Source organism: Engystomops pustulosus, chromosome 5 (assembly GCF_040894005.1).
Source record: "Engystomops pustulosus chromosome 5, aEngPut4.maternal, whole genome shotgun sequence".
NCBI classification, from domain to species: Eukaryota; Metazoa; Chordata; class Amphibia; order Anura; family Leptodactylidae; genus Engystomops; species Engystomops pustulosus.
In genome coordinates, this window is record NC_092415.1 from 104139905 (window position 1) to 104211993 (window position 72089).

Consider the following 72089-nt stretch of genomic DNA (forward strand, 5'->3'; position numbering starts at 1 on the left):
GCCATTGCCCTCTCTGCCTCTGACTTGATTTAGTCTTCTCACTCAAAGTAAAAAAAAAAACAAAAAAATTGAATTCACTCATTTTCTGATATAAAAATAAAAAAATAAAAATGTTAGGCATCCTTTCCCATAGGTCCTGATTAGAGATGAGCGAGCACTAAAATGCTCGGGTACTCGTTATTCGAGACGAACTTTTCCCGATGCTCGAGTGCTCGTCTGGAATAACGAGCCCCATTGAAGTCAATGGGAGACTCGAGCATTTTTCAAGGGGACCAAGGCTCTGCACAGGGAAGCTTGGCCAAACACCTGGGAACCTCAGAATGGAAACACCACGGAAATGGACAGGAAACAGCAGGGGCAGCATGCATGGATGCCTCTGAGGCTGCTTAATCGCACCATTATGCCAAAATTATGGGCAACAGCATCGCCATGACAGAGTGACCGAATGAAGCTAGATAGCATCTAAAACATGCAATAATTGACCCTGACACTATAGGGGACGGCATGCAGAGGCAGCGGCAGCAGTGGCAGGCTAGAGAGTCTCATGGCGACATACCCTAAATGGACTCAGGTTTTACCAAAGGAGGTGAAATGATTTCCTATGTGAACAAAAGGTTGACGGTATATTTAGTCGATAACACAGCATGGTGGCGACATAGTGACCAAGTTCCATAACGTATCTGGTGAAACACCCGAAAAATGAGCCTGACACAGCTCTTTTGATAAGGGGACGACATGTGGAGGCAGCCATGGAGACGACTTCCATGATTAAGAGCGACAGTATGGGGCATTCATATTGCGCTGCTATGATTGCAACTTCAGGTCTCCAGCATGGCGGCAACAGATGGGCCGAGTTCCACTATGTATCTGGTGAAACACCTGAAAATTCTGCCTGACACAGCTCGTTTGATAAGGGGATGATGTGCTGCATATCCTCTCGTGCTCCAGCGTCTGGGGTATAGAGACTTGAAATGAGACATTGGTGGACGCTGTGGAGGATCGTGGAGGCAAAATGGACAGGAAACAGCAGGGGATGGATGCCTCTGAGGCTGCCTAATCTTGGAATGGAGCTGGCGGTCCACTGCCAGGCGAGCTTTCGCCTGTCCAAGCCCCTGTCTCTCGGCTCCTCCCCACCCAAAATGGGCCTGGGGGCCAGAAGCGTTTACTTTGAAAAAATTATAATTTTCAAAGCAGGCCGGGTCGTTTGAATATTTCACCTAGGAATAATGGAATAGCATAGTGGTTCTATTTTTAATTGTTTTTACGGAAATGGTTCCATGATTAAGAGCGACAGTATGATTGCAACTTCAGGTCTCCAGCATGGCGGCGACAGATGGGCCGAGTTCCACTACGTATCTGGTGAAACACCTGAAAATTGTGCCTGACACAGCTTGTTTGATAAGGGGACGATGTATGGAGGCAGTGAACTAGTAGTAGATTAAAGGTGCTGCAGTTAAAACTATGTTAGTTGGATCTTGAGATGGAGCTGGCGCTCCGCTGCCAGGCGAGCTTTCGCCAATCCAAGCCCCTGTCTCTAGGCTACTCCCCAAACAGCACTTCTAAGAACCTTTTGTATAAGATCAAGTGTAGTAGCGTTCTTATAAGTTTAGGATATGGCGGGTGAGGGGAATGTAAACAGATGCGCAAGAAGCGCTGAAATAATATTGGTAAATGATAAAAGTTTGCCAGTATATTTTGTGGATTACACAGCAGGGTGGCAACAAAGTTAACAAGTTTGATGTGGAAGCCATGAAAACAACCCAAAATTCTGCCCGACACAGCTCGTTTGATAAGGGGACGATGTATGGAGGCAGTGAACTAGTAGTAGATTAAAGGTGCTGCAGTTAAAACTATGTTAGTTGGATCTTGAGATGGAGCTGGCGCTCAGCTGCCAGGCGAGCTTTCGCCAATCCAAGCCCCTGTCTCTAGGCTACTCCCCAAACAGCACTTCTAAGAACCTTTTGTATAAGATCAAGTGCAGTAGCGTTCTTATAAGTTTGGGATATGGCGGGTGAGGGGAATGTAAACAGATGCGCAAGAAGCGCTGAAATAATATCGGTAAATAATAAAAGTTTGCCAGTATATTTTGTGGATTACACAGCAGGGTGGCGACAAAGTTAACAAGTTTGATGTGGAATCCATGAAAACAACCCAAAATTCTGCCTGACACAGTTCGTTTGATAAGGAGACAATGTATGGAGGCAGCTATATGGACGACTTTTGGAGGCAGCTATGGCGATGACGTGTGGAGGTAGCAATGGAGACAACGTGTGGAGCCAGCTAAAAAGACGACATGTGGAGGCTGCTATGGAGACAATTTAATTTGGATAGTGCCTGTATGTGGCAGTCCAAAAAAGTTTTCAAACCAGAGGAGCAGGTAGGTGGCCCTCCAGAATAGATTGAGTGCCTGTATGTGGCACTCCCAAAAATTGCTTAAAACAGAGGACCGGGTAGGTGGCCCTCCAGAAAAATTAAATACATAGAGTACTATAGCTAGAGCCAGTTGGCCCTGGCAAAAAATAGCCAGTTTCCTATGCTTTAGTGTACAAAGAGGAGGAGAAGGAGGACAATGAGGAGGAGGAGTGCATACATTATTCAGGTTGAGCTTCTTTCACCTGGTGGAGAATGAAAATCCGGAGAAATCCAGGCTTTATTCATCTTGATAAGCGTCAGCCTGTCAGCGCTGTCAGTCGACAGGCATGTACGCTTATCGGTGATGATGCCACCAGCGGCACTGAAAACCCGCTCGGACAACACGCTAGCGGCAGGGCAGGCAAGAACCTCCAAGGCGTACAGCGCCAGTTCGTGCCACATGTCCAGCTTTGAAACCCAGTAGTTGTATGGAGCTGTGTGATCATTTAGGACGATGGTATGGTCAGCTACGTACTCCCTCACCATCTTTCTGTAAAGATCAGCCCTACTCTGCCGAGACTGGGGACAGGTGACAGTGTCTTGCTGGGGTGACATAAAACTGGCAAAGGCCTTGTCCAGTGCTGGACAAGCTGCCTGCTCGCCTACTCTCCCTCGCTACTTGTCCCGCAGAAGTACGCCCTCTGCCGCTAGCGCTGTCAGAAGGGAAATACTGTTTCAGCTTGTTTTGGGCATCCTTGCTCTCCCCAGCTATACATCCTCCACACGGTAACATCAATTACTTTTCTGTTTATATCTATACATCATGTTGGGCACCCCTGTGATTATATATTGCTGTTAGGGTACTACCATATTACTTTGTGTTCTGACTGGTGGCTCTATGCTTCATAATTTTTCCGTGTGTTTATGGATATGCAGTTATTTTGACATCTTTGTTTGTGCATTACACATCATATATTTGAATGCTGGGGGGTCTATGTGTCATTCTACCCTCTTTTATAGGGTTTTTAATTGTTTTTAGGAGTCACGCTTTTCTTAAATAAAATTTGTCATTTTTTCACCCATTTACATCTGCCTTTCCTTCTTTTGTGTCTATATACATATTTCAGATGTGGGTTTACTTTTATAGTCATTTTTCATTACCCCAACCCAATTAATTTAGTACTGTTTCAGCTTGTGCACCAGGGCCTGGTGGTATTCATGCATTCTCACACTCCTTTCCTCTCCAGGGATGAGAGTGGAAAGATTTTGCTTGTACCGTGGGTCCAGGAGAGTGAATACCCAGTAATCGGTGCTGGAATAAATTCTTTGAACGCGAGGGTCACGGGATAGGCAGCCTAGCATGAAATCTGCCATATGCGCCAGAGTCCCAACGCGCAAGAATTCACTCCCCTCACTGGCCTGACTGCCCATTTCCTCCTCCTCCAACTCCTCCAACTCCTCTTCTTCTTCCCATACACGCTGAACAGTGAAGGACTGAACAATGGTCCCCTCTTCTGTCTCGCCAACATTCTCCTCCTCTTCCTCCTCATCCTCCTCCACCTCCTCCGATATGCGCTGAGAAACAGACCTAAGGGTGCTTTGGCTATCAACAAGGGAATCTTCTTCCCCCGTCTCTTGTGACGAGCGCAAAGCTTCCGACTTCATGCTGACCAGAGAGTTTTTCAACAGGCCAAGCAGCGGGATGGTGAGGCTGATGATGGCGGCATCGCCACTGACCATCTGTGTTGACTCCTCAAAGTTACTCAGCACCTGACAGATATCAGACATCCACGTCCACTCCTCATTGTAGACTTGAGGAAGCTGACTGACCTGACTACCAGTTCTGGTGGAAGTTGACATCTGGCAGTCTACAATCGCTCTGCGCTGCTGGTAAACTCTGGATAACATGGTTAATGTTGAATTCCACCTCGTGGGCACGTCACACAACAGTCGGTGAGCGGGCAGTTGGAGGCGGCGCTGCGCTGCCCTGAGAGTGGCAGCATCTGTGCTGGACTTCCTGAAATGTGCACAGATGCGGCGCACCTTCGTGAGCAAATCAGACAGATTGGGGTATGTCTTGAGGAAACGCCGAACTATGAGATTTAACACATGGGCCAGGCATGGCACATGTGTCAGTCTGTCGAGTTGCAGAGCCGCCACCAGGTTACAGCCGTTGTCACACACAACCATGCCTGGCTTCAGGTTCAGCGGTGCCAGCCACAGATCAGTCTGCGCCGTGATGCCCTGTAAAAGCTCTTGGGCGGTGTGCCTTTTATCGCCTAGGCTCAGCAGTTTGAGCACCGCCTGCTGTCGCTTAGCGATGGCACTGCTGCTGTGCCTAGAGCTACCGACTGATGGCGCCATGCCCACGGATGGTAATTCGGAGGAGGAGGAGGTGGAGGAGGGGTGGGAGGAGGAGGAGGCATAGTAGGCCTTTGAGACCTGGACCGAGGTAGGCCCCGCAATCCTCGGCGTCGGCAGTATATGAGCAGCCCCAGGGTCAGACTCGGTCCCAGCCTCCACCAAGTTAACCCAATGTGCCGTCAGCGATATATAGTGGCCCTGCCCGGCAGCACTCGTCCACGTGTCCGTGGTCAGGTGGACCTTGTCAGAAACGGCGTTGGTCAGGGCACGGATGATGTTCTCTGACACGTGCTTGTTCAGGGCTGGGACGGCACATCGGGAAAAGTAGTGGCGGCTGGGGACCGAATACCGAGGGGCGGCCGCCGCCATGAGGTTTCGAAAGGCCTCGGTCTCTACCAGCCTATAGGTCAGCATCCCCATTCTAAGCAACTTGGAGATGTGGACGTTGAGGGTTTGGGCGTGTGGGTGGGTTGCGTTATACTTCCTTTTGCGCTCCAGCGTCTGGGGTATGGAGAGCTGAACGCTGGTGGATGCTGTGGAGGATCGTGGAGGCGAAGATGGGGTTTTCGCACGGGAGGTGTTTGGACCGTGGTCCTGGGCAGGGGGCTGACTAGCAGATGACACAGGGGAAGGAGCAGTGGTGTGCCCGGCCGGAGGTGAACGGGCTTGGTGCCATTGAGTGGGGTGTTTAGCATTCATATGCCTGCGCATACTGGTGGTAGTTAAGCTAGTAGTGGTGGAACCCCTGCTGATCCTGGTTTGGCAAAGGTTGCACACCACAGTCCGTCGGTCATCCGGTGTTTCTTTAAAGAACCTCCAGACTTCTGAAAATCTAGCCCTCGCCACGGGAGCTTGACAACGGGCAACATTTGGCGTTGATGCACCAGCTCTGGCCCTGCCTCTCCGTCTGGCCCCACCACTGCCTCTTCCAACCTGTTCTGCTATAGGACTCGCCTCCGTCTCAGAAGCACTGTGTTCACCCGGCCTATCAACCCAGCTTGGGTCTGTCACCTCATCATCCTCCGATCCCTCAGTCTGCTCCCCCCTCGGACTTCCTGCCCTGACAACAACTTCACCACTGTCTGACAACCGTGTCTCCTCATCGTCCGACACCTCTTTACACACTTCTTCCACTACGTCAATAATGTCATCATCACCCACAGACTGCGACTGGTGGAAAACCTGGGCATCGGAAAATTGCTCAGCAGCAACCGGACAAGTGGTTTGTGACTGTGGGAAGGGTCCAGAAAACAGTTCCTCAGAGTATGCCGGTTCAAATGCCAAATTTTGCTGGGAAGGGGCAGACTGGGGGGAAGGAGGCTGAGGTGGAGGAGCTGGAGGAGTGCTGATTTCGGTGACATGGGTGGACTGCGTGGAAGACTGACTGGTGGACAAATGGCTAGAAGCATTGTCCGCAATCCACGACATCACCTCTTCGCACTGTTCTGGCCTCAACAGTGCTCTACCACGAGTCCCAGTAACTTGAGACATGATGAACCTAGGGAGTGTAGCTCTGCGGCGTTCCCCTGCTCCCTCATCAGCAGGTGGTGTCTCACCCCGCCCAGGACCACGGCCTCTGACCCCTGCAGTAGTTGGACGCCCACGTCCACGCCCTCGTCCTCTACCCCTAGCCCTCGGGTTAAACATTTTCCAAATTAAAGTGTAAACTTTTAATTTTTTTTTTTTTTTTGTGTTTATTTTTTTTTATTTATTTATTTTTTTAACAAAACGATGGTATCCTATTGCTATGGTTAGTTTCTAACCTACACTGACAGCACACAACTGGATTTTGTGCTGTGCCTGATGACTTTGAGCTATAAAATGAAATAAAGGTAAAAAAAAAATAAATCAGCAGACTCTGCCTAATTCTACTCAAACCCCTAATAAATTGTCCCACTTCGGTGTTTGAGGTGGATATGCGTGTCACTAAGAGCTAAACACAACGGTCGCAGGTCTCCCAGCAAATTCCTCACAATATGGTACTAGCTGCACTACTAATGCCAGCAAGCCCAGCCACAAGCAAACAAAAAAAAGGAAAATATAACGCTATTGTAGGCCTAAGTAAGCCGTTGGGGTTCTCCTATGGCTATTTTGTAGCCTACAATGAAAGCACACTGCTTTGCAAGATGAGTTTGAGCTATAAAATGAAATAAAGGTAAAAAAAAAATAAATCAGCAGACTCTGCCTAATTCTAATCAAACCCCTAATAAATTGTCCCACTTCGGTGTTTGAGGTGGATATGCGTGTCACTAAGAGCTAAACACAACGGTAGCAAGTCCCCCTGCAAATTCCTCACAATATGGTACTAGCTGCACTACTAATGCCAGCAAGCCCAGCCACAAGCAAACAAAAAAAAGGAAAATATGACGCTATTGTAGGCCTAAGTAAACCGTTGGGGTTCTCCTATGGCTATTTTGTAGCCTACACTGAAAGCACACTGCTTTGCAAGATGAGTTTGAGCTATAAAATGAAATAAAGGTAAAAAAAATAAATAAATCAGCAGACTGCCTAATTCTAATCAAACCCCTAATAAATTGTCCCACTTTGGTGTTTGAGGTGGATATGTGTGTCACTAAGAGCTAAACACAACGGTAGCAAGTCCCCCTGCAAATTCCTCACAATATGGTAGTAGCTGCACTACTAGTGCCAGCAAGCCCAGCCACAAGCAAATAAAAAAAAAATGTATAACGTTGTTGTAGCCCTAAGAAGGGCTGTTGGGTTCTTGTAGGATCACTCCTGCCTAACACTATTCTAATAGAACACCCTAACGCTTTCCCTGACCAGCAGCAGCTCTCTCCCTAGCGGCATCCAGACACAGAATCATCCGAGCAGCGCGGGCAGGGGCTAGTCTATTCCAGGGTCACCTGATCTGGCCAGCCAACCACTGCTATCGACGTGTAAGGGTATCACGTCATGCTGGGTGGAGTGCAGAGTCTCCTGGCTTGTGATTGGCTCTGTTTCTGGACGCCAAAAAGCAAAACGGTGGGAGATGCCATTTTCTCGAGCGGGTGAAGTATTCGTCCGAGCAACGAGCAGTTTCGAGTACGCTAATGCTCGAACGAGCATCAAGCTCGGTCGAGTATGTTCATCTCTAGTCCTGATCTATCAAAATAGAATCTCATAAGGGAAAATAGCGGGCAAATGTCTAGAAGCCCCACTTTTTTCCATTTTGTAACACATAAAATTTTTTATAAAAAGTGACCAAAAAGTCGTACAGTCCCCAAAATAGTATCAATGAAAAAGTCATCATGTCCCACAAACAAAAACAACACCTTACACAGGTCTATACAATGAAGTATGAAAAAGCTATTGGTGTCAGAATAGGGCAAAATCAAGAATTAAGACGTACAAAAAGTTTTAATTTTAAAACTGTGTCTGCATGCGCAGAACTCCGGCTTCTCGGACAAGGGTGCGCAGCTACGAGTGGTACATTATGTTACGCTTTAAGTCTGGTGCCTGGGGAAGCAGAAAGGCCTGTTCAGAAGGTCCACCTGGGACCGCCAAAGAATGACAATTTTTAGATGGAGACTTACAGCTGAATAGATTCTAAAATTCTCTGATAAGCCCCCCTGCTTGTGATGACACCAGGAGGCCTGGCATAGGATAATTGCCTTTTATCACTAGGAGGTGTAAACAAACCTTGTATCCCTCAGAATCTTTCTTGGCTGATATCTTGCCTGTGGGCATCCTATAAACTTGGTTTTAATTCCAGCTTTTCCTCATTAAGTCCTAGACACATACACACTATTCATGATTTTAGTGGTAATAGTTTAGTAATTAGGTAATTGCTTTCTGTTGTAGTGAAGCCACCTTAGCAGTTGACATAGAAACCGCAGAAAACTATCTGTAACTATTAGGGACATTGGTGAAGCTGAAATATGGATTCAAGCTTTCCATTGATCTATAATTAAAGATGGGGATTTATACCTGTGACCCTTAGGCCCCTTCCACACTTGCGTTGCAGATCACATCAGAGTTTGATCAGGGTGCGATCAGGGTTTGGTCAGTGAAAAACGCACATTTTGCATCAGAGTGCAATCAGTTTTCAGTCAGTGTCTCAGTTTTTCACACGCGTTTTCAATGCAATTTTAATGCAATTTCAATGCGTTTTTGAACTCAGGACTGACCTCTATCTTTTCTATGGCAATTGATACGTGAAAAACACATTGCACTTGCATTGCACTTGCAAGTGTCTCAGAGTGCAATGCGTTTTTGATGCATCTCCATAGACCTGTATGGTGCGTTTTTCACGCGGGTGACTTGCAAAAGCAGAGCATGTCGAGATTTAAACGCGCCTTAAAAAAAATGCGCATGTGTGAAAAAATCAAGTCTGAACAGACCCATTGATTACAATGGGTCAGAGTGCAATGCAAGTTCTGCGCGTCAAAAGCATGCGCAGAAAACACGCGTGAAAAACGCAAGTGTGAAAGTGGCCTTAGTGAGTAGGCCATAACCTATTGTTGAACTGGGGAAAGGATGTAGAGTTAGGCCCCTTTCACACTTGCGTTTTCACTCCTCTCCCTACTCCATTAATTTTATGAGGGGGTCTGGGGGAGCACTGCTGGTTTGTTGATTGTCCTGGCCTACATCACACCTTCCCCTTTGAGATATTGGCATGGGATTATTGATTCATTCATCAATGTCCCACGCCATTCTCTATTATTTAGTCCTGGCGTGTCAAGCCATCGGGATTGCAATGACTGCTCCCTTTCTTGTGCTGCATTTTGAATTCATATTGCTGTAGTTACATACTCCACCTCAGCAATTTCCCAATATCACCTGCAACCCGGTGTAACCAGCAAAGTGGATTGTGATGAGTCTGCGCCCATACAGGTAAGGGTGTAGCGATTTTTAGTGCCCATACAATAGCCAAACACTCCACTGTGGCATAGGCCAACTTTCTTGGTAGCAGCTTTCTGATCAGATAAATTATGGGATGTTACTCCCCTTTGAAGTTCACCTGGCTGAGCACTGCACCTATGCCATACATGCTGGCATCTGCCTGTACCACAAAGTGATGGGTAAAGTGAGGGCTTTGCAAGACTGGGGAGCTTTCCAGGGCCTTTTTCTATGCAGTAACAGCTTGTGTACATTCTGGAGTTTAATTGACTATTTGGGGCAGTTTCTTTTTTGTGAGGTCTGTTTGGGGGTTCACAAGGGTTCTATAGTTAGGAATAAACTTCATATAGTATCCTGCTGTGCCTAAAAAAGACATCACCTGCTTTTCGGTAGTGTGGCAGGTGATAATGTCGTCCACCTTCCCGGGTTCGGGTTTCAGTGTTATGCTCCACCCACCAAGTGTCCGAGGTACTGTACCTCTTTCATTGTTTTTGGCACTTCCCAGGCTTGATTGTCAGACTGTCAGTTTGTATTCGCTGGGAACCTGTGACAGGTGGGTCAGGTGATCTTTCCAGATCTGACTGAACACATGAATGTCATGCAGGTAAGCTATTGCACACCCTTCAAACTCCTCAAGATGCTGATTAACCAAGCGCTGGAAAGTGGCAGGTGCCTTTTTCATACCAAAGGGCATCACTACATATTTGTAAAGTCCGAATAGAAAAATAAAGGCGGACTTCTCCTGAGCCTCTTTGGCTCACCCTACTTATGTACATAATCATGATGTATTTGTTCTTCTTCTAGGGCAGTGCAGACTGGCAGGGCAGATGTATCCCACTCAACATGTGCCTCGATCATGTTTATATGAAACACATTGGGGCAGATTTATTAAGTGTCTAAAAGTCAGAATATTTCTAGTTGCGCATGGCAACCAATCACAGCTCAGCTTTCATTTTACCAGTGCTCATGAATATTTTGAAGGGAAGCTGTGATTGGTTGCCATGGGCAACTAGAAATATTCTGGCTTTCAGACACTTGATAAATCTGCCCCATTGTTTCTTGCAGACATGATCAATGGTGCACATGATAGTCCACATCTCTGAGGCACCAAACTGGATGTGGCTCTTCCCATGGCATCTGGTGTTTGTTTTGGGGCATAGGGACTAAAATCCACACTTTTTGACCAACTTCATAAACTCTTTTCTAGCGCTTCAATCACACCATCTTTTTTGATTGGCCTGAACTATGGGTTTGTATCCGGTCTCTGAATCAGAGAACATAGTCCACGGTTGAGACCTCAGGTGTACACAATTCTCCCTTCCGGGATTCGGGATGTGGGTTAAAGGGGCTCATAAAGAGGCACTTCATTAAATTTGACATAACTGATCGATTAGTATATCCTACCCTCAAGAATATCGCTAATAGGGCATTGGCAACTTTATCCACTCGGATGGAGAACAGCTTCTGGGTTTCTGGTAGCCTAATATACTACCATAAGGATGGTAAAGGAATCAGGGGAGTCTTGGAAACATGTACATTGGTCTTTTGTTTTGCATATATCTAAGTGACCGCCAGGGGTATCTCATGGGCTATATGTGATAACTGTTCCCTGAACGTGCGAGGCAAGACCAGCTGCCTTCTGGTTGAGTACCAACCTTTCTGGTTGAGTACCTGTGGGAATTGTCTGCAGCTACTGATCCCAGGTTTCTTTCCCTGTCAAACACTTCTGTAGTTTTATCAGCCATCTCTCTAAGCTGCTGTAAAGTCACATCTTTCTGCAGTGCGGTCTTGAAATTTGTCCAACCTATGTCAGACTTAGATGAGAGCATGACTGCATGTGTGACTTCTGATATACACTGGGCAAAATTTGGACATTAATAAAACTAAAAAATCTTTATCTATATTGCACCATCATATTCTTGCAGGATGGAGTGGTACATCACTGATATTCTTGGACCTCCTCAGGCTTCTTGTTTCCAAAGTTGAAAAAACTTCATCTCCGTATCTTCCCCTCCTCCACAAGGATGCTGGAAACAAAGAACTTTTTTCAGAAATATATATTCCAGTCACCCAAACTGAAAACATGAAGTATAAAATATAAAATACGCACTGATATATTGAGGGTGGTTGCAGAATAAGAGTTCCATATCTTTTGTCCTACCTCCAAGAAAACAGAAAATTATAATTTGAAAGTTTCTATTATTTTCTCCCTTTAATTGTATGCTATATAATATGTCATTTTATGTTGTGTCCCTTTGTAAGCCCTTTTGTAGGCATTCAACCTTTTTGCACAATAACCTTTACTTTAATGTTTGCCTCTGTATGCTCTACAAATCCATAGCCTTGTTAAATAAGGTCAGCTCTGTGACTGCCAGAGAGCTGATAGGGCATGTCTAGTGGCTTACCTGTGTTACCTCTAGAGAAGAAAACAAGAACAACGGGAGGGCGGCGCCTCGTGTGAAACCGTCACAATAGCGGTGTAAGGAGTAGGCAAAAATGCTCACCTGCTTACCACTTGGTGTTATGCAGTGTATGATCCAAGAGATGTGATCCTTAAGGTCCAACACGTTCCTGCAGCTCCACAGATTCCCTGGTAACTGGTACCATCGGCTGATGGACCAGTGGTAGGAATGTACAGAAAGTGGAAAAAACGGGGCTGAAATGTTGGGCGCTGGACGGCCTAAGTTGGTGGGGTGTCTACACCAGCAGATGGATTTGACTGATTCGGCCCACACCAAAAAATGTTAGGCAGTGGACTTTTTAATGGATGAATTAAAATTACAAGTAGACATACAAATAAAATGGATTAAAAATAGTACTCATAAAAGGTACCTATCCACATAGCAGTGAATCAATAATTAGATATAATATTAGTCCAAAAAAGTGACGCGTTTCGGGACAATGATCCCTTCTTCTGACTGGAAATGGACATATGGTGCTGATCCCAAATAGATACATATATATAGCACAAAACCTCATTTGTTAGACAGGGGAGTGGTGAACAGAGACCCAATAGGATTGGGGGAAAGTAAATTGGTAGCAGTACAGCATATGTAGAATAGAAGATTGGTACTTACATAAACAGAGTGCACGGCTGTGTGTCTGTGCACGCCGGCGGCTGCGCAGTAGGGGGAGCTCGTCGCGCGCGCCCGAAGTGAATTGACGTGTGTATGGATGCGGGTGCGCGTGCGCACAACCGCGCGAACGGAGCAGGAGCGGAGTGCGCATGCGGGAATGATTAAGGCATCGGACTGTGAGGGTGCGATGTCTTATGTTCGCCTAGAGGGATGGTGGTGGGAAATGAATGTGGTGGGTGCATGGAGCAACCACTAATTGATGAATGTGAATGGGATAACTGTAGATTATACAAATACATATTGAAATTGATGAATGTACATATTGATAAATGAATACATGAATGAATAAACATATCAATATATATAAAAATAAATAATAAATAAATATAAATATATATATATATATATATATATACACAATATAAAGGGTATAAATATACATATAAATATAAATATGGATACAAGTATCCATGTACATGCAAATGCAAAAGGACATAAATAGATACATAGATGCGATAATATTATTGCATCATGGAAGATCCATGTGAAAAACATGTAGATGAATAAATATAGAATAATACATAATGATGCACATTTAATTAAAAATGTAGAATAGATAAATAATAAATATGTAAAATAGGGATAAAGATTAATTTATAAATATTAATAAATAAATATTTCATTGATAATAGATGATAAATAGTAATAACAATAAATGGATAAAAAAGATGGAATGTAAATATAATTAGGATCTGGAATGAATGTAAAATGGAGTGAGTAAAATGAATATAAAAGGAATATAAAAGTGGATCTAATAGATGGATCTAGAGAATGGATGGGTATCTAAAAGACACTTTCAAGACTCTCATTTAGACCTGCAGGCATTAAGGTCTGCAATTTGAAGATCCAGTACATTTCCAGATTTTTAAAACGTTGGGGGAGGTTAGGACCAATCTGTTCTATTGGTGTCACCTTGAAATCTTTATAGTTTTTATTGTGGTGTATGGCTGCGTGTCTGGAGACACTATGTAGACAGAAACCATTAGTGATATTGGATCTGTGTTTATTCAGTCTTTCTCTTAGCGGTTGTATGGTTCGTCCTAAATATTGTAACTTACATGTGCATTCTATCATGTAGATGACATAGTTGGTACCACAATTGAGAAAACTTTTTATGTCAAAGGTTTCTCCAGTAGTGTTTGACTGGAAGTTGGTCTTCCTATGTGATATGGTTTTGCAGCACTTGCATAAACTCCGATTGCACCTAAAACTCCCAATGGTTCTGGGAAAGAAGGAAAGTTTGTTTGTGATCTGGGTCCGGAGTCGACTGGGGGCCACTATGCTCTTCAGCGTGCGTGATCTCCTAAATGTTACTTGGGGTGGCGGGGGATGATATTCTTGAGATATGGATCATGGTGTAAGAGATCCCAGTGTTTTTTGAAGATCTTTTTAATAGCCGCACCATCGTTGGAATAAGTGGTGATAAAATTGATCTCATGCTCATTAATGGTGTTGGGATGATTGGATGGTACCAGACAGTCTTGTTGTGTGAGGGACCCTACCCTGTCAGATGCTGATGCTATGAGCTGTGGGGGGTACCCTTTAGCTTTAAAACGTTCCGCCACAATATTGCTTTGTGTATTGTAGTCCTCTGTCTTGGTACAGTTTCGGCGTATCCTTTTGAATTGGCCATATGGAATATTAGTCTTCCATTTCTTGAAATGGCTACTGGAAAAATCTAGGTAGCTGTTACTGTCTACAGCTTTAAAATGTGTTTTCGTGTAGATACTTCCTTTTTCGTGGCAGACTACAATATCTAAAAATTCTGCTTCATTGGAGACAATATTGTGAGTGAAACTGAGGCACCAATCATTTTTGTTGATGTCTTTGATGAATTTTTCAGCATCCTCTCTGTTACCCTTCCAAATGATGAATAAGTCATCTATATAGCGTTTGTAGAGCACACAATGCTTGAAGAGCGCATGTGTGTAGATGTTCAACTCCTCAAAATGTCCCACAAATAAATTGGCATAGCTGGGAGCAAATTTACTACCCATGGCCGTGCCCCTTAGCTGCAGGTAGATGTTATCCAAAAAGGAGAAAAAATTGTGCTCGAGGATGAAGGCAATGGCTCTGGTAATGAAGTTACACTGGGTCTCAGGCATGTCATGGTCATTATTCAAAAAATGAGAAATGGCGCGGATTCCCTGGTCATGTGGGATATTCGTGTATAAGGACGCTATGTCCATTGTAATGAAGAGATAATTTTCCTCCCAGGGGAATGTTAGGACTTGTTTTATGAGGTCAGAGGTGTCCAGTGTAAAGGACTCTAGTTTGCATACATATGGCTGAAGGAAAATATCTACATAGTGGGACAAGTTCGTGGTGAGGGATTCAATCCCAGATATTATGGGGCGTCCGGGTGGATTTCTTATGTCTTTATGGATTTAAAATTAAACCCAACATCACCAGTGTAACAGGTACCAGACCTAAGACTGCCCCCCACAAGTCACAAACCAATACCCCATCCATCAATAATCCATTCCCATTTCATCTGGATTTACAAAAACCAAGCTTACCTTCTGGAAAATTTAGCAATGATGACACTTCATCCGTAGATCTTAACTTAACTATTCTGACCACACACCACAACAGCCCTACAGAACCCAATTCCCCTGATGATAACCAACAATTCTTTACTCCAATTTTAAACCCCCACCGTACCACCATCTCCACAGACATTGTACACACTATAGAAGCCCCCTCGTCCAATGAATCGATTTCTTTTTTAGGGCTTCCTCAGGAGGTGAGGAACACCCCGGTGTTCCAATACACTATCGATCCCCGCATCAAAGAAACGGTCTACAAAGCCCCCCCACTAGGCCTAAAAAGAAAAAATCCAGAAAAAGAGGAGCCAGAGGAGGAAAACATAGAACAGGACACCTTCACCTGCGGAGAAGACTCCCTATCAGAAACACTGAAATACAAAAGACAGAAATAGGCCCTCCCACCTCACCCACCCCAACAACTAATACTTCGGATACCGAATTACCAAATGCTTCACTAAACACAGTGAGAATTTTCAATCTTTCTTCCTACATTCTGAAGGAGCAGGAGCCTAAGATACTGGAAAAAGGCCTGTCTTTCTGCCCAGCCTCTTCCTCCAATGATTTCGAGCTCTTTGTCGATTTAAATAAATTTATCAGAAAACTCACCTTAAAAAGACATTTTAATATACAGAAAGAGTCGGGCAATACCACTAATTCCTCCATCCCTGACAATACCACTAATCCGTCATCTTTTATACATACTGATCTTAAACCTAAGTCTATATTTTACCCTACCCATCACAAGGGTAACTATGTGGAAACTTTTTACTCCTTAGTCTCCTCAGATCTTCAAAAATTACATACAAAACCTAAGGACAAACAGAAATTCAAACATAACATCACTCATGCAGAGAATAAAGCATTAACTCAGTTGGCTCAGAACACTGACATTACGATTAAGGCGGCGGACAAGGGAGGTGGCATTGTCATTTTGGACAGAATTAATTACATTAAAGAGGCCCACAGACTCCTCTCTGACACCACATTTTACAAAAAATTAGATAATAACCCCACCCTTTCCTTCAAGAAGACTATGTATGAATTTCTAGACGAAGGGTTTAAACTAGGGATTCTGAATAAGAAAGAACTAAGTTATCTGAAAATAGAAGAACCGGCCTTAGCTTCCTTCTACTATTTACCTAAAATCCATAAAGACATAAGAAATCCACCCGGACGCCCCATAATATCTGGGATTGAATCCCTCACCACGAACTTGTCCCACTATGTAGATATTTTCCTTCAGCCATATGTATGCAAACTAGAGTCCTTTACACTGGACACCTCTGACCTCCTAAAACAAGTCCTAACATTCCCCTGGGAGGAAAATTATCTCTTCATTACAATGGACATAGCGTCCTTATACACGAATATCCCACATGACCAGGGAATCCGCGCCATTTCTCATTTTTTGAATAATGACCATGACATGCCTGAGACCCAGTGTAACTTCATTACCAGAGCCATTGCCTTCATCCTCGAGCACAATTTTTTCTCCTTTTTGGATAACATCTACCTGCAGCTAAGGGGCACGGCCATGGGTAGTAAATTTGCTCCCAGCTATGCCAATTTATTTGTGGGACATTTTGAGGAGTTGAACATCTACACACATGCGCTCTTCAAGCATTGTGTGCTCTACAAACGCTATATAGATGACATATTCATCATTTGGAAGGGTAACAGAGAGGATGCTGAAAAATTCATCAAAGACATCAACAAAAATGATTGGTGCCTCAGTTTCACTCACAATATTGTCTCCAATGAAGCAGAATTTTTAGATATTGTAGTCTGCCACGAAAAAGGAAGTATCTACACGAAAACACATTTTAAAGCTGTAGACAGTAACAGCTACCTAGATTTTTCCAGTAGCCATTTTAAGAAATGGAAGACTAATATTCCATATGGCCAATTCAAAAGGATACGCCGAAACTGTACCAAGACAGAGGACTACAATACGCAAAGCAATATTGTGGCGGAACGTTTTAAAGCTAAAGGGTACCCCCCACAGCTCATAGCATCAGCATCTGACAGGGTAGGGTCCCTCACACAACAAGACTGTCTGGTACCATCCAATCATCCCAACACCATTAATGAGCATGAGATCAATTTTATCACCACTTATTCCAACGATGGTGCGGCTATTAAAAAGATCTTCAAAAAACACTGGGATCTCTTACACCATGATCCATATCTCAAGAATATCATCCCCCGCCACCCCAAGTAACATTTAGGAGATCATGCACGCTGAAGAGCATAGTGGCCCCCAGTCGACTCCGGACCCAGATCACAAACAAACTTTCCTTCTTTCCCAGAACCATTGGGAGTTTTAGGTGCAATCGGAGTTTATGCAAGTGCTGCAAAACCATATCACATAGGAAGACCAACTTCCAGTCAAACACTACTGGAGAAACCTTTGACATAAAAAGTTTTCTCAATTGTGGTACCAACTATGTCATCTACATGATAGAATGCACATGTAAGTTACAATATGTAGGACGAACCATACAACCGCTAAGAGAAAGACTGAATAAACACAGATCCAATATCACTAATGGTTTCTGTCTACATAGTGTCTCCAGACACGCAGCCATACACCACAATAAAAACTATAAAGATTTCAAGGTGACACCAATAGAACAGATTGGTCCTAACCTCCCCCAACGTTTTAACAAACTTAAAAATCGGGAAATGTACTGGATCTTCAAATTGCAGACCTTAATGCCTGCAGGTCTAAATGAGAGTCTTGAAAGTGTCTTTTAGATACCCATCCATTCTCTAGATCCATCTATTAGATCCACTTTTATATTCCTTTTATATTCATTTTACTCACTCCATTTTACATTCATTCCAGATCCTAATTATATTTACATTCCATCTTTTTTATCCATTTATTGTTATTACTATTTATCATCTATTATCAATTAAATATTTATTTATTAATATTTATAAATTAATCTTTATCCCTATTTTACATATTTATTATTTATCTATTCTACATTTTTAATTAAATGTGCATCATTATGTATTATTCTATATTTATTCATCTACATGTTTTTCACATGGATCTTCCATGATGCAATATTACCATCGCATCTATGTATCTATTTATGTCCTTTTGCATTTGCATGTACATGGATACTTGTATCCATATTTATATTTATATGTATATTTATATCCTTTATATTGTGTATATATATATATTTATATTTATATTTATTTATTATTTATTTTATATATATTGATATGTTTATTCATTCATGTATTCATTTATCAATATGTACATTCATCAATTTCAATATGTATTTGTATAATCTACAGTTATCCCATTCACATTCATCAATTAGTGGTTGCTCCATGCACCCACCACATTCATTTCCCACCACCATCCCTCTAGGCTAACATAAGACATCGCACCCTCACAGTCCGATGCCTTAATCATTCCCGCATGCGCACTCCGCTCCTGCTCCGTTCGCGCGGTTGTGCGCACGCGCACCCGCATCCATACACACGTCAATTCACTTCGGGCGCGCGCGACGAGCTCCCCCTACTGCGCAGCCGCCAGCGTGCACAGACACACAGCCGTGCACTCTGTTTATGTAAGTACCAATCTTCTATTCTACATATGCTGTACTGCTACCAATTTACTTTCCCCCAATCCTATTGGGTCTCTGTTCACCACTCCCCTGTCTAACAAATGAGGTTTTGTGCTATATATATGTATCTATTTGGGATCAGCACCATATGTCCATTTCCAGTCAGAAGAAGGGATCATTGTCCCGAAACGCGTCACTTTTTTGGACTAATATTATATCTAATTATTGATTCACTGCTATGTGGATAGGTACCTTTTATGAGTACTATTTTTAATCCATTTTATTTGTATGTCTACTTGTAATTTTAATTCATCCATTAAAAAGTCCACTGCCTAACATTTTTTGGTGTGGGCCGAATCAGTCAAATCCATCTGCTGGTGTAGACACCCCACCAACTTAGGCCGTCCAGCGCCCAACATTTCAGCCCCGTTTTTTCCACTTTCTGTACTTACCTCTAGAGAAGCAGGACAGATGTAAAGTGGGGTACCTATTGTCTGGGTATGACTTAGGCTTAATTAGTTAGTTGAGCAAAAAGTGACAGGACACTGTGCACATGACAATCCCTTATATTTGGATAGGTTATATTAGGACAGGTTAAGAAACAAAAAAAGGAAAATCAAACCCTTTCTAGAGAACACATTTATATAAAATTAACAAATAAAATAGTAGTACAATTTACCCCAAAGATAAGAAACAAAAATGTATTTTATTACTTTATTCTGAAATTATTTTCAACCTGTATATGCAATTTTTTAAAAAGTGCAACTGTAAAGTAAAAAGTGTTTGCTAAACTCTGTACTAAGCAAAAATATCCAATTCTCTAATTTACTCCAATTACATATCTGCAGGTGTTTAGCTGCTAGCATAGGGTTTACCTTGCCCCAAGGGTAATCTCCATTTGCCATGCTTACTGGTAACAAACGTATAGATCAGCTAGAGATGACAGGAGGCTTGTTAAGAAGGGCTGTAGGACCTTTAGTGATGTCACAGGTATGTGACTCATCACATGCTTCAGATCCGCCAATTACAATCATGCTGTCCTGTTTTGGCTTCAGTACCCTGAGCCGATGTCGCAACCTGGCAGTTCCCACCAATATCATGAATATCTGAATATGATTTAATAAGAAAAAATATTAAATATACCAAGATAGGAAGAAGCCAGAAGCATGATGCAGGTTGCATTGGAATTGTTGTCAAAATCTTTCTCCAGCTGTGCTAAAAAAATTTTGTCAGTACATTCACAGTTACGCTGTAAATATGAAGTCATGACATTACTATGAATAACAAAGAGTTAACATATTGATTACGAGCGTGACAAATGAGTGTTTACATCTGTATTTTGTAAGCATGTTTTCTACTACATAGAGCATGACACATTATTAACCCCTAGGCGCACCAGGACGTTATAGTACGTCCCCGGGGCTAGATGCTTAGCGCACGGGGACGTTCTATAACGTCCTGCTTCTGGCACCGGCTCACGAACGGAGCCGGTACCAGAAGCAGCGGCTGTCAGCTGTCTAGTACAGCTGACAGCCTGCGCTAACACCCGCGATCGGAGCCGGCTCCGATCGCGGGTGTTAACCCCTTACACGCCGCGGTCAAACATGACCGCGGCGTGTAAGGGTGTTAGCGCTGTGGATCGGATCCCCCGTGCCGCTTACCGGGGGATCCGATCCTCTTCCGGGCAGCTCCGAGGACTGGCATGTGCCCCGGAGCTGCCCGGTCTCCATGGCAGCCAGACCCCTTCCGGGTCTGGCTGTAAACTGTCTGAGCATGCGCAAGCTTGCTCAGACAGTTTACACTGCTCTACAATAAAATAGTATTGTAGAGCAGTGTATTGAACTTAAACCAGTGATCAGAGCATCACTGGTTTAAGTTCAAGTATGTATAAGTAAAAATATGCAAAAACAGTTAACACTACACATTATAATAAATAAAAAATTAATACATAAAAATATAAGCCCCTAAAATGTCACTTTCCCATAAAAAAACTTAATAAAGTATAAAAAACATAAAAACACAAAAAACCCCCGCATATTTGGTATTGCCGCGTCCGTAACAATATGCATAATAAAACAAAATTGTTACCGGACCCGCACGGTAAACGCCGGAGGAAAAAAACGCAAAAAACATTCCGAAAAAAGATAATTTTTAATTAATACCCTATAAAAAATGCTCTAAAAAGTGATTTAAAAAATGTTATGCACTCCAAAATAAGCCCACTAAAAAGAACAACTGTTCTTGCAAAAAATAAGCCCCTAACAAGATTTATCTGCCAAAAGATAAAAAAGTTATGCATATAAAAAGATGGTGATGCTAAAATGAATAAGATTTTCTCCAAATTAGTTTTTATTCAGTACAATTGAATAAAATACACAAAACCCCCACATATTTGGTATCCCTGCGTCCGTAACAATCTTTATAATAAAACAGAATCGTTATTAGATCCGCAAAGTGAACCCCGTAAAAAAACAACCTAAAAAAACTCTCTGATAAAGATGATTTTTTATTAATGCCCTTTAAAAATGCTCTAAAAAATTGATTTTAAAAAGTTACGCAATCTAAAATAAGACCACTAAAAAGAGCTATCATTCTTGCATAAAATAAGCCCTTAAACAGATTTTTGAGGTGAAAAATAAAAAAGTTATGCATATGAAAGACGGTGATGCTAAAATTAACAACAATTTTGCCAAATTACTTTTTATTCAGTAAAAATGGGAAAAAATAAAAAAATATATATAAATGAAGTATTTTCATAAACGTGGCGACCCAAAGAATAAAAATAATATACTATTTTCATGGTATGGTTAACGGCCAAAAAAAAAAACACATAAAAATTTTCCTAAAAATTGATGATTTTCATTTCCTCCACCAACAAAGAGTTAATTAAATCTCACCAATTAGCTATAGATGCCCCAAAATTATGTATTAGAAAAGTGCATCTCATGTGGCAAAAGAAATAAGCCCCTATAGGTGCACAATAAAAAAAAGAAAAAAATTATAGCCTGTACAATGTGACATAGCAAATCTGATTTGGATGGCGCCTCCTTCCCTTCTATGCCCGGCCGTGCGCCCATACAGCAGGTTACCAGCACATATGGGGTATCCGTGTACTCAGGAGAAATTGGGTATCAAACTTTGTGGAGCCTTTTTTCATTTAATCCATTATAAATGTTTAATTTTCCACCCAAAATGAGTGTATTGTGAAAAAATATTACAATTTGCAGACTCCACCTCCATTTTGTTTTAACCCCTATAAAACACGTAAAGGGTTAACAAACTTCTTAAAAGTGGTTTTTCATACGTTGAGGGGTGTAGTTTCCACAATGGGGTAATTTACGAGTCTCACTATTATTTAGGCCTCTCAGTGTCAATTAGAAGTTGAGCAGGTCCATCTAAATATGGGTTTTGGCGATTTTACAAAAAATGTGAAAAATGGCACCCAAATTCTGAGCTTCATAACATTCTAGTAAAATATGTGGAATCTGAAAAAACCATGCCAACATAAAGCAGACATTTGGGAAATGTAAGTTATGAATTTATTTGGGTGCTTTGACTTTCTGAATCAAAAGTAGAGAATTTAGAACGTTGAAAATAAAGAATTTTTCAAAATTTTTGCCAAATTTTGTTTTTTTTCATAACTAAACGCAAAAGATTTCATCCAAATTTTTAAACTAATTTGAAGTACAATGTGTCACGAGAAAACAATCTCAAAATCCCCTGGATATCTCACAGCGTTCCCACGCTATAACCACTTATAGTGACACAGGCCAGATTTGAAAAATGGGGCCGCGTCCTTTAGGCCAAAAGATGCTGTGTCCCGTAGGGGTTAAGGGTCAATATTTTCTATTTAGGACTTCACATTCCAATGATAATTGATTGGTTGCTGTGAGTTGCCCACACTGCAAGGTTCCTTTGTGTAACATGAACTTTATTTTTTCTGTATTACTCTAAATCTCAACAAATTGTCAGATCTTTAAGTTTTTCTAATTAATAAATCATAGCATAAAAACTATGGTTACTACTTGTTTAAGCCACTCTAGGTATGAAGATTTCTATTGAAGAAGCAGAGTGGCGTTTAGTATGTTGGAATTTGGTTTGAATTTAAAAAGGGTTGTGCAGGATTTTAAAAATATCATCTATTGCTTGGGTGGCTATAATAACAATAAACATCTTATACCTGCCCCTTCTGTCACTTCCATTCAGATGCTGTGTAGTCCATCACTGCCACCCTCCGTTTGATACCAAAAATAGAATGAAGTCAAAATTACCAAAAGATACCAATGTTTATTTTATTATAATCATTTTTTTAACCCCTTAACGCTCTGCGCCGTAGCTCTACGGCGCAGAGGTATAAGGGATGTATGAAGAGGGCTCACGGGCTGAGTCCTCTTCATACAGAGGTGGGGGTTTTTGCATTTTGCACAAAACCCCCACCGCTAATAACCACGGTCGGTGCTTGCACCGATCGCGGCTATTAACCCTCTAAACGCCGCCCGCAAAGTTGCGGGCGGCGTTTAAAAGACGGCGGCGCGCGGGCGCCGCCATCTTTTTTTCGATCGCCACGCCCCCGAACGTCATCGGGGGGCGGCGATCGGTTACCATGGTAGCCTCGGGTCTTCTCTTGACACGAGGCTACATGGTTTATGCAGGTTCGTTACAATGAGCCAGTGGCTCATTGTAATGTAAGACCTGCAAAAACGCCATATATTGCAATACTGTAGTATTGCAGTATATGGTAGGAGCGATCTGATCATCTAGGGTTAATGTACCCTAGATGGTCTAAAAAATAGTGAAAAAAAAAAGAAAAAAAAAAGTTTAAAAAATAAAAAAAATTAATAAAATATTAAAAGTTCAAATCACCCCCCTTTCCCTAGAACGGATATAAAACATAACAAACAGTAAAAATCACAGACATATTAGGTATCGCCGCGTCCCAAAATGCCCGATCTATCAAAATATAAAAACGGTTACGGCCGGCGGTGAGCTCCGAGGCGGGAAATGGCGCCCAAATGTCCGAAATGCGACTTTTACACCTTTTTACATAACATAAAAAATGAAATAAAAAATGATCAAAATGTTGCACAGACCTCAAAATGGTAGCAATGAAAACGTCGCCTCATTTCGCAAAAAATGACCCCTCACACATTTCCGTGCGCCAAAGTATGAAAAAGTTATTAGCGTCAGAAGATGGCAAAAAATTTTTTTTCTTTTTTGTACACATTCGTTTAATTTTTGAAAATGTATTAAAACACAATAAAACCTATATAAATTTGGTATCACCGCGATCGCACCGAACCAAAGAATAAAGTAGGTGTGTTATTTGGAGCGAAGAGTGAAAGTCGTAAAAACTGAGCCCACAAGAACGTGATGCACGTGCGGTTTTTTTTAAATTTTTCCACATTTGGAATTTTTTTTCAGCTTCGCAGTACACGGCATGTTAAAATAAATAACATTACGGGAAAGTAAAATTTGTTTCGCACAAAATAAGCCCTCACACAGGTCTGTACACGTAAAAATGAAAAAGTTATGGATTTTTGAAGTTGGAGAGCGAGAAATTAGCCGAAAAACCCTCCGTCCTTAAGGGGTTAAAAACATATCTCACACAAGTTACTTGATGTTTACCAATGTTTATTTTAATATAATCATTTGTTTTTTTTTTAAAAAGACATATCTCACGCAAGTTACTTGATCAAAATAGTAATATTTAAATGGGTTGTCCACCTTCAGCAAATAATTGATATGATTTGTGTAAGGAAAAGTTATATGTTCTGTATCAATTCATCATGGTTTTCTATATCTCATCTGTGTGATAATAACAACTCATGCACCTGTGTTTCAATCACATGACATGGACTGATTTCTATCCACTGGAAGTAAACATAGAAGCTTTCTGTAGCAGGACAGCAAGCAGAGATCTAGAAAACCACAAGGAAGAAAGTATAGAAAGTGTATTGGAAAATTGTATAACTTTTCATTACACAAACCAAATAAATTAAAATTGACACCTCCTTTAAACATTTAAATACCTGCCAGGGAATCCCCCCACTATTGGAACCTCCCACAGCATTCTTGGGGGTGACAATCGATGCTCTGCCAGCCCCAGGGTCTCATCTAAGAGTCCAGGGAAGTCCATAGTAAATGTCTGTAAGATCCTGTTACAGACAGCACCTTACCGGCACTCTGTCAGGCACTCAGACAACTGCTTGTTCCTTCCCCATAGTGGGACAATTAAAAAAGCAATAAAAGATAAGATAATAAATAAAAAATGCCCCTACACATATAAATGTGATACATAGCATAAAAAGTGAAAATCACCATACAAACCCCACATACTGTATATAGTATTGCCACATCCATAATGACCGATACAATAAAAAAAAATAATTATTGAGCCTGCACAATTCTGATTTTTACTTGTTGCACATAAAATGCAATAAAAGCAATAAAAAACTGATCTATATCAAAATGATATTTTTGAAAAAAAACAAGCTCTGAACCAGCTCTATAGACCAAAAAATAAAAGTGTTGATGTTTTTTCTACTCCACCCCCCCACACACAAAAAACAATAGGACATGACCACCCCAGAAAAGGGGTGCACCCATGCAGTACACCCATGCAACAAGTAATGTCCACATGTGGGGTTTCTCTGGAGAAATTGCATAACAAAGTTTTAGTGGGGTTTTCTGTTTTTATCTTGTAAGTGTGAATGAGTACATTTTGGGGATAAATAAACGCATTGCCAACAAAATAGACGATTCTAAATTTCACCTTCATTTTGTTTTAAATACTATAAAGATCTCAAAGGGTTAACAATCTTCCTCAAAGCTGTTTTTAATAGTTTGATGGGTGTAGATTTGATAATGGGTGATTTATAGGGCTTTGTAATATAATATATTTAAAAACTCAATAAAAACAAAAAAATAACCCCCCAAAAAGTTAATTCTGAAATCTCCTGTAAACTGTGTGGCAAAAAAATACAATATCCATACATTTTACAAATGATGAAAACATAAAGCAAACATATGGGAAATGTTAGTTAGTAATTCATTTGGGTAGTAAAACTATCTTCTGATAATAGATTCCTTGTGGTAGGTTTCCTTTAACCGGTTAAGGACCGGGCCCTTTCCCGTTTTTTCATTTCCATTTTTCACTTCCCACCTTCAAAAATCTATAACTTTTTTATTTTTACACGTAAAAAGCTATGTGATGGCTCGTTTTTTGCGTAACAAATTGCACTTCATAGTGATCGCATGAATATTACATGCCATGTACTGGGAAGCGGGAAAAAAATTCCAAATGCAGTGAAAATGGTGAAAAAACGCATTTGTGTCGTATTCTTGTGGGCTTGGATATTACGGCTTTCACTTCACGCCACAAATGACGCATCTAATTTATTCTTTGGGTCAGTACGATTACAGGGATACCAAATTTGTATAGGTTTTATAATGTTTTCATACATTTACAAAAATTAAAACCTCATGAACAAAAATTTTTTTTTTATTTTGCCGTTTTCTTGTGCTTATAACTTTTCCATACTTCGTTGTATGGAGTTGAGGGTGGTGTCATCTTTTGCGACTTTTGATGATGTTTTCAATTATATTATTTTTAGGACTGTACGACCTTTTGATCACTTTTTATAGAATTTTTAATTTTTTTTTAAATGGCAAAAAAGTGCCAGTTGGACGCGATTTTCCTTTACGGGGTTAAACGCAGTGAAAAACCGTTATCATATTTTGATAGATCGGGCATTTTCGGACGCGGCGATACCTAATGTGTTTATGATTTTTACTGTTTATTTATATTTTATGAGTTCTAGGGAAAGGGCGGTGATTAGAATTTTTAGGTTTTTTTATTATAATTTTTTTTAACTTTTTTTTTATTTTTATTTTTGCTATTTTTCAGAATCCCTAGGGTACTTTAACCCTAGGTTGTCTGATCGATCCTACCATATACTGCCATACTACAGTATGGCAGTATATGGGGATTTTACTCCTCATACATTACAATGTGATGATAGCACATTGTAATGAATGGGTTAACCCGAAGTAGCTTCGGGTCTTCGTGAGACCCGAAGCTACCATGGCGACGGATCGCCGCTCCCCGATGACGTCGCGGGGAGCGCGATCCTCGGAAAGATGGCGGCGCCCATGCACCGCCATCTGTTTGCAGAGATCAGCAAGAAAACACCCGCGATCAGTGCCGGCACCGATCGCAGGTGTTACCGGTAAGCCTTTGCTGCAATATGCAGCAGAGACTTACCGGCTATGGAGAGGGCTCGGCCCGCGAGCCCTCTCCATGCATCGGAACGCGACCGCCGCCGTGAATACACGGCGGGTGGTCGCGAACCGGTTAAAAGGACATTCTCATCTGGGCATTAACATTTAATTTAATTAATCAGTTAAGTATATATGATTTTCCAGTGGCGTAACAAGAAGCTGATAGAGCACCACTGAAAAGTCTGTGCCAGGCCCCCGACTATAATGTATGTTTTATAGGAATAGTGGGGCAGATTTACTTACCCTGGTCCATTCGTGATCCCGCGGTGCGTTCTCCGACGCTGATTCGGGTTCTGCCGGGATTCACTAAGGTCGTGCGCCCGATGTCCACTAGGTGTCGCTGCTGCGCTGAAGTCCGCCGGAGTTCACCTTCTCCGTCTCGGTGTATGTGAGTGCTATTCTTGCGATACAAATAATTTTTTAAATTCCGTGGTTTTTCCGAATCCGCCGGGTTTTCTGACGGCCACGCCCCCCCCCCCCCCCCGATTTCTGCAAAATCGGCAAAATCGGAAAATTCGGGAAACCCGACAAAAATGCGCGATTCAGACCCTTAGTAAATGAGCCCCAATCTTCTCATATGGGAAAGTGACACCATAAGGGCCCCCTAAACCACTTGGGCACTGATGCGACCGCAACCTCTGCACCCCTTCAAGTTACTTCCCTGTACATTTCTTTACTTGGATGTTATTAAAAATTTTCATATGTGAAGATAATTTCCAATGAATGTATCTATATGATACCTTAGAAATTAGATTGTTCTCCTTTGATACAATCACCTCTATTGGAGGGACAAAAGAAACAAATAGCTTTTGCATTGGTTATGGCTGGGATTTACTGAATGTCCCACAGCCGTCCTGTGGTAATGAATGCAGAATCCAGGTGGTCAGACAGAGCTTAATAGCACATGCATGGCCATGGGTGCCAGAGTGCAGGGGTGTCCGTTTTAGAGGACAACTAACTTAATTCAAAGGGACAACATGGCTACATTTATGGAAAATTATTTTCACACAGGTAAATGTTTTTTGGCTAACTGCTTTCTGGACTGAAAGGAGGGTAAACTGGGAGGAAAGGGACATGTTTTTGTTATGTTTTCATGGCAAAAACACAATGCAACATTTATCTAGTAAGCACATTGAATTAACCTCTAGAATTTGTGATGATGTAATCAAAAGTCCTGCCACCCAGGAAGAAATAATAAAATGTATATCAATGTGTATGTTATTTCTTCCCAGCGGCAGGACCTGTCCTGCAGGCTGCATAAGGAGAAATAGGAGGATGTGGCTGCTGGCTGTATAGACAGTAGAATGATGAGTGATTACGGTCATGTGTCATTAAAAAGGGGTGCTAGCTATGTGAGAAGGAAAAGGACACTGGATCGCATGCTTTATGAGAAGGCGGGGGGGGGGGGGCCATGATGGTATAGTCTAAGTGAGAAAAACAGCAATGAGGTATAGACTGGGATCTGGGTCTTTGTTTGGAAAAACATATGAAGCTTCTCAATTGACTGCTAAAGCAGCTTTGAGACCCTTAGCAACCACAGGTAGGTCCTCTGTAGGCATACCTGTGATTGGCTGGTCTGGACATGTGACTCTGCAGTATAAGAGTAGATTCCCACATCCACATGCCATTACACACAGGAGACGGCTAAGGAGAGCCTGCTACTCATCATATTGTAGTCAACTAGGCAGGGACTTGTGAATAGAAGAGCCTCCTATTATTAGGGACAGGTGGAAATCTGAAATAATTGCCCTTATAAGGGCATTGTGAAGAATTGCATCAGTGCAGGGATATTTTTACTTATACAGCAATATGTGCAAAGATCAGATCTGATTATTAGCATGTACTGCATCATCAGCAAGATATTGAAGATTCTGTCTCAGTCTAGGGCAGCACAGTGGCTTAGTGGTTAGCTTAGTGGTTAGCAGCATTACAGCCTTGCAGCACTGGGGACCTGTGACCATCTGCAAAGAGTTTGTATGTTCTCTCAGTGTTTGCATGGGTTTTCTCCAGGTCCTCTGATTTCATCCCATACTCCAAAAACATAATGGTAGGTTGATTAGATTGTGAGCCCCATTGGGGACAGGGACAATTTGGCAAGCTCTGTGTAGCGCTGCGTAATCTGTGTGTGCTATATAAATGAAGGAATTATTATTATTATTCAGTCTAGTATTCAGACACAGAAAAATTATCCATCATAGCTTATTTGCAAAGTTTCTCCTGTCAGAGAATATTGCGCTTTTATATGTAGTTCAGAAAAGTCCTCTTGCCAGAGAATATTGTGCTTTTATACATATTTCGGAAAAGTCTCGTTGTCAGAGACATTGCACTTTTCTATTTTATTCAGAATAGCCCTGTTGTCAGAAAATATTGCGATTTAATACTCACGTGCTACAGAAAAGTGTGGTCAGTGAAAACAGCGCACACTAGTACGTGGTTCAGAAGAATATTGCGCTTCTATAAGTAGTTTAGAAAAATTGTGTTGTCAGAGAATATTGCAATTTTATGTGTGGATCATAAAAGTTTTGATGTCAGTAATTAGCGTACAGTAATACCTTGATTACAAAGGTTCTGTCACAGTATTGTTTAGTACTACATGTCTTTTAAAATGCGAAAAACAGCAATTAAGGGACAGAGACGATTATGCTGCTCCTCGTGGTAGTAGATGGAGCTGGTGCTGGAGAGAGAGGACATGTTCTATGTCTGACTGCTCCAAGTTCCTCTGGTGCAAGTGGGTGCCAGGGTGTGCGGTGTGTGTACTGGTAAGGACCAATAGGCCACACAAACTTGAGGCATTGGTCAATTACATGGCAACTTCCATGGGATTATCTTTGCCATGCTCATACTCAACTGGAAGTGCAGAGACATCCACCTCACTCCCCTTCAAAGCCACCTCACTCCCCGTTTCAGCCACAATTCATGGAGTAGTCAGTCATGCTGTTTGATGACTCTTCTCGCTGGGAATCTGTGGCCCATCCACCTGCCCTTGCCCCAGACATAGTGTTGCAGGATTCCCAAGAATTTTTATTGTAGGATTAGAGTGTGGGCATTGGAACATCAGAAGAGACCTACGATAGCAATGAAACAAAACTGCCAACAGCTGTGGGATTATATGATGTGCAGTTGGAAAAGAAGGACAGCGGAGAGGGCTCATTGGTGGAAGAATCAAGGGGGTGATGATGAGGTCCTAGACTCTAAATACCAGAACAGGGACAAATGGATAACAATGGATACCAGAATCAAATAGCTGTGTATTCCAAAAATGATGTCACATTTTATTAACCACTTATGCACAAAACCCTTTCTGCTTTTGTGTTTCAATTTTTTACTCTATACTTTCAAAATTCCATAACTTTTTTATGTTTCTGGGTACAGAGCTTAATAAGGGCTTTTTTCTTCAGAAAAAAATATACAATATACAATGCCATGTATTGGAAAGCTGGAAAAAATTCCAAATGTGGTAAAATTGACAAAAAAAACACATTTGCAACATTCTTTACGGTCCTGTTTTTAAGGCTTTTACTGTTTACTCCAAATGACAACTCGGCTTTATGATCATGGAGATATTGTATATTTATATAAGTATTATTATTATGTTTTAGTAGATTTAAAAGATTTTAAATCTTTTGTACAAAAAAATTCTTCATTTTGCCATATTCTGAGGCCAATAACCTTTTCATACTTCAATGTACAGAGCTGCATAAGGTCTTTAACCCCATAGCGCAAATAGACGTACCTGTATGTCTTGTTGATTGACATTGTATGCTGTTATTTAATTTATGATCTACTATTAAGCCCAGGTCCTTCTCATCAAGGGACTCTCCCAGATTTACTCCCCCAAGGACATATGTTGCCTGTGGATTATTAGCCCCCGAGTTCATAACCTTACATTTATTCACATTGAAGCTCATTTGCCAAGTGGATGACCAAACACTCAGTTTGTCCAAGTCATCCTGAAGCCTAACCCGAATTACACTACACAGCGTGATGTCATCTGCAAAAAATAGTCACAGTGCTATTAATTCCTACCTCTATATCATGAATAAATATATTAAATATTAGTGGTCCAAGCACAGAACCCTGGGGTACACCACTTATAACTGGTGACCATTCAGAGTAGGAATCATTGCCAACATCTCCAATTACAAATGATTCCTGCCAAACCAATATACTTTATTATACTCATCAGGCATCTATGAGGGACAGTGTCAAATGCTTTTGCAAAGTCTAAGAACACAATATCCACAGCTGCTCCTCCATCCAGGGATCTGCTCACCTCTTTATAAAAGCAGATCAGCTTAGCCTGACAATTTTTATCCTTAGTAAACACATGCTGGCTGTCACTCATTATACTATTTGATGTCACATACTCCAGTATATAGTCTTTTACTAACCATTTTAATATTTTCCCACAATGGAAGGTAAACTTACAGGCCTGTAATTTCCTGGTGAAGTTCTAGAGCCTTTTTAAAATATTGGCACCACATTAGCCTTGCGCACTTGGCACCACACCAGACATTACGGAATCTCTGAAGATTTTAGACAACGGTACAGCAATAACAGAACTGAGTTCTTTAAGAACCCTGGGGTGTAATCCCCCTGGTCCAGGAGCCTTGTACACATTGATTTTATTGAGCCTAGATTGGATCATGTCTACATTCAGCCAGTCTAGTATATTACAGGATGGCAGACCCACACTTGCACCACCCACATCAGAAGTTCTTTCTTTTATTGTATAAACAGAGCTAAAAAAGCTATTTAGTATCTCAGCCTTCTCTTGGTCTCCAGTCACCAATGCCCCATTTTCAAAATAAAGGGGTCTAACCTTCTCTGACCCATTTGTTTGCTCCTCTTTTATACAGTTATGCTCCGGCATCAGCACCATGTCCCCGCACTGTCTGTCGCAGGGATCATGACGTCAGCACACTATGATGTCAGCTAGCGGCAATGCTTTGTAGAAAAGTACCTGCCATGTGGTGGTGGTGGTGGGGGGCGTCAGATGGTGATTACACGTGTTTTTTTCCTACAGGCATTATATTGGGAGCATAGGCTGCAGGCTATATACTAGGGGGCAGCGGCTGCAGTCTATATACTAAGGGGCTAGCAGGCTATACACTAAAGGGGGCTGGCAGGCTATACACTACAGGACAAGGGGCTGACAGGCTATACACTACAGGGGGCTGGCAGGCTATACACTACAGGGGGCTGGCAGGCTATACAATACAGGGGGCTGGCAGGCTATATACTACAGGGGGCTTGCTGGCTATATACTGGGGAGGCTGTGACCAATTTATTTCCCACCCTCGGTTTATACTCGAGTCAATAAGTTTTTCCAGCTTTTTGTGTTAAAATTAGGGGTGTTGGCTTATACTCGGGTCTGCTTATATAGACGGCTTATACGTCCCTATAGACGGCAATAGCGGCACGGGCCACACACCGCACGCACGGTGGGCATACCGCGCGTGAATGTACCCGTAGTCCCAATTTGCACCTGACAACTGAAAGCTCTGGCTCACATTCTACCCACACCCAGGATTGCCAGACATCAGTCCGTGCCTATAGTTGCTTCTTCCTCCTAGTCCGCTTCCTTCTCTCCTGCTTCCTCATCCAGTCAACACAGCGCTCACTGCACCACTTTCAATGAAGCAATGGGGAAAAGGCAGTAGGCCGTGTTAAAACTCATCTGGGTAAAACGCCACACACCGGGCTATAGACTGAGATCCAGGAGCAGACAGATGATTAGGTTCAGCACCAGCAACCAACTACGCAGACCTGATGGAGCTGCTTCTTCAAGGGCATATTGTCTGTTCACATTTTTGGCATTCACATCCTACTGCTGCTCGCCTATCTGCTACTGCAGAGAATCCAGAATGTCCTGGGGAGTCGAAGTAGTGACCAGTCCTCCATAATGGACATTTATTCAGTACTGTACTGCTTCCAATATGCCACTATTATGGTCAATGATGCCAATGATGAATGAAGTACTTCTTGCCAAAGAATAAGTAGGGAAGATATATAAAGTAGATGGAATTATGAGGCAAGCAGAGATATATAATATAGCCACATTGGTAGCGTCTGGAAGGCATGTTGGTGCACAAAGTGCGTGCAGAGTGAAATGAATGAGAGGGGGGAAGGAAATATGTATGAAGCAGGGACAAAATGTAGATGTCAGGCTCGTGAAACATGGGTTCCAGTAGTTATAGTCTTGTACATATGGTATGGGCAGTGATATAATAATTCTTGTAAATAGGGAAAGTATTGTAACTTTCAAAATGGTTCCAGGCTCTTTTAGGCTCACATCCAATCTCAGGGGGAAAATATAGTAACTTCATGAATAAATGTAGTGACTTTATATCAGAAGTTACTTTTAGAGAAAAAACTGATTGTTCCCAATCAGAGTGAATTTGCATCAATACAGACCTGCCTCCTTTTTGTACATTTTTATGTAATATATACACAGCTGCTCGAACTTGTGGACTATCAAACATACCCCTGTATAAGGTAGCAATGATATCCATGTGATCTCACTCCTTCTGCTACAATGATCCATAGTTCACTACTTATTTAGTGTTTTAATGGACCTTTGCTTGTTTTTTGCTTTTTAACAGTAGTTATGGGTTATTATACGATTAGTTTTTCTTTAAGAGACATGTTTTAAAGTAGTTTACTGTTACTAGTGTAATCTTTAGTTGTAAAGCCCCACTGATTTATGATGGTTTGCATTTGCCAAAGTAGTGAGCATTTAGTGGTGGAGGTGGGAAGATTTAGCCATTTTGCAGCTGCCACTTTTTATTTTTTTTATATTTAATTTAAACAAACTTTTGTGGTCTTGGTAAGTGATGAGCAAACCAGAAGCACAACGTTCAGGTTCATACCAAAATTCAGGTTCATATCAAAATGGGTTCTGTGCATGGCTGTGAATGGCCAGACAGGACATATGACCCTGCTGTATTTGAAGCATAGTCACATGTCCGTGGACCATTACAGAGAGGAAACAGAGAAAGAAAGGCTGCTGTTGCTGGAGACAGTGACAGGCAAGCACTAAGGCCCCTTGCACATAAATGTGAGCACACGGCTATGAGCAGGCGGGTCCTCACCTCAGTGATTTAGGAGAAGTAGGTAACACCTTTATGTGCTGTTTTGTGCTGCTTAATGTTTGACCGTGGAACCTAAAGGTTAAAACAGCCAGGATCGCAACTAACCCGACTTTTCCGGCTGCTCATGCAGGGGATCAGTTGTTGCATCAGAAGCAGAACCTGTGCAATCCACATGAGGTTGGAAAACATCATGGTGGCCAAAACAGAAGCTCACCATGATGTTCCCCAGTGTCATTTTGGCTTAAAGGGTTAATCTATGAATTTGGTTAACAGTCACATTAAAGGTTGCCCTTTGTAAACACAAATGTTAACAGTAATGTAATTAGGTAAATCTCCTCAGCTGTTGTATTGCGTTTCAAAACGCAATTTTAATGTAACCAAAACGCAATGTGTGAGCGCAACCTCATACTGTGCCCACAGATAAGTAATTAAAATAATTTTTATTGTGCTCACAAAAAAATCTTTTAAAAAGGCCTCCACACAAACCACCACAAAATCCTGCAATGGTTCCAGGAGTGGTGTGACTAGCATGTATCGCCAAACTCAAGTTTCGCTGTTCTGGTTTCCAGTGGACCTCATAATCTCATACCTGGTCTCATACCTTGTCACTGCCTGTCTAACCTCAAACATTCCATACCACAGTTACTCTGCATATCTAATCTCAAACAGTCTCATACCACAATCACTGCATGTCTTATCTCAAACTGTTTCATACTGCAGTCACTGTCCGCCTCATCTCAAATGGTCTCATACTGCAATCGCTGCATTTCTGATGTGAGTCTAAACCGGCAGTCAGTGAGTACACATTTTGTTTTTTTTATTACAGGCTATATACAGGTGGGAGCAGGAGCTACATGCCATATACTGAGGGGGCTGGCTGGCTATATACTGCAGGGGGGCATGGGCTGCAGGCTATATACTGGGGGGATATGGGCTGCAGGATTTATACTAGGGACAGGGGCTACAGGCTATATACTGAGGGGGCAGGGGCCACTGGATATATGTTGGGGGGAACATGGGCTTCAGGCTATATACTGGAGGACATGTGCAGCAGGCTATATACTGGGGGGGCATGGGCTTCAGCCTATATACTGGGGGGACATGGGCTGCAGGCTATATACTGAGGGTGCAGGGGCCTCTGGCTATATACTGGGGGTACATGGGCTGCAGGCTATATACTGGGGGGCATGGTCTACAGCCTATATACTGGGGGGGCAGGGGGTGCAGGCTATATACAGGGGGGCAGGGACTATTGGCTATATACTGTGGGGACATGGGCTGCAGGCTATATACTGGGGGGACATGGGATGCAGTCTTTATACTGGGGACAGGGGCTACAGGCTATACACTGAGGGGGCACAGACCGCTGCCTATATACTGGGGTGGACATGGGCTGCAGGTTATATACTGGGGGACATGGGTTGCAGGCTATATACTGGAGGGCATGGGCTGCAGCCCATATACTGGGGGGGCAGGGGATGTAGGCTATATAGTGGAGGGCATAGGCTGCAGGCTTTATACTGCAGAGGCATGGGCTACAGGCTATATACTGGGGGTCAGGGGCTGCAGGCTATATACTGGAAGGGCAGGGGCTACAAGTTATATACTGGGAGGACATGGGCTGCAGGCCATATACTGTGGGGGCATGGGCTGCAGGCTATATACTGTGGGGGCAGGGTCTGCAGACTATATACTGGGGCCAAGGCCTGGCTGCATTCTGGCGGTTTGAGCTAGCTGTCTATATACTGGGAGAAAAATGCTTCTGGCTATATACTGGAGGCATGAGCTGGCAGTTTTTTGTGTAAAAATTAGGGGTCTCAGCTTATATTTGGGTTGGCTTGTACTCAAGTATAACGGGCGGCACGGTGGCTGAGTGGGTAGCACTTCTGCCTTGCAGCACTGGGGTCCTGGGTTCAAATCCCACCCAGGTCAACATCTGCAAAGAGTTTGTATGTTCTCTCTGTGTTTGCGTGGGTTTCCTCTGGGTACTCTGGTTTCCTCCCACACTCCAAAACATACTGTTAGGTTGTTTAGATTGTGAGCCCCATGGGGACAGGGACTGATTTGGCATGCTTTGTGCAGCGCTGTGTAATCTGTGTGCGCTATATAAATAAAGAATTATTATTATACAGTAAGTCCTAATGGTCTGTTAAATTTGTTGCAGAATATAAGTAATTTCATGCTACACGAGGAGCATCCTTAATTTCTTAAGATGACCAAAAGAATGCGCTTGACAGCTTCCCAAGAGTTCAATTTTTTTAAACTTCAATAGTTTTCCAATAACTTAAACAGAAGCAGTTTTTACATTCTGCAGACACAAAGTTGAAGATGTGGGAATAGTTGCAAGGTCAAAAGTAGTTGAGGCAATGTCAGCAATGATTTGTGCCTTGGGGATGTCTGGAGATATGAAAAAAAAATGTTTTCATTACTTAAAGAATCTTTTTTCTGTCAAAAGGAAAAACAAAGCTACTTAAGCAGGCATGACGTTTCTTAAGCTTTCTTTATTCAGTCAGGATTTCCAGATTTTATTAAAATAATAGTAGCACAAACTGCTAATACCAAGTGTCGGAAACTAGTACTTTTCTGTATATATGCATATGTACTATAAATATAAGTCCTGTCTGTGGTTCGGGGACGCTCTCGGGTCTTTCAATATGGCCTCTCTCTCAGCACCTGTCTGAAGGTCTTGATATTAGCATGATTCTTGATTTACAACAGAAGGCAGTGATTGCACCAAATTGTGCTGCCCACGCAGGAGAGCCAATCCAGCTCCTCTAAGGATTTGATTGCCAGTCTTTCACCTTTCTACTATGGGAGTTCTTCAGAATAAACCAAACAAAAATAAAGTTATTTTACTAACTCCCTTATTTTTCTTGCTTCACCCTGCTGGCCCATGACAGGGGTAGATGAGGCCTACCCTAGAACATAAAACTACCGTGACTTGTGCTTTAGGCAACAATTAAGCCAGCCTACAAGCTGCCCTCTATCTGCACACACCTACTTTCATGCCCTGTCAGCCCCAGTGGCGACTGTTGCAGACTGCAGAGAAAGTGCATAATAGAGAACCAGCATACTTTTTTCTTACTATAAACACCATAACAAAAATAAAAGCAAAATGTCTTATATACATGAGTCTATACATATGGCGTTATCATAAACAGAAAAACAGTGACTTATGTCAAATAACACTTAATTGCAACCTATAAATCTGATACTACCCCTATCATAATCTCCTGCTTTTATTATCTTTTTAACAAGAGAACAACAGAGAACAAAGCAACAGAGAACTGACCACACTTTAGACTACTAATGCTAGCTGAACTTACGTGATATGGATGACATGTTTCTGCAGTAGATAGAATTAAGTAGTGGAATTAAGGATCCTACTCTATCCTTGTAGCATGGATTCAGCACGATGGCCACCCAGTAATCGGACATGGTCACGGACATGCTCAGGCACTGGAGCCTATAGTGGCTCATATGAAGAAGGCTGCTCAGAGGCTTGTTACAGCAGGTGAGAAATGGGGATTGTGGCACTGGTGATGGTGTCATCAGCACTGACCATGTTTGTGGCATATTGGAAGGAGTGCAGCACTGCCCAAATGTCCCTCATGCAAACACACACAACACCTTTTAAGCAGCAGCTCTGTACGGTCTGTATAGTTTCCAAGGAACCATTGCAAAACCAAGTCCACCACCTGCACAAGACAAGGGATGTGCGTCAACTAGGCTCAGCTCAAAGCTGCTACAAGTTTCCATCCATTGCTGCACACCTCCTTGTCTGGCTTGAGGTTTAGTGGCAGCTACCATGCATCTGTCTGCTCCTGGATCACAGCCACATTTTGTGGATAGTGTGTGATCTTTCACCCAGACAGATGAGTTTCAGTCATGGCTTTGCTAAATGCTGGTGCAGGTGCTGCTCTCACTGGATGAGGAAGCACAGTAGGAGAAGGAAGCAACTGGAAGCAAGGAGTGATGTTCTGCAATCCTGGGTGGGGGCAGAATGTAAGCCAATGTGTTTTCTGCCCTGGGACCAGCCGCCACTTCATTAACCCAGTGGGTTGTTAAGGAGATGTAATGTCTCTGCCCATGCTTACTCATCCTCAAACAGTTTTAAGGTGCAGCTAGGACTAATGGCATTGATCAGTGCACTCCTCATTTTATCCAGGACCAGTTAGTGCAGGGCAGGGATGGCCTCCCGGGAAAAGTAGTCACACTCACAGTAGTCACAGATCTTTGAAACAGTCCGTCTCTACACACCTGAATGGATAGCAATTTGAAAATGGCACAAACTTCATCTTTCTCTGCATTATTTCGGGGATAGAAAGCTGAATGGATGGTATGGACAGGTTTAAGATGGTGACAGTGTTTCTGATGGTTGTGTCACATCCTCCTTGTTACTCGGGAGGGAGTGGTACAGTGGTATTTCTAGACCTCACAATTTAATTTAACACTGAAGCAAATAGGTCTAAGACTTTTAGTGTAAGTTAACACTGACGCAAGTAGGACCCACCTTAGTAGTGTTAGGGAACTCTGATGCAAATAGGTCCAACACTGGTAGTGTCAGTTAACACTGTCGCAAATAGGTCCAAAAAAACATTCATAATGGTTCTTTCAATTACATGTCTGCATTGATTATAGAAAAAGTATCTGCCCGTAAGCACGTTAAGGTGGAGATTGGTGAAAGTTATTACTTACTCGACAGACCTTTTAGATAGTTTGCTTAAACACCAGACATCCATTTGATCTCAATTTGAGATCAGATTTGTTACATTTTTACAAAATATATGTATGCTATCCAATTTTATAGCCATTTGTTAGATACTACAAGGTGGCCTTCTTCCTAATTAGTTTCTCTTTTTTCTTTCAACCAGTTTTTCGTCCTTCCGATTGGGTTTCCTGTCTCACACTTGGGGAATCTGGGAAATATGGAAATCCATTATCCAGGATGGGACAAGGAAAACTATTATCTTTTTGCTACATTGAAATCCAGCTTTCTTAACAGCAAGCATGACCTTCAAAAAGCCTAATGACATGATGGGGGATTAAAGCCAAACCAGTATATCAATTCCACAAGGAACAGATTCCCAACTGAAGACAACACATACTTCTAAAACTGGTAGTGTAAGTTTACACTTATACATATACTTCTAAGACTGGTACTGTAAGCTTACACTGATGCAACTACTTCTAAAAATGGTAGTGTGAGGTAACACTGATGCAAATAGTTTTAAAACTGGAGAAGTTTTGCAAATACTGCTAAGGTAACACTGCTGTAAATTGGTCTAAAACCAGTATTTTAAATTAACACTGTATGAAACGGAAAATTATACTGAGACTGCTTCTTTGCTGGATGATGAGGGAACTGAAAATTGTAATAAGACTGCACCTTTAAGATATTGCTGGATGATGCTGGAAATGCAAATGGTACTGAGAATGTACCTTTAAGATATTGTTGGATGGTGCTGGAACTGTAAACTGTACTGAGAATGCACCTTTAGATATTATTGGATGGTGCTGGAACTGAAAACTATACTGAGACTGTCTCAAGATATTGTTGGATGATACTGGAAATGCTAACGGTACTAAGTCTGGTCTTTTTAATCATTGCTGGATGATGCTGTAAATGCTAATCGTACTAAGCTGGCCTTGCACTATAGCAACCGATCAATTCTTCACTGTTCCCCTAAATGAGTAATTATTCCAAATTTTCACCTGTCCATAATCACAGCATCCTCCTCTCCTTTCCCTGAAAAGGGCAATTATTGGTATTTGAGAAGTCCCCGACAGATGAAAAACAGCAACCTCTCTCTAGCTTTGTCTCCTGTCTGTAATGGTGTCTGGACATGTGACCCTGCTCTTTTACAGCAGAATCACATGTCCTCCTTGACCAATCACAGGTATGCCCAAAGAGGACATGGATGTGGTTGCTGAGGGGCTGCGAGCTGGTTGACACTGACAAGCAAGCACAGCCCTTTCTTGATTGTCTATGATGAAGCGCTTGACAGTATGCATTGTGCAGGGCAGGAAACAGTTAATACTGCTCTGCCCACACCACAGACATTGGGGCTCATTTACTAGGGGTCCTGCTGACTTTATTCCACTAGTGCCCACTATTCTAAATCTTATACCAAAACATCTGACGTGTGCATGGCACAATAGTCTACCAAGGGGTCAGAGCTGTCAAATGTAGACTAGGGGGGATATTTATCATACATAGTGAATCATACATGTGAAGGTGGCGGATTGGGGCAAATAATCACAAGTGCTAACCACTGATGTGGCGCAGAGGTCCCGATACATATGCCCCTAGGACTGTACTCATATAATAAATGTGTGTGTATGTGCGTAACTCTTTCAGAGATATTGCTAACACATTAACCCCATTAATGTAAACCTTCATAGTTTAATAAACCCAAAGCTCCTCTAAAACATTTGGGAATATGTAATATTTTGTAGGCCCTCTTTTAGCTTCCCAACAATAGCATCTGCCTGTTATAGTAGTATGCGCAAAATCACAATTGGAACAGAATAGCAAAATAATAAAGCTTAAGTCTACAATACAGGAGAAGGGATGACCTGTGTCAGAAGAGATACTGAAATAAGTGAGGCCTGTGTACTGCATGCTGTTATATATAGAGGATTTACAGTTTATTATCATGGAGGGACATCATTATCCCTTATTAATCCTGTCTAGAGGACTCCAGAATTCCACTCTAGCTGTATGACTGAAAGCAACTAGTATTCTACTGACTGCTTTTTTTCCTATTTCTTTTATAAATGATCTATTTATTTCCTTAAATAGAGTAACTGTGTGCTTTTTAATATTAGATATACAAATTTGATAACCCTATAACTATATTTAAACCTAATGGATTCTTTTGAGGTATAGTGGGCATTCCATAGTGTTCTTTAACAATTATGTGGCATTTGATGGCAATTTGTGGCATGAAAAATATGTGTGCAGCTACTGAAGGAAGAAAGTAAAATAGAAAATTAACTTACATTTATTAGGCCTTTTGAACATTTGTCTATTTTGAATGTGGCAATAATTTTGCAGTTGCCCATTTTTCTCATTATCAGCTTCTAAGCTGCACAGTCTTTTTTTTTGAGGTAAAATCTGAAATGAATGAACCAGGATATATTCATAAACATATTTACTTTAATAACACATACACAAGCTGTAATATATTTTTAAACTATACAGTAATTATGTATCATATATCTTGTTTTTCTTAAAGCTTCTATACCAAATAAAAGGTTTGTATAAAAATAAAAACATCTTTGTGGAAATGAAAATGAATGTGTGAATGAGACTTAACCCCTTCCCGCCAAGTTTTAGCGTTTTCATTTTTCACTCCCCACCTTCAAAAATCTATACGTTTTTTATTTTTCCATGTACAGAGCTGTGTGATGGCTTGCTTTCTGCGTAACAAATTGCACTTCATAGTGACTTTTACAATTAAGCAGTTGAGCCTGATGGGCTCCAGGCTTCATAGGTATTAACCCCTTAACGACTTGGCCATTTTGCACCTTCCTGACGCGGTCCCTTTTTTAAATCTGATATGTCACAGTAAGTGGTTATAACTTTGGAATGCTATGACATATCCAGGTGATTTTGAGACTGCTTTATGTGACACATGTTTGTTGAGAAATTTAAGCAATGTATTTATTTATGAAATAAATTGAAATTTGGTGAAAATTTAGAATTGTTTTCCAAATTCAAAATTTTTGGAAATTTTGAACTTTTTGGAAAGTTAGTCATATCACCAAAATAACTTAATAACTAGCATTTTCCATATGTCTGCTTTAACTTGCCATCATTTTTCAAACATTCTTTCATTTTTTTTAGGATGTTAGGAAGCTATTCTTTTGAAGGGCCAATTTAGTTAAAGTGACTTTATAAGGCCTATATGACAAAAACCCCACAAATGACAGCATTTTAGAAACTGCACCCCTCAAAATATTCAAAACAACCTTTTGGAAGTTTGTTAACCCTTTGAGCGTTTCATGAGGGAGAAAAATATATGGAAGTGAAATTACAGAAATGTAATTTTTTTCTTACAATATATTCATTAAACGCTAAAATTTGCACCTTCACAATGGGTTAACAAGGAAAATGTATTTTACAATGTTTAGTGCAATTCCTCCTGAGTATGCCAATAGCCATTTTGTCACTGTATCCTTCTGTATGGGCACAGGGGGGCACTTGGAAGGGAAAGAGCATTGTTTCGTTTTATGAGGGCAAATATGACTGATGCATTTGTCATGTGTCAGGATGCATTTAGAGAGCCCTAATGGTACCAAAAGAGAGGAGAACCCCATCAAGAGACACCATTTTGGAAAGTACACCCCTTGGAGAATTTAGCAAGATGTAATATATGTATTTTCCCCTACAGGTGTTTGATTCAATTTGGACCCTAAAAGGGGAAAAGTGAATATTTCCTATAAAGGTCACTTTTACCCCTAATTTTTTTATAGCCACTAGGGATACCAAATGTAATAACCCCCAAATAAGTGTAAAACTATTTCTCCCAAGTGTATAAGTACTCCACATGTGTATATAAAATGTTGTATGGGCACTTAGTCGAGGGAAAGAGGGATGTTTGCCTTTTACAATCCAAAAATGTTTACGTGCATTTGGGGAGCTCTAGTAGTACAAAACAGTGGTACAAAACAGAGGAGAACCTGAAAAGTGACCCTAATTTTTGGACGCACACCCCTTAGAGAATTAAGCAATGTGTAATATGTGTACTTGCACCTACAGGGGTATGATCCAATTAGGCCCTAAAAAGGAAAAAGGTGAACATTGTCCTATAAAAGTCACTTTTACCCCTTATTTTTTATAGCCACAAGAGATAAAAGATTAAAAAATCCCTAAATGTCTAAATCTATTTCTCCCAAGTGTAGGAGCACCCCACATGTGCATACAAAATGTTATATGGGCGCGTAGCAGAAGGAAAGAAGAATGTTTGCCTGTTAGAAGACAAATTTGACAGAAATCCTTTACATGTGTCGGAATGCATTTGGAGAGCCCTAGTGGTATAAAACAGGAAAACTAACTAACTGTTGAATGCACACCCCTTGGAGAATTTAGCAAGATATAATATGTGGTGTAGTGTAATACATGTGGTGAAATTAGCATTTTCAACATACAGGTGGTTCCCAAATATGATGTGCAATGGATGCCAAAGATGGAAATTGCAATTATTTCGGGAAAGTTCAGTGCCCATTCTGTGACGCACAGTTTGTGATTCCCAATCCTGACCCTACATGTTTATCCTAAACACTAGTTATTAATAATAAATAAATAAAAAACTTGGAGAATTATAAAGGATTTTCTAAGAAATCCAGAGGCTTGAACTCCGGCGGACCTCAGCGCAGCAGCGACACCTGGTGGACATCGGGCGCACGGACCTTAGTGAATCCCGGCAGAACCCGAATCCTCGTCGGAGAACGCACCGCTGGATCGCAACTGGACCGGGTAAGTAAATAAGCCCCTATGTGTGGAGCTTTCGCCTGTCCAAGCCCCTGTCTCTCGGCTCCTCCGCAAACAGCACTTCTAAGAACCTTTTGTATAAGATCAAGTGTAGTAGTGTTCTTATAAGTTTGGGTTATGGCGGGTGAGGGGAATGTAAACAGATGCGCAAGAAGCGCTGAAATAATATCGGTAAATTATAAAAGTTTGCCAGAATATTTTGTGGATAACACAGCAGGGTGGCGACAAAGTTAACAAGTTTGATGTGGAAGCCATGAAAACAACCCAGCTAGTTTGCTAAGGGTACGATGTATGGAGGCAGCTATATGGACGACTTTGGGAGGCAGCCATGGAGATGATGTGTGGAGGTAGCAATGGAGACAACTTGTGGAGGCTGCTATGGAGACAATTAAATTTGTATAGTGGCTGTATGTGGCAGTCCAAAAAAGTTTCAAACCAGAGGAGCAGGTAGGTGGTCCTCCATAAAAATTAAATAGATTGAGTGCCTGTATGTGGCACTCCCGAAAATTGTTTAAAACAGAGAACCGGGTAGGTGGCCCTCCAGAAAAATTAAATACATAGAGTACTATAGCTAGAGCCAGTTGGCCCTGGCAAAAAATAGCCAGTTTCCTCTGTTTTAGTGTACAAAGAGGAGGAGAAGGAGGAAAATGAGGAGGAGCAGTGCATACATTATTCAGGTTGAGCTTCTTTCCCCTGGTGGAGAATGGAAATCCTGAGAAATCCAGGCTTTATTCATCTTGATAAGCGTCAGCCTGTCAGCGCTGTCAGTCGACAGGCGTGTACGCTTATCGGTGATGATGCCACCAGCTGCACTGAAAACCCGCTCAGACAACACGCTAGCGGCAGGGCAGGCAAGAACCTCTAAGGCGTACAGCTCCAGTTCGTGCCACATGTCCAGCTTTGAAACCCAGTAGTTGTAGGGAGCTGTGTGATCATTTAGGACGATGGTATGGTCAGCTACGTACTCCCTCACCATCTTTCTGTAAAGATCAGCCCTACTCTGCCGAGACTGGGGACAGGTGACAGTGTCTTGCTGGGGTGACATAAAACTGGCAAAGGCCTTGTAAAGCGTACCCCTGCCAGTGTTGGACAAGCTGCCTGCTCGCCTACTCTCCCTCGCTACTTGTCCCGCAGAAGTACGCCCTCTGCCGCTAGCGCTGTCAGAAGGGAAATACTGTTTCAGCTTGTGCACCAGGGCCTGCTGGTATTCATGCATTCTAAGGCTCCTTTCCTCTCCAGGGATGAGAGTGGAAAGATTTTGCTTGTACTTTGGGTCCAGGAGAGTGAATACCCAGTAATCGGTGCTGGAATAAATTCTTTGAACCCGAGGGTCACAGGATAGGCAGCCTAGCATGAAATCTACCATATGCGCCAGAGTCCCAACGCGCAAGAATTCACTCCCCTCACTGGCCTGACTGTCCATTTCCTCCTCCTCCAACTACTCTTCTTTTGCCATACACGCTGAACAGTAAAGGACTGAGCAATGCTCCCCTCTTCTTTCTCACCAACATTCTCCTCCTCTTCCTCCTCATCCTCCTCCACCTCCTCCGATATGCGCTGAGAAACAGACCTGAGGGTGCTTTGGCTATCAACAAGGGAATTTTCTTCCCCCGTCTCTTGTGACGAGCGCTAAGCTTCTGACTTCATGCTGACCAGAGAGTTTTTCAACAGGCCAAGCAGCGGGATGGTGAGGCTGATGATGGCGGCATCGTCGCTGACCATCTGTGTTGACTCCTCAAAGTTACTCAGCACCTGACAGATATCAGACATCCACGTCCACTCCTCATTGTAGACTTGAGGAAGCTGACTGACCTGACTACCAGTTCTGGTGGAAGTTGACATCTGGCAGTCTACAATCGCTCTGCGCTGCTGGTAAACTCTGGATAACATGGTTAATGTTGAATTCCACCTCGTGGGCACGTCGCACAACAGTCGGTGAGCAGGCAGTTGGAGGCGGCGCTGCGCTGCCCTGAGAGTGGCAGCATCTGTGCTGGACTTCCTGAAATGCGCACAGATGCGGCGCACCTTCATGAGCAAATCAGACAGATTGGGGTATGTCTTGAGGAACTGCTGAACTATGAGATTTAACACATGGGCCAGGCATGGCACATGTGTCAGTCTGTCGAGTTGCAGAGCCGCCACCAGGTTACAGCCGTTGTCACACACAACCATGCCTGGCTTCAGGTTCAGCGCTGCCAGCCACAGATCAGTCTGTGCCGTGATGCCTTGTAATAGCTCTTGGGTGGTGTGTCTTTTATCACCTAGGCTCAGCAGTTTGAGCACCACCTGCTGTCGCTTAGCGATGGCACTGCTGCTGTGCCTAGAGCTACCGACTGATGGTGCCATGCCCACGGATGGTAATTCGGAGGAGGAGGTGGAGGAGGGGTGGGAGGAGGAAGAGGTATAGTAGGCCTGAGAGACCTGGACCGAGGTAGGCCCCGCAATCCTCGGCGTCGGCAGTATATGACCAGCCCCAAGGTCAGACTCAGTCCCAGCCTCCACCAAGTTAACCCAATGTGACGTCAGCGATATATAGTGGCCCTGCTCGGCAGCACTCGTCCATGTGTCCGTGGTCAGGTGGACCTTGTCAAAAACGGCGTTGGTCAGGGCACGGATGACACGTGCTGGTGCAGGGCTGGGACGGCACATCAGGAAAAGTAATGGCGGCTGGTGACCGAATACCGAGGGGCGGCCGCCACCATGAGGTTGCGAAAGGCCCTCGGTCTCTACCAGCCTATAGGGCAGCATCTCCAGGCTAAGCAGTTTGGAGATGTGGACGTTGAGGGCTTGGGCATGTGGGTGGGTTGCACTGTACTTCCTCTTGCGCTCCAGCGTCTGGGGTATGGAGAGCTGAACGCTGCGCATGGAGACATTGGTGGGTGCTGTGGAGGCGAAGGTGTGGTTTTCGCACAGGAGGTGTTTGGGCCGGGGTCCTGGGCAGGGGGAAGACTAGCAGAGGCAGCAGGTGACACAGGGGAAGGAGCAGTGGTGTGCCCGGCCGGAGGTGAATGACCTTGGTTCCATTGAGTGGGGTGTTTAGCATTCATATGCCTGCGCATACTGGTGGTGGTTAAGCTGGTAGTGGTGGAACCCCTTCTGATCCTGGTGTGGCACAGGTTGCACACCACAGTACGTCGGTCATCCGGTGTTTCTTTAAAGAACCTCCAGACTTCCGAAAATCTAGCCCTCACTACGGGAGCTTCACTACGTGAAACATTTGGCACTGATGCACCAGCTCTGGCCCTGCCTCTCCATCTGGCCCCACCACTGCCTCTACCAACCTGTTCTCATCGATGACTCGCCCCCGTCTCAGAAGCACTGTGTTCATCCGGCCTATCAACCCAGCTTGGGTCTGTCACCTCATCCTCCTCCGATCCCTCAGTCTGTTCCCCCCTTGGACTTCCTGCCCTGACAACAACTTCACCACTGTCTGACAACCGTGTCTCCTCATCGTCCGACACCTCTTTACACACTTCTTCCACTATGTCAACAATGTCATCATCACCCATGGACTGCGACCGGTGGAAAAGAGCTCAGCAGCAACTGGACAAGTGGTTTGTGACTCTGGGAAGGGTCCAGAAAACAGTTCCTCAGAGTATGCTGGTTCAGGGGGCAGACTGGGGGGAAGGAGGCTGAGGTGGAGGAGTGCTGATTTTGGTGACATGGGTGGACTGCGTGGAAGACTGACTGGTGGACAAATGGCTAGAAGCATTGTCCGCAATCCACGACATCACCTGTTTGCACTGTTCTGGCCTCAACAGTGCTCTTCCACGGGTCCCAGTAACTTGAGACATGAACCTAGGGAGTGTAGCTCTGCGGCGTTCCCCTGCTCCCTCATCAGCAGGTGGTGTCTCACCCCATCCAGGACCACGGCCTCTGACCCTTGCAGTAGTGGGACACCCACGCCCACGCCCTCGTCCTCTACCCCTAGCCCTCGGGTTCAACATTTTCAAAATTAAAGTGTAAACTCTAAATTTTTTTGCGATTTTTTGTGCTTTTTGTGTTTTTGTTTTTTTTAAGAAAACGATGCTATCCTATTGCTATGGCTAGTTTCTAACCTACACTGACAGCACACAACAGGATTTTGTGCTGTGCCTGATGACTTTTAGTTTTGAAAAAAAGAAAAGAAAAAGCAGACTGTACCTAATTCAATCAAACCCCTAATAAATTGTCTCACTTAGGTGTTTGAGATGAATATGTGTGCCACTAAGAGCTAAATAGAACGTTCGCAAGTCTCCCTGCAAATTCGTCACATTTTGGTACTAGCTGCACTACTAGTGCCAGCAAGGCCAGCCACAAGCAAATCAACAAAATATATAAATATAACACTATTGTAGGCCTAAGAAAGCCAGTTGGGTTCTTGTATGCATAGTGTCTAACCTACACTGACAGCACACAACTGGATTTTAAGTCACTTTAAGTTTTGAAAAAAAAAAAAAAAGGCAGACTGTGCCTAATTCAATCAAACCCCTAATAAATTGTCCCACTTAGGTGTTTGATATGGATATGCGTGCCACTAAGAGCTAAATAGAACGTTCGCAAGTCTCCCTACAAATTCCTCACAATATGGTACAAGCTGCACTTCTATTGCCAGCAAGGCCAGCCACAAGCAAATCAACAAAATATATATATATAACGCTATTCTAGCCCTAACAAGGGCTGTCGGGTTCTTGTAGACTCACTCCTGCTTAACAGTAAGCTAATATAACACCCTAACGCTATCCCTGCAGCAGCAGCAACTCTCTCCCTAACGGCATCCAGACAGAGAATGATCCGAGCAGCACGGGCAGGGGATAGTCTATTCCAGGGTCACCTGATCAGGCCAGCCAACCACTGCTATCGACGTGTAAGGGTACCACATCATGCTGGGTGGAGTGCAGAGTCTCCTGGCTTGTGATTGGCTCTGTTTCTGGCCATCAAAAATCAAAACGGCGGGAGATGCCATTTTCTTGAGCTGGCGAAGTATTCGTCCGAGCAACAAGCAGTTACGAGTACACTAATGCTCGAACGAGCATCAAGCTCGGACGAGTGTGTTCGCTCATCTCTAGGCAAGACCTATCGAGAATTCTGCCGCAGAGTAGGGGACCATCTAGGAGACATTAAACACAACCGGGACAAACCCCTTGCCAGACACATACAGGAGAGACATAGAGGGAGTACCAGGGGACTCACCTTTGTGGGTATTGACTTAGTGAAACCCCCAGACAGAGGAGGTGACTGGGACCAGATCTTGAGACAAAAAGAATCACAATGGATTTTTAGACTCAAGACAGAGTCCCCACAAGGACTTAATGAACAATTGAGTTTTGCCTGTTTTCTATGACTTTATTTGCCATTTGGCTTCATTTTGTTATTGTTTTTTTCAGCTTGATATAACTCTGACTCTGATACAATTTTATTAAGCACCATAGTAGTCCATTACTACTTACTTTGCCTCTACTAGCTTCTATTTCCTACTTTGTATCTTGGCCCCTATTTCTAAATCCCTAATTGTTAACCACTGGGACAAGTGATAAGTTGTAATTGTATACTACATTTGTCTGACATCTCCGGATTCCCTTAATCACATTGGGATCTCCAGCGCACATTGTCACTTCCTTTTCCACGTGTCGCCCTGTCCCCAGAGACGTCCACATATGTCTGGTGAGGGCATACTCTGTCCTTCCTGTTTTTGACTTCGGTGGGCGCCTTTGCGCATGCACGGGGTGCGCGCCTCGGTGATTCGTCGGGAATTGCCTATGGCATGCACGTTCGGTCCAGTGGGCGGGCACTAACGTGAGGGCGTTGCTTAGCCCTCCGTCTTCTGGGCATGCGCATGCCCGACCCATCCCCTGATGAGCCCAAAAGGTTGAAACAGGCCCTGTCGGGATTTGGTTACGCAGAAACCCTGTGACATTCTTCTCTTTGTGTATAAAGACTATCAATTACATTTTCGGCACTTACCTGCATTTGACTGGGACTATACCTATAGACTAGGTCCGTTAACAGGGCCAGCTATCTAGGATAAAGTTCCGGTCGGGGCTGTGGCCATCTAGGGCCACAACCCGAGGTTAGGTCATCAGGGTGTATTAGACCTTGGATATAGGGCATCAACAGGGAGAGTGATAATCATTCTGACCCTTGCCTCTAACGCCAACAGTCATATCACCCTGATTCTTCCTTTTATCTTTCTGCACTCTATATGGACACAAGATGCCCGTAACCATTTTACTGACATTTTTGGCATCGTAACGGATGAATATCCGGAGGCCGGAGTGTAGATATTGAACCTTGACATTACAAGATGTGTAGCCTAAAAAGCCTTCCCTTCTCTTTGCAAAAGCACAAATACTTTTGAACCTTACAAGGAGGCCATCGGGTTCACACTTGCATTGTATCTCTTTATTTTTCAGATGGGTACCATGCGTTCACACAAAAGCCATATTACTGATTGTTCATTTTTAAATATTTCAGTAAAAGCTAAGTTTTAAATCACGATTTGTATTTTTCTGGCTTAAGAAGGAGGACACGTCTGGCATTGCAGGATCTGAGTCCCTGGTGGTATAGTGTGTTACTGATGGTAGCCTTTCTGCAGGTCGCTCACTAAGTCTCCCCAGACTTATTCTGCTTGCCGCTCTTGTGATCATTTTGACCCCACTGGGGAAGAGATCTTGCATGGCCCCTGATCAAGGGAGAATATCAGTGGTCTTGTATGTCAAACATTTTCTAATTATTAACAAAAATTTTTATTTATTATTGCTCCCACAGTTGATTTCTTCACATGACGCTGCTTGCCTATTGCAAATTCAGTCTTCCTAACCTGGTACAGGTCTACAATGTTGTTTCTGGTGCCATATATAGACATTTCTTCAAATATATTTTATCAATAAAATGTCCCTGTGTGAAGATAATTTCTCATAAATATCACAATTTTGTCACTTGGATACACCTGTTTATGGACATGTGGTGTAAGAATGGTGTTCACATCGGTGCTCATTTACTAAGGGTCCCGCTGCTCACTTTCGTCGGACTATGCATCTTATTTAGGGATTACACAGCTTGCACAGGTATTTAAGAAGTATCTGCGCTGGAATTCTTTTCTTGGCGCAGCTGCGCTGGCTTCGATGTGGCACAATTTAGGGGGTGGGCCGCCAGACGATTCGACTGATTCGGACTGAGCGCGTGATTTAACTTTCAAATTGTGTTGCAAGTCCAAGCACTTAGATGCACCACAAAAAAGACGGTGAACTCTGTTGGACCTGTGCTGGGAAGAGACACATGCAGGATATCGGTCGAACAATCTTAGTGAATTGCGTCACTTAAAATGCAATTTTGTTGAACTCCATCGGCCAGGTATGTAAATGTGCCCCTTTGTGTTTATGTAAACACTGTTTAAATCAGTGCAATATTAACACTGTATTTACATAGTGTTCACATTGGGGGTTATTTACTAAGGGCCCGATTTGCAGTTTCCTGACATGTTACCCGAATATTTCCGATTTGCGATGATTTCCCCTGAATTGCCCCGGGTTTTTGGCGCACACGATCGGATTGTGGCGCATCGGCGCTGGCATGCACGCAAGGGAAATCGGGGGGCGTGGCCGAACGAAAACCCAACGGATTTGGAAAAACCGCCGCATTTAAAACAAAAATGTGTCGCGGAGCTTGCACTTTCCTTCACTAGGAATAGGCCGGTGAACTTGAGTGTGCTCCGATGCTCTTCAGCGCAGCAGCGCCACCTGGTGGATGTCAGAGGAACTGCCTTAATGAATCCCGGTCGGACCCGAATCCACCGCAGAGAACGCGCCGCTGGACCGGGTAAGTAAATCTGCCCCATTGTGTTTATGCAAACACAGTATAAGCTGCATGTTTTGATAGGGTCCTACTCTAAAGCAGACTAGTGTCTGATTACATAACACATAATAGGGGGTGCATGGTGGTGCAGGAAGTGTGCTATAATTTTCAGTGTGATGTAAATTTGTGGTGCAAGGGATTAATGATTTGGCACACAAACTAAAAGGTTTAGCACTGTCTCCCCATTCATGAAGCTGAAATAGAACTCTGTACACATTTAGCAGGTCTAATTGTGCACAAAAATTGTGTTGGAAAGCTAGATGGGCAGGAAAAGTGTTGAAAAGCGGGAAAAAAATTCAGCAACTTTTCTGATTGAAAGTCAATAATAAATGTCCTTCATTGAGAACCAGCCACATTGTTCCTCCTGTCGGCACACAATATACCAGTATATTAAGGCCGCTTTCACACTTGCATTGCAGATCACGTCGAAGTACAATGTCTGAAAAAATGCTGTTTTTGCTTGCATTTTTGGTCAGCTTTTGCTAGGAGTCATTAGCAGTTTTTGCATTTTTCTGTTTTTTTTTGTTTTTTTTTGTGTTTTCAATGCATTTTTCATGTGCAAAAAACACACGTGAAAATAATTAAGACTTTGTTCTATTTTCTATGGCAATTAATCAGTGAAAATGCATTTGAAAATTGCATTGTACTTGCATAAGTCTAAGGCCCTTTCACAATTGCATTGCAGATCACATCATAGTTTGATCAGAGTGAACTCAGGATTTGGTCGAACAAAAAGGTTTAGAACTGTCTCCCCATTTATGAAGCTGAAAGCTAGAAGCGCAGGAAAAGTGTTGGATTATCAACCGACGCCAAAATTTTGTGCCTGCTTTTTCCTCTCCCAAGGAGAGAGTTGGATTCCTGGGTATGGGCAAGGGAGCCGAATCCCAGGCCCTTGCTTCCTGAACCAGGCCGGCGGAAGGCAGGAGAGGACAGCAACTGGCCAGCACTATGGAGGACTCAGGGGTGTGACGTTCCACCAGGAGTTGTAGCAATAAAGCTCCTACTTCCCCTGGGTCTAATGCGAAGCAACAAGGTCAGAAGCGAATGTCCATGTCAGTGCGGGTGAGAGCGGTCCTTCCGGGGCTGGACATATAAAGCGGAGAGCTCATGGAGGTAAGGCTGACCATCCGGAGGGTCCCCAGTAGTCTTTGTCCATCTATGCCACCCAGGCCAAAGCCACCTCTGTGTGTACGAAGAGGTGACTAAGACCATCAGGAGGCTTCGGGAGGAGCTACATTGTGCCTGTGCCAGGGCTGTTACAGCACCAAAGAAACGAAAAACAGAGACATTCGTGAGATCAAAAAACTTAAAGCTGTTATCGATGCATTGATAAAAAAAATCTTTATATGTGATAAGTGGTCCATTTAAAGAAAAACTTTTAAATCATGAGAGATTTTCAGAAATGTCTGATAACAGAGAGCAAAAGCTGATGGGGTTGCAGCCCCAGCTGCAGGAGCCTGCAAGAAGAGTGGCAGTTAGCATGTAGTGGGCTCCCTGCAGGACAGCCAGCATTAACACCTCGCTCGGGGGAGGACAGTGACACTGGCAGACAGGGAGGGGTGCTCATGGCACAGATCCAAGTGCTCGAGTCACCAGTGTGCATTTAGAACTTTTTGTTTGGAGATGAACTCCCACAGGAAGCAGCTGGGAAGAGTGGCCGGAGGAAAGCTAAGAAGACCAGGCCAAAGCAACAAGACCCGTGAGTAAAACCCAGGGTCAGCTCACTTTGCAAGCCCTGCTACCCAAACCCCCTGAGTTCAGCTGTGGACCCAGTGCAAAGGTGCAGGGAGTACTAAAACTAGGGGAAAAAACAAAACAAAGGCAAACAAGAGGACGGCGCCTCGTGTGATACTGTGAGGATAAGGAGAAAGAGGTACGTATGGTATCCAATGGAACCATGCAGAAAATAGGGGGGGGTATGTAGGAAGTGACCCCCCCCCTAGAGGTGTGCTCACCTTATTATAAAGTTAATGCGCTTTTAAAGTATCCGTAAGCTGCCCTTCAGCGTGCTGGTGTTTAACCTAAGTTAAACCAGTGATCCAAAAGACAGAAGGGGTGGTTTAGAAAACCAAAAGAGGGCTGGAATGGCGCTATTCGGACAAGGGTCTTCAAGAGGGTTAAAATGCTTTATTCCATAGTAGACGCGTTTCGGGCTAATCAGCCCTCTTTTGGTTTTCTAAACCACCCCTTCTGTCTAAAGGTGCAGGGAGATTACAGATAAACCTGATGTGACAATGGGCTCCGTCTCTGTTAATGGTAACAGTGGGGGAGCGGGGAGGCATCGAAGACAGTAAGGTCAGCTTGGAAGTGGAACTACCATTAAAATACAGTGCTGTGGTGTGTCCCCCAGTGGGAGGGGGGATAGCCTGGCACTGGTGGCAGCTTTGGTTGCCTCTGGGCCTCTTCATGCTGTTGCCACTGATCACTTAGTTTTGGAGTGGCGGCAGTGAGGAAGGGTTGCTGAGGCTGAGAGCTCCGGACCACCCAAACAAAACGCTCAGTGTCACTGCTGGGGGAAGTGGGGTTCCATCATCCTCGTCTCTGGGCTCTGGTTATGACATTTTGCAACACCGCAGTCTTCCAAGTGGCATAACACCCCCCATTATGTTCTCCTTCCCTCTCATTCATTCGCCCTTCCAAAATTATGTCTCCCTCTCCTTCTGAACTCACAGTCAACAGCCTCTAATCTTCTACAGTCTGATGTGATCATGACCTCATCACAGGTCCTACAGCTCTGTAGTAAACCCCCAGATGCCGCCCCCAATCTTCCAACAGGGCGTGCTGCCCAAGGTGATTTTATCAAATTGATTTTCTCAGGCTTTTGACCATAATTTTAAAAGTTAATTTTAAAAGGAAGGAGACCATGCATAACAAATATAAGATTATTACCACAGTCACAGTGCTCAGATCTAGCTTCCCTGGTTTATCATGCTTGATTTTGATGGTAGATTTCTATTAACACACTGAAAACGAACATAAAATTTTGTGAATATAAACATCCCAGAGGACTCACAGAAGTTCAGCCTAAGTTTACAGAAGTTTGAATGAGAGCCCATAACAGTCAGCAGAAGCGAGATCCAAGCCACTACTCAGCAAATACACAGAGCACCAAGCTGGCTGTGTTTAGACTAATCAGTCAATTAATCAGTTAATGTTAAGATCTTCTAATAGAAGCAAATAAGCTTTCAACTTTGTCTGAAAAAAAAAAATTTAAATTTAACAAACTTTATTTCTATTTTTCATATACATAACATAGTCGTTAATACATCCATAATACATTCATAGTGTCCTATTCACATGTATCAAGAAAAAGTATCTTCATACAAATATCCTATATCCACATCTTTATAGACTGCAAAAAACTAATGTTTAATAGGGATGTCTTTGCTCTCAGGATGTTCCCTTGATGGCATTTTCATTATAGATCTAAAACTTCTGAAGCATGTGATCCTTAACTCAACTGAGTACAGACCTTACCAAGATCATTGGCCTGAGAGTTATATTAAATGGGCCCTCTTATTGGCATTTAAAGTCAAGCAGATCACCTCATTGCTATGGTTACAGAAGCAACATGCCTTTGCCTGTGAAGCAACAACTTCACAGGCAAAAGTGACTCAAGTTTTTCAGATTGATATGCTTGGGCCTGGTTCTGCTGAACTGAAAGCATCAAACATAAATAGTAACAGTCACTGGAATTGTTTACTATCCTAAATGGACCTGGTCTCTTTACTGTCCACACAGAATCAGACAGTATGGCAACAAGAAACTTATCTCTGGCCTGACCAAGTTACATACTTGGACCTAGATCCTTCCAATCTTTCAAGTTTGAGAACTGCTGCAGGCGTCAATCACAATACATACATATATATTAACACCATACCGTTCTGCATCCGCTAAATTAGATGCTTAGCGCTGTACTTTAATGCTCGGCATCTGATATATCAGACGCAGTGTTCTTGTCGGCCCAGGTCATATTCAGAGCTGGAATGGTATCATAAAACACGGGTTTTCAGCTGTACAGTTGACACCCTAGTGTAACAACCTGTTTAACTTGTGAAATGCCACGGTCTGCATGACTTCTGCATTTAACTTGCCTGCCTAGGGTCTCTTCTCCACGATCTCCCTCCCTCTGCGTGCTGCCTTTGGGGGACAGCGATCATTTCTATGGCAGCCCTGAGGTCCAATTAGGACCCCAAGGCTGTCTGCCGGCAGTGTCTGTAAGATCCCGTATGTGACATGATCCCAAAGGCACAGTGTCAGCCTATGCAGGTGCAAAGGCTAATTGAGCTAATACATTACATAAGTATTGCAGGGTATTATCATGAACATCTCCCATGTCAAAAATCTATTTAAAAAAAATTGCCCTCACATAGCCCCACTAGAGGAAAAACTAAAATGTTATAGCCTACAATAGGGCGCCAATGAGGAAACTAAAATCCACTAAGTTCTATAGGATAAAATTGGCAGCTGCAAGGCGCTCCTTCCCCTCTGCGGCTCTTTGTGCGCCCATAAAACAAGTAACGTCCTCATGTTGGGGGGGGCTCTGTACTCGGGAGAAATTGCATAACAATTTTTTTATTTGGGTTTTCTCTTTTTATCTTTTTGAAATGTGTAAATGTTAGCGCTAAATGAATGTATAAACAACAAAATTAGACCATTCTAAATTTCACCTCCTTTAATTACTATGCAGTGTTCAAAGGGTTACAAATCTCCCTAACACCAGTTTTTAATAGTTTGAAGGGTGTACTTTTGAAAATGTGAGGATTCACAGGGGGGGGGGGGGGGGGTATTCTAATAATTTTATATTTCAAACTCATTTAAAACAAAAATGATTAAAAAAATTCAATGTTGAAATTTCAGGAAAAAAAAAACTCTATTTGTAAGCTGTCTAATGTCATATCAGAACAAAAAAATAATTTTAAAATTTTAAAAAATTATGAAAACATAAAGCTGAGATATGGGAAATGTTAGAAAGTAACTAATTTGGGTGGTAAAACTGTCTGTCTCAAAAGCAGATCATTTCAAATTTCTCAAAAAATTTAGCAAATTTTAGTTACCGTATATACTCGAGTATAAGCCGACCCAAGTATAAGCCGAGGCCCCTAATTTTACCACAAAAACCTGGTAAAACCTATATATTTTTTACTCGAGTATAAGCCGAGTTTGGGTTTTCAGCACATTTTTTTGTGCTGAAAAACTAGGCTTATACTCGAGTATATAAGGTATTTTGATAAATAATCGCAAAACATATCAATCAAAATGTACTACTCACATGAAGCACAATGGGGGTCATTTACTAAGGGCCCGATTCGCGTTTTCCCGACGTGTTACGCGAATATTTCCGATTTGCGCCGATTGTACCTGAATTGCCCCGGGATTGTGGCGCACGCGATCGGATTGTGGCGCATCGGCGCCGGCATGCGCGCGACGGAAATCGGGGGGCGTGGCCGAACGAAAACCCGACGTATTCGGAAAAACCGCCGCATTTAAAAACCGAAAAAGTGTCGCTTGGGGACCGCTTACCTTCACTTGGTCCGAGGTGGTGAATTCCGGCGCGATGAGATGACTTTCAGCGCAGCAGCGCCACCTGGTGGACGGCGGAAGAACTACATTCATAAATCCCGGCCGGACCCGAATGCAGAGCAGAGAACGCGCCGCTGGATCGCGACTGGACCGGGTAAGTAAATGTGCCCCAATGTGTCATGACAAAAAAAACAAAATCATTTTTGAAGTGTTCAAAAGTTTTAACCATATAAAGCGACATATGCCACATTACAAAAAAAGTGGCCAAGCCTTAACATACAAACTGGCTGTTATATGGTCATTAGTGCAGGTACATTAATATAAATTTGTGCTGTAAATCAAGTGGGAAACATATTTGAAGGAACATTCCCAACCTTAAAGAAGTTTAACCTAAATAGACATTTATCCTTTATCCTGTGGATAAATGTTTCTTCTGGGGAAAGTCTGACTGCCAGGACCCAAGGCAGATTATCAGAACTCCCTGTGAGGGGTGCTGACATTCCTAGAGATTTTAAATGAGCTCAGGATCAAAATGAAGCCTTCACTGTATTGAATTTTGGCACGGCTCACATGCCAAGCTAATAATGGATGTTAACATGTGTTGGAAGTCATTCATGCCAATTCTGTGCATAGGGGATACATGTCTATTATATGAAGATTCTTTTATGCGACCATGGACTATTTAACAGAAAGAAACAAGGATGGAACCATAAAGTTGTTGCAGAACTGTGCTGTGCTCAACTTTTTAGTCAAAGCATAGATAGATAAAAAAGAACCACAGGATTGCAATGACTATGGACACAAGCATTCTGGTTGCACTTGTTTTCATGGTATAAGGAGAACTCTGAATTCTGTGAAAATGATCATCATAAGCTCATTGCTTTCAATGGTCAGTGTTGTGAATATCTTTCTGTTATACTTTATTAATATATGTTTAGAAACAGGCTGAAATGCTCCCTCTTGTAGAGATCCATATTCCAACCTATATATTGTGTGTCTCTGAAGGCTGATCTAAAATCCCTATGTTTGTTTACAGCTCTGGGCACTGAGGATTAACCCCTGCACTTTTCAAAATAATGTTCATACTATACTACAGCAAGAGAGAAATCCGAACATTTTAACACTCTCTGCTCATAGAGTTGTGTAAACAGATAGAGAGTAGAAGAGTAGAAAAGTTGCAGTAAGGTGCAGTTAAAGTTGCATAAAATCTACATCTGTGTCATGTATATAGGTTTGATGCAGTTGCTGTTTTATGGCAGTGAAAAACTTTTCTTTACCTATAAAAGTAGCAACTACACATAACTACATTGTAATACAACAGCTGGGGATGATAAGCACTTTGGTGGTCTACAAATTCTCTGGGGATTGTAAGTGTAGGCAGGCATGGCTGTAAATGAAGGGGGCAGATAATAATATCACCCAATTACTAAACATATGCAGACCTGTTATGTCTTGCAGTACACAGTTGTGTGATAGCCTCTTCTCTGGCTTATGAAGAAAGAATAAAAGTAGAATTCCCTCCTCCTCTCCCCCTTCAGCCTCCAGCAGTCGGGATCAGCACTGCACAGAGCAGCTTACTAAAGCATGAAGCAGCAACATTGAGCAATACTGCCACCTTCTGGACACAATTATGATTAGTGATGTGTTATTCACTCTAAGAGCAGATTCTTTCACTTTAACAACGGAAGTCAGCTCCCTGCATGAACCGTTAACTCTGTCCCTCTCTGCGGAAGGAATGGTAAAGCATGGTGCACCCCAATGGGAAATAAATCCAGAGAGTCAGGGTCTGCAGGGAAATTCAGGTACAAAGCAATACATGTAAATCACAGGGCTGCTAGCTAGCTGTCCTAATTTTTCTCAGAAGGCTGGTACCCTGGTCAAAGGCTAGAACCCCAGGGTCTATGGAAGAGTATCCCCGTCTCAGCTTCTTCTTCTGGTTGCTTAGAAAGACTGGCAGTCTTCTTCTTCAAACCATGTTCCCTAAGTGCAGACCTGTTCTTTAACTGCAGACCTGTTCCCTAACTGCAGACACTAAGAACTGGGACTATTCTCCTTATATACTTTCTACTAGGGTAAGAGTGGTTACATTTTGCACAAACACAATGACAAAGCATTTTCCCATAGACTTACATTGAGTCCCCATAATATTCTAGGGTTCTAAAGTGTAAACAATTTTCCAGACAGCACCTCTCATTGTAAAGATCATGCTGTCTGCTCATCTGTTAAAGGGAACCTACCACGGTTCTACCTATAAAGGTAGATCGGGTGGTAGGTGGATGAATGGGATGTGAGGATAGCCATTTTTTGGGCTAATCCTCACGTCCCAGCTATCTTTTAGAAAACTTTAACCTTGGGATATGTAAATTTTTTTAAGCGGCTACTGGGGCATGGAGTAGCCGGACATGAGGCTACAAGTCGTGGCTACTCCACGCCCCAGTAGCCTCTTTACTCCTCCTACCATTTAATCTTCGGCGCGCAGCTCCTCCCAGGATTAAAGTTTTCTAAAAGATAGCTGGGACGTGAGGATTAGCCCAAAAAAGGGCTATCCTCCCATCCCATTCATCCACCTACCACCCGATCTAACTTTATAGATAGAATCGTGATGGTAGGTTCCTTTTAAACAAGTTAGAAATGTCTCTCAATGTCCATTAAATCTTTCTTCTAGTCTATACAGATAAATTAATTATTAACAGAATGTATAAAACACTAAGATTAATGCAAGTTAAACTTTGATTAAAATAAAGCAAGAAGTGCAGAGTTCGCATAGGGGAAATATTTAAATGTCCACAAATGTCCAAAGTTCTATGCTCCAGTGATCCTTGAAAATATCTTCCAATAAAGTTAAATAGGGAGACTAACATAAGGCATAAATTAAGGCAAACCTCTTTTGGGGTGAAATTAGGCTGTGTGGTGCCATCAGAGGTAAGTAAAAATACTCAGCCTTGTTGATTATTTGGATGCTATGATTCCTATGGCAGTGGTACTTAAAGAGGACCTGTCACCCTGAAAACCAGCACTAGGAGCTGATTACTAAAGTAAGCAGCTCCTCGTGCTAAAAGAAACGCAGCAGTGTTACAATGATAGCGTTATAGGAAACCTCCGATAACGCTAACTAACACCGCTGCGCTGTACACTACAAAGTGAAAAAACCCTGCGTCCTTGAGGGGTTAATAAGGGCTTCTGCACCTGCAGGTTCATCTCAAGACCATGGACAGATTTCTATCCACTGGAAATGAACATAGAAGCTTTCTATATAATGACCGTAAGCTGGGATGTAGAGAACCGGAGGAACTGATACAGAAAGTATATTGGAAAATTGTGTAACTTTTCATTACACAAACAATATTGTATATTTTCTGAAAGTGGACAACCCCTTTAACCCCTTAATGATTGCCCGATTGGGATTCTACGTCGGTCATTAAGGGTACTTTTTCTGAAGCGACGCCTTTCTACGGCGGCGCGTCTGAAGAAGATTTTGGGACATCGGGTCAGTCTGGTGCCGGTTTCGGGCTGTGATGTCAAAGTCTCCGATACTGGGTGTTTAACCCTTTACTAAAGGTAAAAAAATTCTGATCCTTATGGTGATTTTGCGATGATTCCTTTAGCATGAGCGTGAATATCTTGCGGTGATTATGATCTCTCTAACAAAGAAGAAAATTACAGGCATTTATAAAATCTATCAAACTAAAGATGCTATTTTCCGACTCTGACTGTATACCTAAACCAAAGTTGAGATTATCTGAATTGTCATTGAAAGATGTTGGTTTATGTGTTAAGAGGAAATTTATCCCAACGGTTACTGAACCTGCTATAGAAGCTTTTACCATTGCTATTAAAGGAGATTTGGATAGTTTGAAGTCTGAGAACACCACTGCTTTTAGGCATCCCAAAATGAGGGGTGATAAAATTGAGGCGCTCAGGACCCTTGCCCATGATGACAGTCTGGTTATCAAACCGGCTGTTAAAGACAGGGCGATTGTCATCATGGACAGGGCCCTGTACATTACAGAGATTGAAAGACAGTTACGGGATACACAGGTATACCAGCAGATATCTTCTGATCACAGGTTTTCTATTGAGAGGAGGATGAAGAACATAATTAATGAGACCGCATTGGGAGGTATAATAGATGAGGATATTAAGAAATATTTACTGATCGAATCGCCAAGAACTCTTGTGTTATATACCCTACCCAAAATCCATAAATGTTTGAATGACCCACCTGGATGATCCATCATATCCAGGACTGGCTCCATTTTTTGTAACATTGCAATTTTTTAAAATAAAATATTAAGAGATTTTGTGGTTAATGCGGTATCATATGTACGTGACACATCTCATTTCCTGTCAAAACTTAAAGGGCAGATCGGTGGTAGGTGGATGAATGTAACGTGAGGATAGCCCTTTTTTGGGCTTATCCTCACGTTCCCGCTATCCTTTAGTAAACTTTAAACCGTGGGTATGCAAAATTTTTTAAGTGGCTATTTGGGCGTGGAGTAGCCGGACATGAGGCTACCATCGCAGCTACTCCACGCTCCAGTAGCCTCTTTCCTCCGCCTACCATGTCATCTTCGGTGCGCAGCTCCTCATAGCTGCGTGCCCTCGCCCTAATACCTGGCGTTCTGCGCATTCGCAGTAGCTCCGGCCTCGGAGCTGTGGCCGCGCACCCGCAGGCCTGCGTTCATTCGGACGAGACCATAGACAATCAATTAGGGACAAGAGAACGGACTTACCAGTGGCAAAGCATTTTGTTGAGGAAAAACAAAATAGATATATAGACCTGTTATGCTGAAACCTAAGGGCCTAAATATAGAATACAGAACCATGGATATAGCTTAGCAATGGGCATCTTTCTGAGAGTTACATGACCATGGTTACCTATTAGATTCTGAGAAATAGAGATGTAAATTCTACTATGTTGATATATACGAATTATGAATTTCAAGACAACTAATTTTTTGTTTTTCTTCTTTCTTATAGAGATCATAATCACCGCATGATATTCTTGCTCATGGTGAAGGAATGATTATCGCAAAATCACCATAAGGATCAGAATTTTTGACATGTCATAGTTGTTTTGTTACAATATTGGGAGTATGATTTGACTTTGTCATTAGGGGGATCTTGTATGGGATTTAACGTAGGTGCAAAATTTTTCCAGATATAGGACCATGATAGGGACATGGAACTGACCTGATATGGGCAACCGCTGGGCTTTGCCCAGAATGGGTAGCCCCTGAGTCGGTGATAAGCCGTGCATGTGACCACCTTTTTCAGGGTGGACACTCCGCAGGCATACTTCACTGCCCTAGGGTCTCCGGCTACATCTTACAGCAGGAGACACGTTCCTGCTCCTACGACTAGTGTGGGAGCGGTAGTTGAAAGACGTCGCTGCAGACTTGAGACCTGTGCCCATTCACATCTTGCGTCAGTGGGCTGTTGGTATCGAGATAACAGTGCAAACAATGCTCTATTTACACTCCTCCTTATCCCCCTTCTGAAATGTTCCATTCCGATTCTAGTTGTTACTTGGACTTCCTCCGACATCACATACTCTGCAGGGTATTCTGTGAGGGAGGGGGAGCAAGGACTATTCCACATTGTTTCTTTATGCACACCTCCTCCCACAAGGAGGTATTTGTATAGCAATCAGGGTGTGACCACACATGGCAGTTGCATTTTGTTTACAGACGCAAAACATATGCCAGGGGGTGCTGGTTACTAATCACAAATGTGTTTCCATGGAAATGTAAATGCAATTGGCCCAAGCCACGCCCCTGGTCATATGCATACGCCACATGTGGCTTCCAACAATAGTAGAGCTATATTACTAATTAGTAACTGATCCAACAGCAGGTGAGGATTATGTGTTAGCTGAATAAGGAATCACTTGGAGTTTCCTAAACAAGCTATGAATCACAGGTGGATTGTGCGGATACATACGTCTATCAATAGCTGGGAATACAGTCTATGAATACTGCTATACTGCTATGTATGCTATGTATGCTTTTCTGAACTGTCCTCGATTCATACTTCCAGCAGAGTGTGAGCCCGACCTACTTACATGACTGCTAAGGGTGTAGTAAGACGGTGTATGCTTGATCAGTTCTTGGTCAGGTTTCTTGGTGTGTGTTTAAACACACTAAAAACGCATATGTTTTTTTTTTTAAATGTGTTTTTGCATGTTTACCATGCGTTTGGCTGATTCGTTTGTGGAAGTGAAAATACAGCTGCTTACAGTTCCAGAAATGAGTAAAAACAGATTCATAGCAGCCAAATGCATAGTAAACATGAAAAAACATGCTTTTTTAGTCCGTTTAAAAACACACCAAGAACTGACCTGGAACACACCCTTAGCTGGAATATCACCATGGTTCAAGCAGCCCACCTAACTTCTTGTGTTCGATTTATCACCGGTGAGTCCTCATCCGAAACTGCTCCGACACTGGTTTCAGCGACATCTGTTCTTGCTGCCCCTCTAGCCACTACAGAGGATCTTCTGGCTGCTGCAGCCAAGGTTCCTGCGACCTGTGTTCTTACTACATCTCCAGTGTCATTAACTACAGATGACATCCTGAATGATCCTGCGGTGTACGCCCGACAGGTTATTTAGGGTACACCTGGACTGGTGGAGGAAGTTGTGGAGGCGTAAGGGTTAATAGTTATAAGTGCACTTTAAGGGGAGGAGGTTTGCTGCAGTGCACTTTCCTCCTCCCCTCTTGTTCTGTATATAAGGGGAGCAAGTCTCCCCCCTCTTCCTCTCTTGATTGTGGCACTCAAGGAAGCAGTGCGCGCTGAGAGGCATCCAGGACCTTTACCTGGTAAGATGGAGGATCCCCTTGTTGTGGCGCTCCGCGCCCGTGTCTGCTCTGAGGGGGAGGGGTGGTTGTCACAAGTCCTCTCCCCTTCAGCGGTTCCGGCCGGACCCCTCTCCCCCCCCCCCAACCCCCCCCCCCCTTGCGGTTTCTCCCGCAAATAATGTTTTGGTTTCTGGCGCTGCCCGGCGGTCTGCGAGGATCTCCAGACCGCCGGAGCGACCCAGCCCAGCGCTTATGTCGCCACCTGATCCCCCCTCGGCGGTGCGGAGGTCGGGCTCTGCCCGTGCTGTGCCTGATTGTGGCGCACGTGCACGCGCCACTAGTGGGCGCAGTGGTGCGCGTGACCGTGTGGTTACCGCATTTCCGGCCGGGGGGGGCTTCCTGCCCCTGCTCCGGTCCGGACTGGTTCCCAGCGCTCCAGCCACACGCTTCCTAGCAGCACAGCAGCCAGACCAGCCGCATCAGCCATGGGGAACTCCAGGTCTGCCGGATCTTCCACAGACCCCTCTTCCTTCTCAGGATGAGTCTGGGGTGTCTGTTCCTCCTCCACCCACACCTTCCCCAGTGGTGGCAGTATCTCCTGCCATGCCTATGGCTGCGGGGTCTGACTCTGGCGATGGCACAGCTTTATCTCAGCCAGCAGTCTACCCCTCTGCCTTTTTTGCTATGCCCCAGGCCCCCGTTTTTCCCTTGGGGGCTGATAGTGTGCCAGTGCCCTCTGTTCTCCCTGCCCAGTCCCAGCGCGCTAGGCGCTCGCCATCTTCTTCCTCCTCCCGGGACGACCGCAGGCGCAGGCGCCGCGGCTCTGCCGCGTCAATTTCTCAGCAAAGTGGCCGCTCCAGGTCGACTCGAAGACATAGGAGATCCAGGTCGCTCCCCGTCATCCTCGGGCGGTTCATCGAGCCCATCAGCGAGGTCTGGTCCAAGTCGCCGGGCACGGCATCAGCGGGACCGCAGTGGGTCATCCAGGGCGTCCGGCCTGGTTCCAGCAGCAGCGAGCGCGTCGCCCGCGGTTGTGACCGCGGGTGCTCCTCCTCCAGGTACTTTTCAATATGCTGGGGCGTGGGGTAGTGGGGAGTTATTGACTACTAACACTACCTAGGGTAGCGCAAAAAATTCCCATATCCGGACAGAAACAAAATGATAAAACGTCACTTTTAATGGTAATTGAAATAAAAAAAAATGGGTAGTGGGGAGGGCCCAGGGGGGGTTCTGAGCTGGTAGCGTCATTGAAGGCTTTGTTAGACCGTTATACCCCCCCTGCGCCCGCCCCCCTCCCTCAGCCCCCCTCCTCTGGGTCAGCTGCCCCTCCGCTGGCAGGGATTCACAAGGATGCTGTGTTTTGCGGGGTGAGCCCGCTTGGGGCGCATTTGGATGCTGAGTTGAAAGAGAAGATTTGGTCTAATGCGTATATAGACATTTGGTCGCTTGTGTCGGTTGATCAGAATACGGTGGACCGTGAGAGGGTGGTGGCTACTGCCCGCCCTCAGGACAGGAAGCCGAAAGTGGCTAAGACGATAAATAATTGGTTACAGGCTTTCTCCGTTTTGGGTTATGTTATGGGTCAAAAGCATCCGGAGCGCTGTTCAGAGTTGTTTTTGTATCAAGATGTGATTTATACTTCGTTTAAGACTCATGGTGGCAATGCTTGGTGGAAGTATGATGTGGACTTCAGGCGGCGGCTAGCATTGGAGCCTGATGTGGGTTGGGGTGTTAAGGTGACCGATGTTTGGGTGCATTTGATGGTGTCCCCTAAGCCGCCTTTTCAGTCCTCGGCCGCTGGTTCCTCTGCATCTGCTGTTCAGGGATCGGTGGCCCCCCGGCGACCTGGCGCCTGCTGGCTGTATAATGACGGACACTGCCGTTTCTATGGCTTGTGTAAGTACAAGCACGAGTGCTCCTCTTGTGGGGGTGGCCACGCAGTCGTCCGCTGTCCCCGGGCGCCACAGAAGCAGGGCGCCAGGTCCCAACCCCTCCCTGATCGAAAAGACGCCAGTGAACGTAGTCGCGATGTTGCCGTGGCTCGACCAGTATCCTGATCGGCTGGCCGCCAGTCAGTTGTGGGAAGGTTTTAGTTGTGGGTTTTTTATACCTTTTGAGTATAGGGAGGTAGGTTGTGTGTCGAAGAATTTGAAGTCTGCCAGGGAGAATCCTGGGATTTTGAGGGAGAAGATTCAGAAGGAAGTGGATTTGGGTAGGATTGAGGGCCCTTTTGATACACTGCCTTTTCCTAATTTGCGTGTTTCCCCTTTGGGAGTTGTTCCCAAGAAGGAACCGGGAAAGTTTCGCCTCATTCATCACTTGTCCTTTCCGAAGGGCACGTCTGTGAATGATGGTATTTCTGCCGAGGAGGCTTCCGTCTCCTATGTGTCTTTTGATAGGGCGGTTTATCTTCTTAGGGAGGCGGGTCAAGGGGCCCTCATGGCTAAGTCCGATGTGGAATCTGCTTTTCGTTTGTTGCCTGTCCATCCGGAATGTTATCATCTACTAGGTTGTTGTGTTGATGGCCTTTTTTATTACGACACTTGCCTGCCAATGGGGTGTTCCATTTCTTGTCGTTATTTCGAGGCGTTTAGTTCATTTCTGGAGTGGGTAGTTCGTTGGGAGACAGGTTTTCGTTCGGTTACCCATTATCTAGATGATTTTCTTTTTGTGGGGCCGGCGGAGAGCCCTGTGTGTTTGCATCTCCTTTCTACTTTTCAGTTTTTGATGCAGCGTTTTGGGGTGCCGTTGTCGGTTGACAAGACCGAGGGACCGAAAACGGTCATTTCCTTTTTGGGCATCGAGTTTGATTCAGAGGCCATGGTGTATCGTTTACCTGCAGATAAGTTGGAAAGGCTGGTGTCTCTGGTAGAGGGATTTTGCGCTGTGAAGAGGGTTACGCTGCGGCAGGTGCAGTCGCTTCTCGGCCTTTTGGTTTTCGCTTGTAGAATCATGCCAATGGGCCGGGTTTTTTCTAGACGCTTGTCTTTGGCCACGAAGGGAGTGGTTAATCCAGACCATCACATTCGCATTTCTGCTTCATTGCGTGCGGATTTGCAAATGGGGCGGCAGTTTTTGGTGTCCTATAATGGTAGGACTTGCTGGCAAAGTGATGAGGTGGAGAATGTTGAGCTCTCATTGTTTACAGACGCTGCTGGCGGTAGCGGTTTTGGGGCGGTTTTTGGCGACGAATGGTGTGCGGCTCCTTGGCCTGAGTCATGGATACAGGATGGTCTGGTTCGCAACCTTACGCTTTTGGAGCTCTTTCCAATAGCGGTTGCGGTCGAGATTTGGGGGTATGTTTTTTCCAACAGGAGGATTCGTTTTTGCACTGATAATTTGGGTGTTGTTTATTGCATTAACAAACAGACTTCCTCCTCTTTGCCAGTTTTGTCTCTCCTGCGGCATCTGGTTCTGCGGTGCCTCCAGTTTAACATCCATTTCCGTGCCCGTCATGTCCCTGGGGTTGAGAATGTTGTCGCTGATCCGTTGTCACATTTTGATTTCCAGGTTTTTCGTCAGCGCCACCCATCGGCGGCGCTGTTTGGCAAGGAGTGCCCGGCTTTCCTGTGGGAGCTGATCCGCAGTTGATGGCCTTAGTTCGGTCATCTTTGGCCCCGTCCACTTGGCAGCAGTACGGTAAGGCGTGGGAGGCCTGGTTGGCTGTGTCTGGTGGGTTTGATGTTTTCCATTGTGTTTCTGACAGAATTCAGGTTACCCACCGGTATTTGGTCTCATTGCGGGAATTAGGTGTGTCCGGTGCGGTAGCGCAGCGCAGCGCAGGTTAGCAGGGGTGGCTTTTTTTCTTGCAGCTTTATGGCTTTTCAGATGTCACAAAGTCTTTTGTGATACGACAAGCCTTGAAGGGCTGGCGTCGAGAACACGTTACGGTGGAATCGCGTCGCCCGGTTTCTTTTGCCCTGTTGTGTGACTTGATACGGGTCACTCCGATAGTGTGTTCCTCCCCTACAGAGGCTTTATTGTTTGCGCTGGCTTTCAGTTTTGCGTTTTTTGGGGCCTTTCGGGTGAGTGAGCTGGTTTCCCCTTCTTCTGTCAAGCGTGGGTGGTTTGTTTAGAGGGGATGTGTGTTTGGGTCAAGGTTGTGTTAGGATTCGGGTGCGTAGGCTGACCTTTATGGTCGGGGGTCATGGGTCCGCCTTCTGGCTGTACCTGGGCCAGCATGCCCTTATGCCCTTGCGCAGGACTATGTGTCGTTGTCTATTCCGGGGGAAAATTTCTTATCCCACGGGGATGGTTCCCCTTTGACGTGTTTTCAATTTCGGTCTGTTTTTAAAAAATGTTTGTTGGAGGTTGGTTCAGATGTATCCGCATATGGGACCCATTCGTTTAGGATTGGCGCAGCGACTGAGGCGGCTAGAGCGGGTTTGCCCGACTCTGAGGTGATGCGGATAGGTAGATGGAGGTCTGCATGCTTTGCTAGATATGTTCGCCCTGATCTGCTCTAATTTATTTGTTTGTCTTTCAGGCTCTTCAGGATCACTTCGTCCGACAGTTTGGATTTTGGGGCATTCATATGTCCTTTGGGCGGGTCAGAGAGCGGCATGTCAGGGATGCGGCGGCAGTGGAGAGATCCCGCCGCACAGTTAATGCTAGAATGGCACGGTATGTAAGAGCTAAGTGTGGGGTTGTCGTGCGTCATCAGGAGTTGGAAGGCGACAATGCTGCTTTGTTGCGGCCTGACGGCGTTCATTTGAACGAGATTGGGTTAGATATATTTCTGGCAGGTTTGCAGGATGGGGTGGAGCAGGCTCTATTCTTGTTGGGTGGTGGTCGTAGCTCCGTGTAGGGGTACACGGACCTACTAGTGGCGGAAAATGGAGATTTGAGATGTGTAGTCGACTGGCCGACTTGCCATCTGGGAGTCCAGATGGGCATAGTGCAGTCCCGAGCTGTTTTACCGTTGGATGGAGATTTCTTTCACCAAAAGTGCCTAATGTTTTTCAATAATGTTTAAGATTGTTAAACAATAATTGTTAATAAATGCTGTGACCGGTTTTCCACCACCCAACATGAGCCTCAATGTTGACGTTATTTGGGTTTATTACGGGTTGATTGAATGCTGTTAGTAAAGTGCTGGTGAGTTATAAATGCTAAGAAGGGGGTTAGTCATTCATTCCACCAGTCTGCGGTGTGCGCCCGACAGGTTATGTAGGGTACACCTGGACTGGTGGAGGAAGTTGTGGAGGCGTAAGGGTTAATAGTTATAAGTGCACTTTAAGGGGAGGAGGTTTGCTGCAGTGCACTTTCCTCCTCCCCTCTTGTTCTGTATATAAGGGGAGCAAGTCTCCTCCCTCTTCCTCTCTTGATTGCGGCACTCAAGGAAGCAGTCCCTCCCTCCCTAATTTATTGGTTGTTTTAGTTTTACTGTTTTGTATATTTGTTTTCTTTAGTTCTGAAGTCACAGCAGGCGGAAAATGGAGATTTGAGATGTGTACTTTGCTCGTCTGGCCGACTTGCCATCTGGGAGTCCAGATGGGCATAGTGCAGTCCCGAGCCGTTTTACCGTTGGATGGAGATTTCTTTCACCAAAAGTGCCTAATGTTGTTCAATAATGTTTGAGATTGTTAAACAATAATTGTTAATAAATGCTGTGACCAGTTTTCCACCACCCAACATGAGCCTCAATGTTGACGTTATTTGGGTTTATTACGGGTTGATTGAATGCTGTTAGTAAAGTGCTGGTGAGTTATAAATGCTAAGAAGGGGGTTAGTCATTCATTCCACCAGTCTCCATCTGCAGTTCCAGTTTCCACCACCATATGTCCCAGATAGTCGACAGTTCCATCCACTGCTGTTCTTCACCAGTCTGTTCCAGAGGATGATCCCCAGGCTGCTAATGTACTACATTTATATTTCATGTCACCTAGGTGAAATGCCTTAGGACAAATTTTCAGGCCTTGGTGCAAGGAGTGGATTACAGTAAAGGACACCATGCCTTACCTAAGAAAACAGTTGGTTTAAGGCTGGGTAGCTACCAAATGTACTTGTCCTATATATAATGTAATTAGACCCATACCAACCCAGATTCCAGTAACCAGGAATGTGGGTGGCTTGTCTTCCACACTCCGGTATACTACAACATGTTAATGGCCTAGGCACTTTATAAAAAGTGCACTTTATTCTGTCACCTTCCAGGTCTGCAGCATACCCAAACGGTCTGAAGGCTGTGCTATAGTCTACCAGCCCCAGTTTAACTTCTAACAGGTCCATAGCCGAGCTGCTAGTTCAATTACCAAGGGGGTATGCAACAGTCCTGCCAATAGTGTGTTTGCGAAATACAACTCTTAATGGATATAATTGGAATCTTTGAGATTGATCACCTCAGTGAGCCCTCCTGTGTCTATAAACGGCAATACATCTGCTGAACATCTGCCAGAGAAGGAAGGTTAATAATGTTATTGATTGTAACTAGAGATTGGCGGATCCATTCTAACTATTTGAAATTTATTTCGAATTTCAGTAAAACTTTGATTCGTCAAGAACGAATGTGAAAAAATCCCCCCCCCCTTTATTACCAAAATGTCAGCAAGCGCAACGTGTTAAATGGGGCTCTGCAGGGCCGGCTCCAGGTTTTAGTGGGCCCCTGGGCGACAGAGCTTTAGTGGGCCCCTTTATGGGCCGCCCTCCAGTAGTCACACTGCCCCCCCCTCCGCAGCGTGGATACACAGCTCCTCATCCCCATGTACACATCCCCCCCCCTCCTGTATACACACTGCCCCCCTCCTCCCCCTGTATACACACTGCCCCCCTCCCCCTGTATAATACACACTGCCCCCCTCCCACTGTATACACACTGCCTCCCTCCTACTGTATACACACTGCCCCCTCCCACTGTATAATACACACTGCTCCCCTCCCACTGTATAATACACACTGCTCCCCTCCTACTGTATACACACTGCCCCCCTTCCCCTGTATACACACTGCCCCCCTCCTACTGTATACACACTTCCCCCCTCCTACTGTATACACACTGCCCCCTCCCCCTGTATAATACACACTGCTCCCCTCCTACTGTATACACACTGCTCCCCTCCTACTGTATACACACTGACCCCTCCCACTGTATAATACACACTGCTCCCCTCCTACTGTATACACACTGCCCCCCTTCCCCTGTATACACACTGCCCCCCTCCTACTGTATACACACTTCCCCCCTCCTACTGTATACACACTGCCCCTTCCCCCTGTATAATACACACTGCTCCCCTCCTACTGTATACACACTGACCCCCTCCTACTGTATACACACTGACCCCTCCCCCTGTATAATACACACTGCCCCCTCCCCCTGTATAATACACACTGCTCCCCTCCTACTCTATACACACTGCCCCCTCCTACTGTATACACACTGCCCCCCTCCCCCTGTATAATACACACTGCCCCCTCCCCCTGTATAATTTACACTGCCCCCCTCCTACTGTATACACACTGCCCCCTCCCCCTTTATACACACTGCCCCCTCCCCCTGTATAATACACACTGCCCCCTCCCCCTATATAATTCTCACTGCTCCCCTCCTACTGTATAATACACACTGCTCCCCTCCTACTGTATACACACTGCCCCCTTCCCCCTGTATACACACTGACCCCTCTCCCCCTGTATAATACACACTGCTCCCCTCCTACTGTATACACACTGCTCCCCTCCTACTGTATACACACTGCTCCCCTCCTACTGTATACACACTGCCCCCCTCCTACTGTATAAACACTGCCCCCTCCCCCTGTATAATACACACTGCTCCCCTCCTCCTGTATACGCACTGCCCCCTCCTCCTGTATACACACTGCCTTCCCCCCCCCTGTATGCACACTGCCCACCTCCTTCTGTATACACACTGCCCCCTCCCCCTGTATAATACACACTGCCCCCCTCCTCCTGTATACACACTGCCCCCCCTGTATGCACACTGCCCTCCTCCTCCTGTATACACACTGCCCCCCTCCCCCTGTATACACACTGACCCCCCTCCCCCTGTATACACACTGACCCCCCTCCTCCTGTATACACACTGACCCCCCCATCCCTGTATACACACTGCCCCCCCTCCCCTTGTATACACACTGCCCCCCTCCTCCTGTATACACACTACCACCCCCTACCCCTGAATACACACTGCCCCCTCCTGCTGTATGCACAATGCCCCCCCTCTACCTGTAAACACACTGCTCCCCTCCCCAGTATACACACTGACCC

General features: G+C 43.8%; 1 long non-coding RNA gene across 1 annotated transcript; it reads right to left on the reverse strand.

The window, feature by feature from the left end:
- Positions 1-11467: 11467 nt before the first annotated feature.
- On the reverse strand, positions 11468-19775 carry LOC140134094 (uncharacterized). The gene is made up of 3 exons (XR_011856083.1): positions 19707-19775; positions 11666-11716; positions 11468-11582 (listed from the first exon to the last, which is right to left on the reverse strand). It is a non-coding gene; the product is annotated as an uncharacterized lncRNA (long non-coding RNA).
- Positions 19776-72089: the final 52314 nt, after the last annotated feature.